General features: G+C 40.2%; 1 long non-coding RNA gene across 2 annotated transcripts; it reads left to right on the forward strand.

Annotated features, from left to right (window-relative positions):
* The first annotated feature begins 7,436 nt into the window (after positions 1-7,436).
* Positions 7,437-47,121, forward strand: LOC112658568 (uncharacterized). Of its 2 annotated transcripts, none has more exons than XR_003135797.3 (4): positions 7,437-7,526; positions 22,227-22,300; positions 28,944-29,082; positions 46,862-47,121. It is a non-coding gene; the product is annotated as an uncharacterized LOC112658568 (long non-coding RNA). The 2 variants fall into 2 exon arrangements; XR_007408471.1 differs by lacking the exon at positions 7,437-7,526 and adding an exon at positions 20,716-20,946.
* The last annotated feature ends 24,968 nt before the right edge of the window (positions 47,122-72,089 follow it).

The raw sequence follows: 72,089 nt of genomic DNA on the forward strand, positions 1-72,089 counted from the left end.
TGAATGACTTTTGCTACCTGGAAGGTTCCTATTCATCCTTCAACACTTAATTCAAATATAATCTCCTTGAAACTAGTGTTTTTGGGGCTTCTCCACCAAAGAATTATTTGCTGTCCTATTTAATATCTAAAGCATTGTATGCGGGCATCTTTCATAGTTAATGGTCACGTGCTGTCCCTCCTATCAGTGAACTACATGAGGAAATTGCTTCTCATCTATCTGGGCACACCCAGTCTTATCCCAGCACCAGACCAGTGGTGAATATCCAGTTCTGAGTGTACTTTTTATTTCTTTCTTTTGGTCTTTTTTTTTTTTTTCATTGCAAGTGATGGCCATAGGTTATTCTGGTTGTTTTAATTTTTTCCTCTTTTCTGGTGGGGATTTATGGGGAATCTTAAAGCTTTATGCATGAGAAGAAAGTTGCAGCTTTCATACAGATCGATGACATTTTGAAAAATTTACTTCTAAAATTACCAAGGCTTGGGAGTCTCAGAGTATCAGTTCTATCCCAGTCTATTAATCAAGGGTGCCCTAATTCAGGGACAGGGGAAATAGACTCTATCTCTGGAAGAGCAGTCACAAAGTTCTGGAAGAGCATGTGGGATTAGAACTATTGTTGCAGCCATTTTGGGAAAATACCATCTGCTAGAGTCTCCCTTCTGGCCACAATAATTCAAGACTCTCCCGTATGGAAACTATAGTTGCCCCAAAGCCTCACCTGAAGCACAGGCTCCTATTCAGTGTCCAGTATCCTCTCATTTAAGTTATTTATCCAGGCGAAGATAAGGATTTTGAACATTATACCTCTGAAACAACTCCTTGAGAACTCTTCTTTTTGACTGAAACACCTGTAAGTACAGTGATACATTACCTTGACCCCACTTAACCCAACACACAGTGATGGGATAGTAATGGGATAAGCATTGTAGACATTCCTGTTCAGAAAAGGTGAAGGTACATTGCCCCTAAGGTTCATGACAATCCTGAAACCCAGCTGGGTTTCATGATAAAGGCCAGTTCCATGATTAATACTTGGGAATGATTCAGTGTTGTTCTTGGCTCTGTCCTCTGAAATAGTTTTCCTCTTCCTTCCGATGTTGCCCTTTTTGGAAGCTGAGTCATTCCTCAGTCTACTTCCTTGCTGTGTGAATTTTAGCACTCATTTTGTACTGTTTCTCTCAATTCAAACTAATATTATTCCTTTTAAAAATTCATAGATTTTTCTGGGGGGGGGGGCACAAATTGGTTTACAACCCATTCCTTAGACAAAAACAAATCCCTTGAATGAACCCCTCTGCAGCCTAGCCCTGAAAGGAAGCTGAGGGACTGTGACTTTAAGATCCTCAGAGATGTTTACCTATTTGAAAGTCTTCTGAGATCTTAACAAAAGGCTTTATAGTCATGCTGTTGGCTTCATCTTTAGACTATGTTTTTTTGATCATACTTTGGATTTGATCTTTGTCCATAAGGTATTTCTTAGTCTCATCATCGTTTGCTGTCTGGAAAGCCTGGAAATAAGGAGAATTTTTTCTTTCTTTCTTTCTTTCTTTCTTTCTTTCTTTCTTTCTTTCTTTCTTTCTTTCTTCTTTCTTTCTCTTTCTTTCTTTCTTTCTTTCTTTCTTTCTTTCTTTCTTTCTTTCTTTCTTTCTTTCTTCTTTCTTTCCCTTCCTTCCTTCCTTCCTTCCTTCCTTCCTTCCTTCCTTCCTTCCTTCCTTTTCTTTCTTTTCTTTCTTTTTCTAAAAATCTATCTATCTATCTATCTATCTATCTATCTATCATCTATCTAATCTATCTATTTTTTAGAGGAGAGAGAGATGTGAGGTTGTATCTCATGACACTGAGATCATGACCTGAGCCGAAATCAAGAGTCAGAGACTTAACTGATGGAGCCACCCAGGTGCCCCAACAGTGTTATTTTTGAACCTAGCAAGCCCTGGTCCTTTATATGTATCAGTTCTTTAGCTTATTCAATTTACTTTATTTCTCTCCTGACATTTTCCTATATGCAGCAAATAGAGGCAGGTGGCATTCTCAATACTTTGGTTGAGTATCTCCTTAGCTAGATTATCTCTTTTCAGAAGCACGTTTCTACCTTTGCAGAGCCACGGTGTTGCTAAATTTTCTGATACTACAACACAAGGATCCCCTTTCCTCTAGCTTCTCAGAACATTTTCTTCATTTTACTTTGAGCTCTCTGCAACTGTGTCCTTGAGGCTATCATTAATATTCTGCTCAAGGGCCTCTCCTAGGTCTTCAGGAGAACCTACCAACCACTGTGTCCTGAAAACTTACATATATTCTCCGATTTGGTTACGGCAGTAGCCCACTTTTGCGTACCCAAATCAGTTTTTAATTTATCCGTGTTGTCTGTAGCTCAGCACTTGGTAAGTAGTGGACATCTGATGTGGAATGGAATTGTGAGCTCTTTATTTTTGTCTTTTTCACATTTTCAGTGATAATCATAGTGGTTATGTTATTTTCATTTTTTTAATTAAATGGAGTCTTAATCTTAAAGTTTTATGCATGACAAGAGAGTAGTAGTAGTTTTTACAGCAGATTAATGGCATTTTGAGAAATTTTCTTTTACAATTATTTATGACTAATTATTAAGTAATTTAAAATTACATAAGCAATCTGAGACACTGCAGTGTGTTTTTACTACATAGGAGTTTTCACAATTACCAGGTAATCATTTATAAAATAAACACAAAGATCAAAGGCATTTGACATTCAGACTGATTTTCTATCTTCATTTCGTGGGGTGAGAGTTGTTGAAAATGATAAACTTTCAACTCATTTTTATTTAAGTTCATTCTTATCAGGAAGTGAAATTTAATCCACTTTGACCATCAGATTATTGACTCTACATTACATTTATTCATTAAAGTAATCAATCAGTGGGAATGAGATTTTCTTTTTAAAATATAGTAAATGGTGAAAATGATGAGTTCATAAAAATGGCTGGGAACTTTCATTTCTTAGCTCAGCCTTCTACAATAGTATGATCCCATCTGTGGGAGTTTGACATAGCTCACTTGCTTTTTGAGTTGTTTTTGGTGTCTGTGCACCATCTGTATATATATGTGGCCTCCCCATGTCCCTGCCTTAAAAGAGAGTGCAAGCGGTGGTAATTCAAATGAGGGACACAAAAGAGAGAAGCATGAGCATTTACACATTTTTAGGGACAGATAGTGCCCCCCGTGTTCAATATGCTGATGCATTCCTCCACTGGTCCATCTCTGTGATTGCTCACTCCCTTTGTCTACAGCCTATAAATCTGTGTAGTCTGTCCTCAATCATGAAGACTTTCAGGAAAAAAATCCACTCACTGCCTTTGAATTGAATTTCAAAGGTAGATGGTAACTGAATGCAGTTAACATAACTATTATTTTTTCTGTCATAAATTATTGATGAGGATGACTTTCTTTCATATTTTTAAGATGGTTGCTATTTGGGGGCACCTGGGTGGCTCAGTTGGTTGAGCATCCAACTCTTGATTTCAGCTCAGGTCATGATCTCAAGGTCACAAATTGAGCACCATGTTGTGTCTCCATGCCCAGCAAGAATTCTGCTTCTCTCCCCTCTCTTTCCCTCTGCCCCTCCCACCCTCATGCTTTCTCCCTCTCTCAAATAAATAAATAAATAAATCTTATAAAAGGATAATTTCTATTTGTTATGATTTGTTAAAAGAATAGCAGCACAACTTGCCTACAGAAAAGTACACCAATCATAAAAATATGACTCAGTGAAATCTCACCAATAGAACACACATGTGTAACTCGAACGTGCATCCAGATCAAGAAGCAAGATTTCCCGCACCCTTTCTAGTCATGACCTATCCGAAGAGGAAGCACTATAGATTAGTTTTGCCTGTTGTCGAATGTCATATAAATGTAATCATATGGCAAGTTCTCTTGAAAAGCTTTATCGAGGCATAATTGACATAAATAAATTGCATATGTTTGGAGTATATAATTTGATGGGTTTTGACGTATGGATGCACTCATGAAGCCATCACCACAATTAAGATAATGAGCATATCCATCATCCCCCGAGTTTCCTTATCACTCTCTGCCACCCCTACCTTTCCTTTCCTCAGGCCACCACATTCTGTCACCACAGATTACTTTGCATTTTCTAGAATTTTATATAAATATAATCTTACAGAATGTACTCTTCTTTTTTTTTTTTTCACTCCCCATAATCATTTTGAGACTCACTTGTGCTGTTGTGTGTATCAAAAGATCATTCCTTGTTGCAGCTGAGTAGTATTCCTTTGCATGGACGTACCAAAGTTTCTTCACCCATGCACCTTTTAGTAAGTACTTCTGGGCATCTGGCTTATTTTGGTCAACATGATGTTTGTGAGATTCATTCTTAGTAAGACATCTGTGGGAGAAAAGGGGAAATTATTCTGTAACATTTCATGGGATAAAACTCTGTACTAGTGAAGATAAATCTACATTTAGTGTGAGGTCACTGTTAATGTTAAGTCATTCACACACTAATTCAAAGCATTTATTGAGCATCTACTTTGCATAAGATCTTGCACTAGACACTGAGCATTTTGTGGATTGGTGAATTGCTTTATTGTTTCTAATTGTTTTCTTCCCTCTCTTTAAGAGCATTATATACCCTTGTTTGTAGCTATGTGGCTCACAGTGTCTCCCTAAGTGAGGATTATATTTCCCTGCCCCAATGATGCTAGCGGTGGATATTTGACTCATTTTGGTCAATGAAATGGAAGCAGAAACTTAAAAAGCCATCAAGGGATTTGGTCTTAGCTCTTTTCTCTGCCATGAAATTACTGTGTCCTAGACATGGGCACTTCTTCAGCCGGAATCTGGATGAAGAAGGCACATAGAACAGAGCAAGGGCAGATCTGTGGCTGAGGTGGATAGTGAGCAAGAAATCTTTGTTATTGTAGGCAGTCATGACAAATAAGAGCTTAGCTACCTTCTGCATAAGAAAATCAACTGAAATTATTGAACTATTGATTGTGTTTTTAATGATGACACAGTATTCCAGGATTTAAATTTGAAGGCTCTTTTTCAGTTTTAATAAATCTCCTTATTCTTTCTTTAACAATATATTTCCTTTACTCTTACAATGAGTTTTTAAATAAGTCATTTCCTGAGTTCTTAGCTTCTTTCGTTTAATACCTGGTCATCTGATTTCTTTTCCTCAGTACTCTGTTAGGTTTTAGACAGTTGTTTTCATACTGTGCTGTTGATTCCAAGAACATATTTTAATCTTTCCTCTGCTCCCCACTGTGAATTATAAGCATAGCGCTCTAGATTCTTCCTTCATCCTTGCATTCTGGTTCAGGTTCAACCACTGAATCTCCTGTACTATTAAAAAAAAATGGAAATCACAGGGTTAAGAAATTATCAGCACTGTGCCAAAATTCCTACCATAGACCTTCCTCTGGTAAACCAATAAAAGAAGTCTAACATAGGCTTTGCTATATTTTCTTATGATGAAACCCTTGAATCATTAGTTTTCCTGTATTTTCAACTGGGTCTGGCCTAATTGCTACAGCTGTGTAGCTCTCCAAAAGGAATCACCTTATGTCTTAATATTGTTGGAGATCCTAGCTCACTTGCACTCAATTGTCACTCAATATTATAAAAATAAAACTCACTCCTGATATATAATATTCATGTATCTAATTTGGACTTATTATCATACTGTTGCCACTGGAAGGCTTTCAAGTCCCATTTCTAGGAGCTTCTTCTAAATTTCTATTTACCACCAGTTATTAACTGTATAGGCATACCAGGAGATATTGTGGATTTGGTTCCAGACCATAGCAATAGAATGAGTATCACAATAAATCGAGTCAAATGGATTTTTTTGGCTTCCCAGTGAATACAGAAGTTATGTGTACACTCCACTAGAATCTGTTAAGTGTGCAATGGCATTGTATCTAAAAGAACAATGTACATGTCTAAATTGAAAAATACGTTATTGCAAAAAAATGCTATCATTGGCTTTCAAGTGTGTCCTAATCAGTGATCACAGATCATCATAACAATCACAATAATATTGAAAAAATTTACAGTGTGAGAATTACTAAAATGTGACACAGAGACATGACATGGGCAAATACTGTTGGAAAAATGGTGCTGGTAAACTTGCTTGACCCAGGGTTGCCACATTTTTTTTTTCAATTTGTAGAAAATGCAGTATCTGCAAAACATGGTAAAGACAAGTGCAGTAAAATGAGGCCTGCCTGCACATATTTGGAAGAAATATGAAAATCTAGCTTATGTGCCAGTGCTGAAAAAATATGTTTACCCAGTGATTCCTGGCTATAGTTGACTTTTAAACATTTTCCTGAACCCTTTCCTCCCTAGCTGGGCTGTTGTTTGGGATCTGACCAGATGATGTCACTATGGGACCGTGAATGCAGGCATATTTCAAGGCCCTCGGTTCAGAAAAACTTTGGATTGACGTTAGCAGCCCCAGGAAAGATAACCTCCCTCCCACCCAGCGCCAGCCTCCGCCCCGACCTCCTTTCTCCCCCTGCCTGCATAGTTTATAAAATTGAGAACTAGCTGACGGATTTAATTTTGATGGAGGATTACCTGTAGGCAAGAAGGCAATCAAACCCATACTGTTAAGGAGAGAGGGCCGAGATAATGAATCTATTATCTCTGTTTAGCAAATGGAGAGTGTCAGGCTAATAATCTGTCAGTTTCTTTTTCCTACGCTATAAGCTTTCATTTCCATCATTAGGTACAACTAACTTAGAACTATCTCTAAAGGGGCTGATTAACCGGATGGTGTGTTTTCTAAACTACTTATGTCCTTGTATCCTTTTCTATGCCTGCCATTGATCTATTTGGGCTATCACAGAGTCCCAGCTGGACCTGAGACTTCAAATCAGTCTGTTGGTCACAAAGTTTTAGAAACCGTGGGGAAACTTTGAGAGGAAGAGCTAGTAAGAGTTTTGGAACTATCTAGAAGTAGATGGTATTGATGCCACCTTGTCCTATCAGTGTGACAAATCACATACAGGTTCTCAGAGGCCACAGGGGATCTCTTTATTTACTTATTTATTTATATTTTATTTTATTATTTTTTTTTAGAGAAAGAGAGAAAGGATGTGGGCAGAGGAAGAGGGAGAGAGAGAATCATAAGCACACTCCACACCCAGCGTGGAGCCCGAAGCAGGGAAGCAGGGCTTGATCTCACAACCCTGAGATCATGACCTGAGCCGAAATCAAGAGTCAGACACTTAATCAACTGAGCCACCAAGGCCCCCACCGGGGATCACTTTATATTTCAGTTTTAAAGTTGTATTAAAAGAAGAGTCCTACTGAGTCAGGGTCACTAACTGAACACCCCCTGGGATCCTTTGCTAGAGTCATCGTAATAAAGTATCACAGATTGGGTGCCTTGAGCAACAGAAATTTATTTTCTTACTTTCTAGAAGTCTAAGATCAAGGTGGGGGCAGGATTGGTTACTTCTGAGGCTCCTCTCCTCAGCTGTGTCCTCACATGGCCACCCTTCTGTATAGGTGAGCATCCTTGGTGTCTCTTGTGTATGTCCTAATTTCTTTTCTATACAGAGAAACTAGTTAGATTAGATTAGGACCTACCCTATGGCCTCATTTTAATTTAAACACCTCTTTAATGTCTCTGTCTCCAAATGTAGCCCCATTCAGAGGTACTGGGGATTAGGGCTTTAGCAAGTGGATTTTAGGGAGGAAAACAGTTCAGCCCATAATCAATATCTAGATTGATAGATCATCTCGGGTGCTGATTATTCAACAGAAGTGTTTCTCAATTTCCTTAGCTTCTTTTTGTCTTTTTCAGTAGCATAGACTATTTTTGCCAATAGTCTCTTCAGAACTATAAGATCTCAGGGAACTTCTGGATGACTAGGGATACCCCCTGAAGACCACAGAACCTGAGAGAACCGGGATCTACTCAAGCCAGCAGGAGCTGAGCCTCAAGCCTGGGGTTCATAATGAGATTTTGATTGATCCCAAAGTACCTTAACTTGGACTCCTTCCATTTATCCTCAGGCTGTAGATATGCATTTTTTAGGAACCCTATACCAAGATGCTCTAAAACTTAAATTATTGAAAATAGAGTTAATGCGAAAATAATTGGATTGAGATTGTGCTTTTGCTGTGTAGTATAGATGGCTCTAGCCTTTTACCAAATAAAATGAAAGCAATACAAGTTAAAATAATGTGCAGATATTATACTTTTATTATAAAATTAGTAGCATGATAATGCCATGTTAGAAAATTTAGAAAGTTATAGATAAATAAAAGGAAGAAAAATCAATTAGCTACAACTCTTAACATAGGGTTATTTATCTTTTTAAAATTTTTCTCTGAAAATATCATACTATAAATACTGTTTTCCAAAAAAGAACAAATTATAACTGAAAAGAATGAAGCTTCTCCTAAATTAGTAACTTGATAGGCTATATGAATAAATAAATTCAATCATTTCTTCCTTAAATGGCATTGAGCACTGTCCATGCCAGGACTGTTGTAGGGCTGGAGACACGGCTGTAAATAAATAGGGAAAATCTCTGATCTCACATGCGAATGAAGAGACACAGAGCAAGTAGAAAATCCATAAAAGTGCATTTCATTGATTCCAAATACATTTAATTTTTAAAAATCTTTGACACTGAGATGCATATTATAGTCACCATTGGTCTATATTGGTCACTGCCTGAAACTTGTGACATCAGAGACTTCACAGTGAGTACCAAGAGCTTGGAAGAAAATTCTGGGGACAGTAGCCATCAGTCTTTTAACTCCTTTGAAATGGTTGGTCATGGCGTGGGAGTTGGAACAGTGATGAGTCTGAGGAATGTAGCAGCCTTCAGGAAGATGGGCTCCAAGACAGGCCCATATTGCATGATGCAAAGCTGAGCAGGATCCCAGTTCCAGTGAGTTTAAGGTTGTCTATGAATTTATTTTTTTTAAGTTTTAATTTATTCATGAGAGATGCAGAGAGAGAGACAGAGACATAGACAGAGGGAGAAGCAGGCTCCTCACAGGGAGCCCGATGTGGGACTCGATCCCAGGACCCCGGGATTATGACCTGAGCCAAAGGCAGATGCTCAACCACTGAGCCATCCAGGCGTCCCTGTCTATGGATTTATTGTGCGAAATGTTGTATGGCCAAAGATTTTAAGGCACCAAACATGACATTGCATGAAAAGACATAAACATAAGATGGATGGGGCTGAGTTTTACATAAAAATTAAAAGAAAAAAAAATTAAAAGAAAAGAGACCGGTCTGGATCAAAAAATGATTCAAAAAGTTAGACTTTATGGAAAAGTTTGAGGAATGTCTTTTTTTTTTTTAAAGATTTTATTTATTCATTCATGAGAGACAGAGAGTGAGAGAGGGAGAAGCAGGCCCCCATGCAGGAAGCCTGGTGTGGGACCTGATCCCAGAACCACGGGATATGCCCTGAGCCAAGGGCAGATGCTCAACCGCTGAGCCACCCAGGCTTCCCATTTGTTTGAGGAATATCTTAACCAATTTATTTCACTTTCTACAAATGTGTACATAAGAGATCTCTGATAAAATCCATGCCTAATTCTGTTTAAAAATGCTTTCTTAGTGGGTGTAAAAAGATTTTCTGTGGGGTAAGGAAGCACTGTTTCCTGGAATGGAAGTAGGTTTTCTCTTGGTGGTCACATAAAATACTGGTGCATGTCTCAATAGTATTTTTTTTTAAGATTTTATTTATTTGTTGTTGAGAGACACAGAAAGAGAGGCAGGGGCATAGGCAGAGGGAGAACCAGGCTTCCTGTAGGGCGCTCGATGTGGGACTCGATCCCGGGATTCTGGGATCACAACCTGAACCAAAGGCAGATGCTCAACCACTGAGCTACCCAGGCATCCCTCAATAGTATTTTAGATTCTATGAAGTATGGTGCTGTGTCAGGTAGTAATAAGTGACTCAAATAAATTCAAAGTAGACTTGGAGGTCATACTAGTTAGCTCAGGCTGCTATAACAAAATGCCACAGCCTGGTTGGCTTAAACAACAGATTTTTTCTCACAGTCCTGGAGGATGGAAGTATAGGTCAAGATGCCTGCAGATTTGAATTCGGCTCCTGATCAGCAGGATCCTCTTCCTAGCTTGCAAAAGGTCCCTACTTGCTGTATCTAGAAAGAGAGGGAGAGAGAGAGTGTGTGTGGGGTTGTGTGTTCTGGTGGTTAATTCTATCATGGAGACTGCACTCATGACCTCATCTCAACCTAATTATCTTCTAAAGGCCCCACCTGTAAATACCAAAACCTTGGGGCTTGGCGCTTCAACATATGAACTTTGGGAGGAAGGAAACATTCAGTCCATTAAGAGAGGCACCCAGTTGGATAAGAACTAGTTTGCAGAAGGAAACAGTAACACCTGTATTTTTGTCCTGGGTGACTCTTTTGTCCTGGGGAAATCTCTTAACTTCTTTCGGTCTCAGTATCCTCAGTGGCCAAATCATACCAGCCCGCCATATTTTTTAGGGGTTCAGTGATGAGCATCTGATAATTACTCATATGATCCATCATTGAGGACCATGTCCAAGGTCTGTGCTTGGTGTTGGGAGCATAGGATCAAAGAAGGCAGAGATAGTACCCTCCCTCAGAGGGTAACACATGATGGAGTACTGATCCAGCTTTTCCCCATCTATCCAGGGAGACCTTTCCTGGTTCCCTTTGCTTCCCTTGCTCAACTGATAAAAAGTAATGTGCAATATGTCAGAAAAGATGTGAACCTTTGTCATCATTTGAATCACACTCAAAAAGGAAATAAATAGACATTATAAATGGAGTTGAGTTGCCTCTCACTAAAGTTACTTGGGGATTCTTTAGTTCTTTCAGCATTTGCATTGAGCAAAAACGTTAAATAGAAGATAGCTTTCAGGAGGTCAGACATTTTGGGTAAATTTCCTTTTCTTTTGGTGAGTGTTCTAAACATCACCTTATAAGGACCTAGTGCCTCTAAGACCTTACTCCATCTTTCTTCCTGCCCCAATTTCCCCTACACTCTTGCTGCCAACATTTGCTTTTAGTAGAAAACTTACACTAAGTGGTAAATAACTGATAAAAGCTTAAAATGTACCCCCTTCTTAAATGTTTTGTATTTTAAGTGGAATCAGTGCCTTGAGGTAAATAAGTTTGTTTGTTTTTTTTTTTAAACAGATTTTAGGTCATAATCATGAAATTAAAAACTTGGTCTCTACCACGCCACCCACAGGTCATGTAGGAAAACTTAAATCATCACAATTATAACCTCTTAATTTTCTTCCTGGGAAGGTTGGTTCTACTTATGAGGAAACTTTCTTGTTGTTGTTATTCTACTTATTTCCTATTACAAATAATATATTATTTATCAAACATTCCTGAAACTCAAATATATGTTTAGGGAAAATGTGCTCCTTAATTCTTAACAACAAAGGTCTTGATTCTAACTCTGGAGAGTTATGTTTTATACTTAATTTCTTTGAACTGCTTTTTAAAAATTTATTTATTTATTTTTTTGACAGAGAGACAGAGAGAGCATAAGTGGAGAGAGAGGGAGAGGGAAAAACTGACTCCCTGCTGAGCAGGAAGCCTGACTTGGGGCTTGATCCTAGGACCCTGAGATGATGACCTGAGCCTAAGGCAGACGTTTAACTGGCTGAGCCACCCAGGCATCCCCTCTGAACTGCCTCTATTTTTTAAAAAAAGATTTTATTTATTCATGAGAGATAGAGAGAGAGAGAGAGAGAGAGAGAGGCAGAGACACAGGCAGAGGGAGAAGCAGGCTCCATGCAGGGAGCCCAATGTGGGACTCGATCCCGGGCCTCCGGGATCACACCCTGGACTGAAGGCGGCACTAAGCCGCTGAGCAGGGCTGCCCCTGCTTCTATTTTTTATTTTAAAACATATATTAGGGATCCCTGGGTGGCGCAGCGGTTTGGCGCCTGCCTTTGGCCCAGGGCGCGATCCTGGAGACCCGGGATCGAATCCCACGTCGGGCTCCCGGTGCATGGAGCCTGCTTCTCCTTCTGCCTATGTCTCTGCCTCTCTCTCTCTCTCTCTCTCTCTCTGTGTGACTATCATAAATAAATAAAAATTAAAAAAAAAAAAAAAATAAAACATATATTAAATGGTAAGGTAATATCTATGTGTTGGACTATGACTTGCCTTTTTAAAAAACCCTGAAAAGAATAGATATAAAATAATATATTTCATTTATGCTCCTTCTTATACTTATGTCTGATTATTAATTTTATTTTAAAAAACTGTAGTTTCTTGATTAAACATGTGTGGCTTTTCTTTTTTAAGCTTAAAAGACTTTTTCTTTGCTGTTAGTACCAGCCAGTAGGATTATAGCCAAAAGGCAGTGCCTGCCATCCTGAAAAATGTATACAGTTGACCCTTGAAAACACTGGGATTAGGTACATCAACCCCTTTCCACCATGTAGTCAAAAATTTGCGTGTAACTTTTGACTCCCCCCAAATTTAACTACTAATAGCCTGCTGTTGGCCAGAAGCCTTACAGATTGCATTAACAGTTTGTTAACATGTATTTTGTTAGTTATATAACTATTAAATACTATATTCTTACAATAAAGCAAGCTAGGGAAAAGAAAATGTTATTAAGAAAATCATAAGGAAGAGAAAATGCGTTTATAGTACTGTACCGTTTTTATTGGGGAAAAAATCCATGTATTAGTGGACCACAGAATTCAAACGCATGTTGTTCAAGGGTCGACTGTATGTGTTATAAAGCCCAGGCTTGCTTGTTGTCATCTGGACAACCACATTTTTATCACCAGGTCAGCCTAATTTAATATGAAGTTTTGGGAAAGTATGTCCTCAACAGTGAACAGTGGCCATGTAAAACCATCATACTGTTAGTAGATTTAATCAATCAAGATATCAGCATTAAATTTGCTGCACTCTTCTGTGAGGTTATCTTCTCTCTCTGGTCCTGCATGCTGTTGCTCGTGGAATGGAAGTCTACTGTCTACAGCCGCAGTCCTTGCTCTGGAAGACATGGAGAGAGGCACGTGCACAAGGACTTCTTTTGTAGGTCTGATTCTGGGGACATGTAGCCGAGCTCTGCTCTTGTTCTACACGCTTCAAGACCAATGCTGGAGAGGAATAGCCCATCTTTGTTGCTCCTGCAGCTAGAGAGGAGAAGTGCATCAAGAACTGTCATGTCAACAACCAGAGCAATGTAGTACAGGGGGATGGAAGAAGCCATTGTCAGACCATGATCTGACCTCCACTCTCTTCAAAGAAAGTTCATTTTCCTCTTGATTCCCCCAGGGAAGGGAGGAGTTCAATGGCAGATTCATTTAATGTTTACTACACCTCCAGCACTTTCTTTGATGTCAGTATCATTCCTTTCATCTTACCACTGAGGCAACACTGAGCTCAAAATGGTTAAATCACTTGTCCAAGGTGTCACAGAGCTATCAATAGAAGAGTCAAGCTTTTGATTCCTAAAATAGGAACTTTATCTATTTATTTTTTTTTAGAAAATCATGCTGTTTACTTATATCAATGACACTCCGTATTTCTAGGACTTCAAATCTTGTATTAGAGGTTAAAAAAATATATTTTTAACTACATGCCTTAAAGACAGAAACTCCAACTACTTTTTTGGAAAAAGTAGAACCCGCAGAGGCTTTGTAATTGAACATAAGGAGCCTTAAAGTCCTCATGCTACTGTGGGATCTTTGGCTGTACGTTTACCCCTCCCTCTACCTCAGGTTCTTCATTTATAACATGAAAATGCTTTCCCTGAGAAATAGTGAGCTCTAGGTTAATGTTATCCTTTGTAGAATTCTAAAATATATCCCATAAATTGATCACAATAAGGAAGTTTCTGTTAAGGATGATGAGTCTCTCTCTTTTTCTTTTCTTTTCTTTTCTTTTTTTTTTTTTTGAGGCTGATAGCTTTTATTGTTATTTCTTTAAATTAAATTTTGGGTTGTTAACATACAGTGCAATATTGGCTTCTGGAGTAGAATTCAGTGATTCATCACTTAAATACAACACCCAGCGCTCATCATAACAAGTGCCCTCCTTAAGGATGATGAGTATTTCTTGAAAGTATGAAATTCATTATTCTTCATACATCTGTAATGTTCAAATACAATAATTTGGTCAAAGGTGTTGAGTTGATAATTTGCCCATTGATAAAGCAGAATAAAATCAAATACTTTACTATAGATGTGTGAAAAAAAATGTAGTTGTCCTCATTGTTTTTAACTTAAATATGTATATATTTTTTTGGTTTTATTTATTTATTTGAGAGAAAGAGAGCATGCACATGAGTGGAGGGAGAGGCAGAAGGAGAAGCAGACTCCCCACTGAGCAGGGAGCCTGACTTGGGACTTGATCTCAGGACACTGGGGTCATGATCTGAGCCAAAGGCAGATGCTTAACTGATTAAGCCACCCAGGCACCCATGTATTACTCTTGAGCCCCATTCTCATTGATGCTTGAAGACATATTTTTAAAAAGATTTTATTTTTTTTATTTCAGAAATAGAGAGTATGAGCAAGGAGAGAGGTACAGGGGCAAGGAGGGGGAAAGAATCTCAGGCAGACTCCTCACTGACTGTGGAGCCTGATATGGGGCTTGATCTCATGGCCCTGAGATCATGACCTGAGCCGAAATCAAGAGTTGGATGTCTAACTGACTGAGCCACCCAGGCGCCCCAGAATACACTTACATTTGACAACTAAATGTATTGGTCTCTTTCTCTTTAAAATAGTCCTTTTCAAATGAATTGGTTTAACTCAAAAACTTCAAATTCCCTTTCAGGCTCTTTTGTCACTCACTCTTCTCAAGATGGCATGTTAATGAAGGGAGAAGCCCATGACTACTCCTAGGGGCTGGGGTGTCCACTCCTTCCTGGCCACTTTGTACCCTGACAGGGATTCTGCTGAAGTACAGTGGGTTCCGCGTGGGCCTTGGGCACCCTCCTAGCACCTGCTGGGGAATTCAGCGGTCCCCGAACTCTGAGATCTGTTTGAACTGACTCCAGACCTCCATGGGCTATTGGTTCTCTTAGTACTTTCACTTAAGAGTCTATTGAAGGAGGCTCATAATTAAAGAAGAAATTTGCATAAAGTATAATAAGTGCTGTGATAGAGGAAGTACTGAGTATCAGGGGATGTGTGAATCAGAGGTGCTGGACTCAGTCTCAAGTTTCCAAGACAGGCTTCTGTGAAAAGTTGCTGTCAAACTATAGTCTGAAGGGTGTTCAGGAAGGAGGTAACCTGGCCAAGTGCAGAGAGATTTTGAGAGCAGAGGATTGAGAGGGGGAGCACACATTCTAGGCAGAGAATAGCATGTGTCGATAGCAGGCTTATTTGAGAGGCTGAAAGGTAGAAGGAAGGTGTGTTTAGGTGGAGCCGGGAGCAGCAAAAGATGAGGCTGGGGAAGGGAGCTGGGGCCATGTGAGATGGTCTGTGACAACCACAAAGACCACGGTCTCAGAGCACTGGGAAGCCACTGAAGGTTTGTAAGCTGAAGGAGTGACATGGTCACATTGTCTCTGTGGGACGATGACTGGGCTGTCCTGTAAGGGACAGGTCAGAGGGGTCTATTGCATTGGTCTAGGTATTTTTGAAGAAAGATATGACTAGTCCAGCGAAATCTCCTTTTTTTTTTTTTTTTTTTAAATCTCCTTTTTAGGTCACAAGTTGGCATTCAACATCATTAAACACAATTGCTTTTTTTTTTTTCCTGGAAAAATGGAAATCACTAACATACACTAAGATTTTGTCAGAAAATTTTAACTTACTGGAAATTCTATATATTCCATAGTTTCTTTCCTACCCATGCTCCATTGAAAATTAATTATGATACCAAAAAACCTCAATATGTAATGACTCAAAGATTAAAGCACATACATTTAAAAATCTGGTGGGATTGTAATCTCCCCATGTCCAGGTGACATGTAGTGGACAAATAAAATGATCAAAAGACATACATGATATGGCAAGACACTGAAATTTGGGGTATAGCTTGTTACGTCAGTATAACCTGCTCTGATGCCTGTAACTCTATTACATCATAAAATATTATACAAAATATGGAATGTTAAAATATCTCAATTTCCTGTGGAAATGGGATATCTGAAAATAGTGATTAACTTAGCTTTGCTGGCACCCAAGTGACTTCTGTGTGAAAACAGATGCTGCCCAGGCTTTCAGGTATACGTGGTAAGAAAACTGAGGGTGATGGGTTAGCCAAGGAGAGGAGGAGAGAGAGCTTTCTCCAGACCAAGATGTGGCCCAGGGAACCTCCCTCTCAGATCTCCTCTTGCATCTGGCTCCTTCCCTTTTCTCCCTCCAGCTTCCTAGCTCAATCCTCATTAAGCTCAGAGGGAGACATGTCAGAAGTATTCCCATGAAGATGCATGAATTTGTTGCTTTCGAGAAATGGATTGACATGAAGTTAGCACCCAGGCCCTTTGCTTTAAGATGCCTATCAGCTTGAGCTGATCTGTTTGCAGATTCTGTACCATATGCAGGGGGAGTATCTGCATCCAGTTTTTGGGTGCTCAAGATGACACGATTGGGAACAGATGGTTTAGTGGAAGTCTGCAGAATTCAAGCAAATAAAATGCATCCTTTTTTGGGGGTGGGGGCAGGGAGAGTCATGTACCGATATTTTTGTCCAAATTAAGGAATTGTAACATGTAAACTCTGGTATTTAATTGTATCAGTAGGTTTGGTTTCCTGTTTGTTGAAGTTTCCTGCATGGTAGTTACGGCTATCCTGTGTGAGTCGGTTCTTGGCAGTAATTATACAATGTTTGTTCTTATTCTGTGCTTTATTATGTCTTCCCATGCGTCCACGTGCTGTCTTGTTTTGTCTCTGGGATGCTAATGGAATAGTTGAAGGAAGGAGCAGCTGAAGAAACGGGCTCTGATCCTGTGGTGTGGGTCTGGTTACTGTGATAGCAGCAGTTGTAAGTATAAAGCAAGGTCTGTGCAGCTGGGACTTTGATCCAAAAAGTGGTGAAGGCAGGTGTAAAAGGGGTCTGAACATTTGTTGCCGAGAGAATCAGAAAGGAAGATTTGGGATCATGAATCTTAAGCTCAAGAGTTATCTTTTCAGCAAATGTCACTAGTCGCTGTAAGTAAAAGAGAAAATTAGAGGGAGAAGTTTATTGCTACATGTTATGTGTAATTACATAGATTTATAAGGGAGATTGGAGGCTTTCCCTAAGTTCTTAAGAGGGAAGTCTACGGTGAAGTTTATGGAGTGGGGACCCGGAATGCAAGGAATCAGCTTTCCCATGTCATGGAAAGGCATGTTTTCTCCTAGGGATCTTACTCTCCATTTCCAAATCCTTACATATTTTATATACGTATCACCCCCTAACTATTTGAGGCAATTCTTGAATATTTGGCCTATAGATTAACAACAACAACAGCAACAACAACCTACGTGTATGGCATAAGAATTATAAATGGAGGTCCTAACTTTCCAGATTCTTGCCTGATCCGCTCAGCTTTAGCCACTCAATCTATGTATGAAGGATATATTAATGTCTTTTTATTTTTTAAAAAAAGATTTATTTATTTATTTATTTATTTATTTATTTATTTATTTATTTATTTATGATAGACATAGAGAGAGGCAGAGACACAGGAGGAGGGAGAAGCAGGCTCCGGGAGCCTGACATAGGACTCGATCCCAAGACTCCAGGATCGTGCCCTGGGCCAAAGGCAGGCACTAAACCGCTGAGCCACCCAGGGATCCCCCATTAATGTCTTTTTAAATGTTTGTGACGATTGTCTGAGGTTAGGCACAGCTGAATAAAGCCAAGTGCTTACCTTCAGAAGGCAGACTAGCTTGCAATCAGTTAATCAGAATCCCAGTTGGAGAGGCTCGCAAGGTTGTGCCCTCTGCTTGTTTTACGGGGTCAAAGTTGGAGAGCTGGGCACCAATGGGTGTAATAGCCCCATAAAAACATGCTCATGTAGGGGCACCAGGCTGGCCTAGCTGGTCGAGCATGTGAGTCTTGATCTCAGGGTTGTAAGTTCGAGCCCCATGTTGGGTATAGAGATTATTTAAGAAATACAAGCTTAAACAAAAATAAAAAAGGTTCTTGTTTACATAGAAGCCGAAAGTCGTGCTACTTTTGTGCCTCCTGGCTTTAGGGGGCCTTCAGGTGTCTTTCTGTGCTGAAGAGAAAATTCAGTTACTTCACTCAAGGTTATGTTTTTTAATGTCCTGTTTCTCAGATAAGTGTCAGATTATTAACCAAATGCTCCAGTGGCTCTGCAGCCTGGTTGCATTCAACTGGGAAGCAGTCCTGTGGATGCTGGTCTCGATGAGCGCACATCCCCTGTGTAAAGTCACATGGCATTGGAGACCTTCCAATTCTTGGCTAAAGCTCTAAATGTAACAGTATGCTTCCTTTTGAGAATGACTTATTTTTGTTCACTACTGAAATAGAATCCATTTTTTCTTAACCACGTGTTATCCTTGGAAAAGCAGCTTTAACCAAATTTTAGGGGTGTGCTCTATCAGTTGTCATTTCTGTAATTAAAAGTACGATGTTAACTAATCTGCAGATGGATTAGTTCTTTGTTCATTTTTACCTTCTCTCCCCATAAAAGGACATAGAATTTTTATAGGTTTCCTGGAAAGAAGGGCAGAGGCCCTGTCTGTGTGAGTATGTGTATGTTTTCTAAAACATTCTTTTATGTAGCAGACCCTGTGAGCTTCCACATTTACATAGCCAGTAAGGCTGAAGGCAAGATGAGAAGAGCTTTGGTTGGTCCAAAATTTAGTTTCCTTAGAAGAGAGGTATAGAAAATTTGGCTGGATGATAAAGGAAACCACTAGCTCTTTGAGCCTTTTTTTTTTAAGAACATGTTTTACCTTACTTTGGTTGGCAACTTTCCTATTTTATTTCCTTGCAATTTGGTACAGGGAAAAGCTTATGCCATTTGGAGTTAGAATAGACACAGGGCAAAGTGTCTGTCTTTTTTTAAGACCCAGCTTCTCAGTTGACATAGTATTAGCCACTTCTCTTTTTATGAATATTGAATGAGATAATATATAAAAAATTAGCATTTCATCAAACACAATAGTCACTCAATAAATATCCATTCTTTTTCACTTTCTTCTCTGACATACTCTTTCCTTAAGGGAAATCTTACATTAACCTTATAATGAATGAGATAGAAGGAATGAAGCCCTGGAAAAAGGAAGGGAGAGAAAGAGAGGAAAAAAAGACAAGAATAAAAGAGTAAAGGAATTGTGTCAGCGTGACATAAAAATTAGTTTGGAAGCACAAGTTTAGCTAAAATGATCATTGGCATTGTGTTAACCAAAGTAATTCAGGCTTTAAAGAAAAATTGGTTGTGCCACATTTGTTTAGCATCTACGAATTGCTAGGTGCTGGGACTGGGCACAAGGGATTAAATGGTGAGCAGACTCATTCCAACCCCAAGGAGCTCAAGTTCATGTGGGGAAATAGATGCAAAAGCAATTATCTCCAATAAAATAGGCTAAGTTCTGTAACAAAGAAGAGTTCACACATTGGGGAGCGGATGGGTGATGTGACACTACACAGATTACTCAGCTGAAGCTTTGTGAGCTCCCACAGTCTCCAGCACATTACAGAGATTTTCATGCAGTGCTCTTCGCCCACGAACATTCCTTGCCATTGGATGGGCAGGTGGGGTAATTTGTTGCTCAGATTCAGGATCAGTTATTTTGGCTTCTCTAAAAATTATTTGGGTAGTGAGGCAAACATGCTTGAGCGTTGGGGAAAGCCATGGACACTCGATCCCTCAAGGGTTAAGAAGTTTTATCATTTACGTTTTATTTAGTAGCAAAGAGGCCAAGAAACAAGTGAAGCATCTCACCACGTAGCCTTCTAAGGAAAGTTGGCATTTCCAGTGGGAAGGTACAGGCTGGGAAGAAGTCCCTGTCGCTCATCGCTTTAAACAGATCTGACAGTTTCTTATTTAGAGAGAGCGCGTTCCTTAGTTGACATGAAAAGTTTAGATGACACACCGCCCTAATTATCCCTACTCTCTGGAAGGGCTGGATCCACAACCCAATTCTGGGTGACTTTTTTTTTTTTTTTTTTTTTTTTTGCCTTCTTGCTCTTATCATTCTCCACTGACTGGTCATCACATCAAGTCAACTTGCAAATAGAAACTCTCTGAGTCACTTAATGAGAATGAGGCCCTTACATCTACACCCAGCACTGAGATCTCCAAAGAACTCTTTTGCCTCTCCTCTTCCAACGAACCACATCAAGGAATGGTCGCATTAAAATAAGTGCATCTTTGTTAGAGATGTCAGGTTTAGGGGCGTCTGGCCTCTGAGGCCGGCTAACGCATCACTCCTCTGCTCGGACAAGGTAGAGAGCTCACTGAAGCGATTAGAGCAATTATTCAAAGCCACCTGTCACAGCCAGTCAGCCCTGGCCCTGGCTGATGGGAAGAGGTGGCCTCGTCCTGCCTCTTCAGACCAAGCACTGTTATCCGATGGCATCTTTGCCTCCAGCATCTCCTTAGATGGGCTCAAGTTTCAAACATTTATTGGCAAAAACGTAACTTCTTGCATTTTTTTGCTGTTCTATTTGGATAATCCTCCTACTCAGATGGAGGTCATCTGGGGCTCCTACTGATTTATTTCTCTTCTGTAATTTCTCCTTTATCCCACTTGACATGTTTTATTGCAGAGTTCCCTTGTGATGAAGCAAGAGTTCTCCTGAATTATGGACAACTTCTCGTTTTCTTTCGTCCCACCAAATCATCCCGAAGATGATTTCCTTCCCACTTTCATTCTGAAGAGCTGGTGAAAGCCTTTTAGTGAAACTTGGTGTCACTGAGGAGGAAAGAAATTGGAAAGCCATGGAAAAATGGCTTATATTGGATCCAGGAGCTCCCGCAGAGGAAGACGTTATCTTTAATCCTGTGAGCCTTGCCATCCTCCTCCTCCCCTTCACCAGCATCATCTTCACCAGCGTTGTCTGTGTTTTCACTGCCCCTGGGTGCTTGTGTGTATGTGTCGTAGCACTAGGAATGCCATAAAGATGGAATTAAATGCACAAAATCCTGCCTCTCTGTCATGCAATTCAAGGCAACTGATTCATACATAAGTTAACAATAAATGATTGCATTTTGAATAAAGAATAAACAAGAGCTTAGATCACAGAAATAATTGAAATGTTGCCCTTACATATAACATTTTATTTTATTTTTTTAAAGCATGAGGAGTGAGGGAAACTACAACTGTTGTGTACTTCATACAGGGCAGGGGCAGGAGAATGTTTTTACCCATTCCTCTCATTTGTCAGACGGATAATGAGGAAAACCATTATTTTAGAAAATGCTTTGGAAAAGGGAAGCAGATGTCTTGCTTGATAGGGTATTTCAGCCACACTGACACCTTTTTAAAAATCATCCTAGGGGACCCCTGGGTGGATCAGTGGTTGAGCATCTGCCTTTGGCTTAGGTCATGATCCCGGGGTCCTGGGATCGAGTTCCGCATAGGGCTCCCCGCGAGGAGCCTGCTTCTCCCTCCGTCTGTGTCTCTGTCTCCGTGTCTCTCATGAATAAATGAATAAAATCTTAAAAATATAAGTAAAATTATCTAAGTAATTTTTATGAAAGTGGGATTGTTTCCTTTGGCTGATCCTGGACAGCAGTCATGGTAAGTTGGGGATAGTCATTTCTTTGGTGATCAAAAGTAGCCCTGCTACATGGCAAGGTATTTTACTTGATCTGGTTCAGTGAAAATGTTCTCCTGATTTCTATTTATCTTAAGTACCACCTCACCCTAGAACTCAGTGGGCACTTCTCTCATTTAGGGTCCAGAAATAGCGGTTTAGTTACTTCTTACCTTTCTGAAATCAACATGTTTCCCGGGAGAATTGAAAGGAAGATCCTCTGCCAAATATACATCTAGAAAAATGATAATTACTCGTTAGTCCTTTGCTCATGCTGTTTTCCTTGCCACAAATGCCTTTTTTGGGTCACCATCATTTACTAAAACCTGCTCTTCCATTCTGGTGTGGCCTGGGATGTCCCTCTCTTGGGAGGTATTTTTTTCAACTACAGCTGTCCCTGGTGATATTTAGGGTTTGGAAGGTTGGGGTTGTTCTTCTGAATCCCCACAGTATTTACTGCCTTACAAAACAAATGTTACTTTTTATTATTATTTATTCTTTCTTGCATGAATTCTAACCACCTAGCGAGCCTCTTAAGAGACGTAACCTAGTGGAAGCCATGTAATCTGACCGAGCGTTCAAGTTCCCATCTGTAATATGTGAGTACTACTAATATCTTCCCAACCTACCCCACGGGCTGTTTTGAAGCTAAGGATGAGATAATGTATAAGGATGAGATAATATATGTTGAATAAATATGTGAAAAAATGTTGAAAAGTATAAAACCCTGTGCAGATTCAAGTCCACAGGTACAAAGAAGGACAGATCTTTTAGGTACTACCCTAGGCCAGAGCTCTTGTTCAAGAGGTGAGAACACTGATGTTCTCAGAGGCAAAGTTGCAGAACTGGTTAGCGTGGCTGAGCCCGGGATCAGGTTTCTGGACTCTGAGCAGGTGCAGTCTGTTCTCTCCCTGCTGCTTCTCTTATTAGGCAGAGCAGTGAGCTTCCTGGGCACTGAATAATTGTCAGTAGAGGCAACACAAATAGATTTCACACTGTTTGGGGGGGTGAGGAATTGGTAGTATATCCTTTCTTGAAAGTGGAAGCTGATAGAAAGTTGAAGGATTAGCAGAAAGGTAATGAGAGTCTTGATGCCTGCAAGAGAGATGGGGCGAGGCAGGGCTTTGGAGGATGAATAGGAGCACACAAGAGGGAGGCTGAGCCTATGGAGATGAACTTTGCTGATGTTGTAGATTTTCCAGGTTGGGATAACCTGCTTACACGGGTGGGGAAAACTTGTGCGGATTTATGTTTGGATGGGAAGCTGAATTTCTATCTTCCTCCACCTTCACGGTGTAACCACTCACATGCATCCAAAGGGTAACTCATTTCTAAAAGGCACTACATGCAAACATCATACACAGGTGGGGGAGTTGATTCTCAACAGTGAGGTCATTATCAGTCTTATCAGTTCCTGATAGGGAACAGAAGAGATCAGAGTTCAAAGGGCTGGGGGTGTGGGTAGCAAATTTGAACATGGAGCTTGGGACAGAGGGAGGGCACCAGAAAGGTGATTGACAAATGAGTAGAAATCTGTAATAGTCAAGACATGTATGGGATCAAGTTGAGGCGATGTGGAAGTTCTGGACCAAACTGCATCAGGGCTGGGAAACTGCAGGCATTTGTTTTACAGAGGCTTGTTTGCTACTGAATGGGGTTGGTGATGGGGTCAAACTGTACGTCCCATATAAGGCTTTGCTTGGCACTCCAAATTCTTAGGAAGAGAGGATGAGAATGCAGTCAGGATAAGCCTACTGGTATTTCTCCTTGGGTTATCACTGTAGGTGGTTAAAGCTTCATCTCCTTTCAGGTGAGTGGATCATTTCTATTATTCCCACCTCCATGAAAATGCAGTTGCTCTTTCCTTACCATTCATCATGAAAAGGAAAATTTCTGTTTGAGCAACCAGAGGATTCAACGTCCTTCTGCACACTACAAGTAATGGAAACAATGCTATTGTTCCCATAAAAGACAAAAGAGAGGCAGCCACCAGACTTTCTTAAATTAAAGGTGTGGTACAAGTCCTCACTATTATGTGTTTGCATGTTATACTCAGCAGCAGACTTGCACACTAAAAATATTTGGAAACAAACACTTATGGCAGGAGAGTTGTTCGTTTCTATCTTGGGTCCAGCTGTTTGCTAAGTCTCGAAGAGACAGACTTATTCTCTTAATGTTTTGACACATTGCATTCAAAAATCTGTTTGCATTAGCAGATTATGGTTCAGCTTTTGAAAAATGGCATATGTGTTCCCATGTTAAAAAAAATCTTTGTCAATGATCATCTCACTTCAACTTTATCGCTTTGGGATGCTTATGTGGCCCCTCATTCCTCCTCACTGGCGATGAACAAAGTCCTCACAGGCACACAGTCTTGTTCAGTGCCATCAGTTGTAACAGAAGCAGAAAAATAACACTTGTGAATGAAGGTATTGTAAAGCCTGGAGCGCATGAATTAGGCTCTTACTGGCTGGCCTCATTGCTTCATCACATAGCAAGGTGATCCTAGGCTACCACTCAAAAGTAAGAGAACTTATATTTTAACTCGCTGTGTCTGGAAACATCCCCCTTCATAGTTTGGTGAGGGAGAAAGATATTTTGTTCGTTAAAAGGGAGAAAAACCAAATCAAATGTGAGTGACTGGAGCAGGGCCAGTAATCTTGCAAACTAGTGTGATCACTCAGTGTGATTATTTCAAAACCTCCTCTGTTGGCAAAAGATGATTGGGTTGGTCAGTTTCACACCAAACAGAGGCTGGGAGAATGACAGTCTTCTCATTATAACACAGAAAATTTTATGTGTGATATTTATGTGCCATCAATTTTTGAACTATAATCTAATAGCCCTGGTATGCAAGTTTTTGTATTTCTGCAAACTCTTTTTGAGTGTTGGATTTCTACAATGTTTGCCTGAGTTAAACTTTCTTCTGAATGGAGAACTGGAAATGAAAAAAAAAAAAACCAATTATAAATAGTGTGAAATTGAAAGATGTCAGGGAGGGCTGCCTGGGTGACTCAGTCAGTTAAGGGTCTGACTCTTGATTATGGCTCAAGTCTCAGGGTCATGAGATTGAGCCCCCATCAGGCTCCACGCTGGACACGGAGCTCTGAGCATGGAGCCTTCTTAAAATTCTATCTCTCTGCCTCTCCATCATGCTTGCACACTCTCTCTCTCTTTAAGAAAAGGAAAGATACCCCAGACATTGTAGCAGAGTTCTTCAGAGAAACAAAATCAATAGGATTCATGTATATGGAGGAAGAGATTTGTTGTAAGGAGTTGGCTCATGTGATTTAGAGGTTGATAAATCCCAAAGTCTATAGTTGGCAAGCTGGAGACCCAGGAGAGCTAATGGTACAGAACCTGAAGGAAGAGCTGATGTTTCAGTTTGAGTCTGAAGGCAGGGAAAAGCCAATGTCCTAGTTCAAAGCCAATGAGGTAGGAGGGACTCTGTGACTCTGGTGAAGAGTCAACCCTTTTGGTTTAGTCAGATCTTCAACTGGATTAGATGAGGCCCACCAACAATAGGGAAAACAAATTGCTTTACTCAGTCTACCTATTCAAATAGTAATTTTATCCAGAAACACTAATAGATGCACCCAGAATGGCATGGTTGACACACAAAGTCAAAAGGACACATAAACTTAACCACCACAGGCATCAACTAACAAAGTACAGGGAGTCAAGAGGTCTGTGAGATTAGTTTTTTTTTAACTAGGCTGATGAGGCAAATTCTTCTAACTCCTTGTTATTGCACAAACCTTCTTACCCCTGCCAATGTGGGTGGGTGAGCCACAGGTCACTCAGTTGGTGGCTAATTGCTCAGCTGCATACTGGTCCTTTGCAGAGCTTCCTATCCTCATAAACAGTGAGGCTTACGTTCCCTGCCTGTGTGGCCTTTAGGTAGAAATACCTTAAGAATCATGTGCTGACCAGGAATTGGGTGGCCTGGCTTTTTATTTGGATTTGGCCACCGACTTCTTTGTGTTCATGCAAATTATTTGAGCCTCATTACTTTTATTTATAAAACAACCAAGTCAGGCATAACTTGCATGATCTCCAAAGTCTCTTCCAAACTTCAAATCTTATAATCGGTAGATGACTAGAAAACTAGTTTTCTTTCTTTTTTTTTTTAATTTTTATTTATTTATGATAGTCACACACAGAGAGAGAGAGAGGCAGAGACACAGGCAGAGGGAGAAGCAGGCTCCATGCACCGGGTGCCCGACGTGGGATTCGATCCCGAGTCTCCAGGATCGTGCCCTGGGCCAAAGGCAGGTGCCAAACCGCTGTGCCACCCAGGGATCCCTATTTTTCTTTTATTGGCGTCTTACGTGTAAAGCATTATTTGAATTCTTTTAGCTTTTTAATATCTGGAAATGACAAGCTTCTAACTCCTACTTTGGAAAGAATTTTCTTCTGCCTCAAACCTCTATTATTTGGCTTTTGTCCTCTGTCTATAATAAACCATAAAGATTTTTGAAAATAAGCTTATTTCTTTCCGTAGTAATAAAAGTCCGTTCTCTGGAAATACTTGGCACCCTATAAGATAATAATTGTTAGCTCCTGACTCGTCAGTTCTAGGTTTTGCAGCTCGAAGCCAAAAAAGCCAACTTTGTGCTTTCCATTGGTCAATTTTGAGTTCAGTGATGATAGACAACAAGAAGACATTCAAGAATGTCAGTTAACATTTTTTTTTTTTTTTTTTACAGTAGGCCCCATACCCAACATGGAGCTTGAGCCCACAATCCTGAGATCAGGATTCTCATGCTTTACGGACTGAGCCAGCCAAGAGCCCCAAGAATGTCAGTTTACACTTTCAGTATTTTTCTACTAAATAAAACATTAGCATGTATTATGGTTGGATTTAGAGTACATGGGATAGAAGACACACTTCCTACTGCTGTTTTCTTTTGTGGAGAAGGCAAACAACCCACTCCTTTAGCAATAAGACTGTGAACCTCATAACTTCACACTTGAAATCGGTCTCCATCTTCTTTCGTTCTGCACTGTGTCAAGGACAGATGCAGGCTATTGATCAAGATCCTTATGGAATCCCTCCCACATTCTTCACAGAATCATGGCTGACAAAGTGACATGCTATATGTTTTCACAATGACATGGAGATTGAAAATGGAAAAGTTAAATATAAATCTTCATGGAAGTTTCAGTAATTTTTAATAATTTGTTCTTTTGTCGCATGCATATGTGAATGATATATTTGTCCTAGAGCAATACGAATTCATTTCCCCACATCTGTAATATCTGCAGTAAGCTAAATTAAAAATGCATTTGTACTTGTACAGTTAAATGATCATATTTAATGAAATGTCAGAGATGAATCTTAGCAAATAGTCAGGAAATTATTTTAGAGAGGGCAGCATTTCATTACTAGCAGTCGGGGAAAAGCAAAGTGATTAAACAAATGGTTTACTGCTCTTAGGTGGTGGCTGGCCAAGAAGAATAGAAAACCAGTGTGTGGGGCAGATGGACAAATGTGGCGTTTCTAAGTCTTAGCTCTCTCTCTTTTCCTGCTCCCCCCAACCCTCATGGAATCTGGAGCCTGATGGTGGCTCACAGGAGCAGGTTGGGAGAGTCTCCCCATGTAGTGAGGAGAGGAAGTTGGTAGAATATAGATAGCATGCATGAGAATCCCCTCATGTGAGGTCTCCACAACCCAGCTGTCGCAGAGTTGAGGCACAAGATTTGAGCAGGAGAGTCAGGTCAGTTGAATGAGTATAGGAAGAAGCGAAGCAAAGGATGGTGGGCTGTTTAGGCTACATACAGGCTCTGCACCCGTGGGGCACTGGGAAGAGAAGAGATTAGGGAACTGTGCTGAGAGTCAGAATAGAGTGAATGAGGGTAGGTGGTAACAGACAGCAAGTAGGAGCAGAGAGGGTGAAGAGGAAAAAGAGAGCAGGAGGGGGCGCCGAGGCAGTGTATTCGGTGGTTGAGAAAGCAGAGGGGGACCACCAGACAGCCAGTGAGGCCTTCCTTTGCCACCAACACGCTGCCACATTGCACACACATCCCACCAAGGAACTTGTTCGTGTGCTGGCAGGTTAGATAAGTAGTTACATAAGAATGATCAACTCTTTTGGTGCGCGTTCTGTGCTGTGTTGTGTCCTCCAAGAAGACATGTGGGAGCCCTAACCTCTAGCCCTCAGAATTGGCCTAACTGAGAAATAAGGTCATTATAGATGTAATTCGTTAAAATGAGGTCATATTGGAGGAGGAGGATAGGGCCTTAATCCAATACCCTCGGCGTCCTTACAAGATGATAGGAAGGCACGTAGAGAGAAGGCCATGTAATGAAAGAGGCGGAACATGGAGTGATGTAGTTGCCAGCCAGGCAAAGCCAAGGGTTTCCAGCCACCACCTGAAGCCATCAAGAGACAAGGAAGGATTCTCTCTCTACAGTCCTTAGAGGGAACAAGGCCCTGAGGATCCCTTAACTTCAGTCTTCCGGCCTCCAGAATCATTGAGACAATAAATTCATGTTGTTTTAAGCTACTCAGTTTGTGGTACTTTGTAATGGCAGCCCTAGGAAATGAATATAGTTGGTAAAACACAATTCTGAACGACAGAATCAAATTATATTTCTCAGTCTTTTGCATTTTTTGTTTTTCTTAAGGAAATTCCATTACTTTTCACTTAGGTATTTTGTGCTGCTATCAGGGACCAGAGTGAGGTGAGCAAGGCATGCATTCTCCTCAGCTCCCAAAAGCTCAACAATTCAGATATATAGCATATGGGGGCAATATTTTTTTATTTTTTTATTTTTATTTTTATTTTTTATTTTTTATTTTTTTAATTTTTTTTGCAATATTTTTTTAAAAAATTAAAATTAATGCAAGAAAGCCACGGTGAACCAAATATCAAAATTTTATCTTATTTAAAAAAATTTAAAAAAGATTTTATTTATTTATTCATGAGAGACACAGAGAAGCAGAGGGAGAAGCAGGAGAAGCAGGTTCCCTGTGGGGAGCCTGATGCAGGTCCTGATTGCAGGGTCCAGGGATCACCACCTGAGCTGAAGGCAGACACTCAACCACTGAGCCACCCAGGCGTCAAAAATCTCAAAATTTTAAACACAGACTCAAAGTATTATCCATTTTTCCTTCTGCCTCAGCGTGGCCTGGCGTGGCACTGCTGTCAACATCTGAACAATACAACTAAGTTTAAAAATGCATATAATGAAGGGCATAGATGCAATTATATTCACATGAAAATATTATATTTCAGTTTTGTCTCAGGCAGACACTGCAAGAGATGACAAGGTTCAGCAAGATGACTCGGGCCAAATTCACTTTTTTCCATCTAAGAGCCAAAGAGTGGGAAAGGAAGACCAGATCAGCAGCATCAGGTAACAGTGCGAGCCCAGGTAAGCATCTTTCCAATATGAAATCTGCATAAAAAAAGACAAGCTGCTATAATCCCAGTAGTGAAGGGAATTAGATTCTTTGGCCTTTACCACATGACAGTAAATGACAGCATAATAAATAAAGCAAAAATGATTTCTGACTTCTACTTTTCACATCGTAACCCGGAGGCGCTTTGCTATTGTTACAAGTATATTAAATGTAGGTCTGATTACATCCTAAGGAGAGCTGACAAGAGGCACATTCTGGAACAGGAGATGCTGGCCTATGTCTGGTAGTTAATATTTATTGGGTGCACACTTCTGAAGCTTCAGAGAGATCAAGGGGGGAACTAGGAGAGACCAAGAGTGGAATGTCATATCATATGCTTAATTTAGATTAACTTTCTTTCAATTGCTTAAAGAGATTGTGGAGTGTTTAGTACTTGAGGGTGGTTATTAGCTCTCCTCTCTTATCCTGTAGAAGTGCAAGTACACTCTCGTGGCTGATGGAGAGGCCTAGGACGTGGATTCTCCGACTGAGAGAAAATGCAAAAGACAGAAATCATTAAATTAAACACAGGGATCTATGCTGTTGAAAGACATTTTTACTCCTTTTTGTTGTACGAATTTGAACACATGCAGAGCTAGTCATGCAATCACAAGCACACGAGAAACACTCCCACATGCTACCCCTGTATTGTCACCTTCTCTAAAACTCAAATCTAGCTTTTCTTTGCAGAATGGTCTGCTAATTTTGATTGTTTTAGGGCTTACTTTCCTGAATTCCTGTGATTTCACTTACTACAAATTCTGCGAATTCACTCTGATTTTATTTTATTTTATTATTCACTCTGATTTTAATAATTCAATGCTACTTAGGTCTTAAGTGTAGAGGTTTATATTTATTTATTTATTTATTTATTTATTTATTTATTTACTTATTTATTTTTCCAGGACCATGATTTAGTAAAAGATGTTTGAAAAATAGGAGGAAAGAACTCTGGGAACCGAACAAGATGTAGTGGAAGGGGAGGTCGGTAGGGAGATGGGGTAACTGGGTGATGGGCACTGAGGAGGGCACTTGACAGGATGAGTCCTGAGTGTTATACTGTATGTTGGCAAATTGAACTCCAATAAAAAAATATACAAAAAAAAGAAAAGAAAATAGGAGGAAAGTATGGAGATATGAAATGTGGAGATCTGACCATTATTTGATCATAGAGAGATATTGTTGGCCAGGAGCAGTACACACCGTTGTGTGTCGAATAGAGTATATCCTTTCATCTTTTAAGGAATTTTAAATATTTATTATTACTTTCTTAAGTTTTATTTATTTCAGAGAGAGACAGAGACAGAGCATGAGCAAGGGGAGAGGCAGAAGGAGAATCAGACTCCCCGCTGAGTAGGAAGCCTGATGTGGGGCTCAATCCCAGGACCCTGGAACTGTGACCTGAGCTGAAGGCAGATGCTTCACTGACTGAGCCTACCCAGATGCCCCAATTTTAAATATTTTATAGCACAACATTTCTTGCAGCAGTACTATCATATGTTTAGTATTTCTGATAATGTGAAAAGGATTCAGATCTTTTTTATTGTTTTTTCATAATTTCTTTTACTTCAACCGTTTTCAAGTGTGCAGTTCAGTGGCATCAGGTGGCATTGACATTATTGTGCAACCACCACCACCATCCATAGAACAATTTCATCTTCCCAAACTGAAACTCTGTACCCATTACACTAACTGCCCCCTTCTCCTCCAGCCAACTCCCTTCTACTCTCTGTCTCTATGATTTGACTACTCTAGGTTTCTCAAATAAGGGAATCACATAGTATTTGTCCTTTTGTGTCCAGCTTATTTCACTGAGCAGGTCTTCAAGGTTCATCCATCAGAATTCCCTTTCTTTTTAGGGCTACATCATATTCCATTGTATGTATACATCACATTTTGTTTCTCCATTCATCTGTTGATAGACATTTGGATATGTCAAAATTTTGGCTACTGTGAGTAATGCTGTGAATGCAGTTGTACAAAAATCTGCTCAAGTACCTGCTTTCAATTCTTTGGAGTATATACCCAGAAGTGGAATTGCTGGACTATAGGGTAATTCTATGTTTAGTTTTTTGAGGAACCACCACACTATTTTCCATATGAATTGTACCATTTAACATTTCCATCAGCAATGCACAAAGGTTCTGTTTTTTTTCTATATCATCACCGATATTTACTCCTAATCCATAGATTGTCTCTTCAGTCTGTTTATTATATCCTTTCAAATATAAAAGTTTTAAAATTTTGATGAAGCTCAATTTATCTACTTTTATTTTTATTGCCTTCATTTTCAGTGTAACATTCAAGAAATAATTGCCATATCCAGTGTCAAGAAGCCCTGCCTCTGTTTTCTTCTAAGAAAACTCTTTCTAAGAGTTTTATAGTTTGGATCTAAATTTAAATCTTTGGCCCATTTTGAGTTAATTTTTGTATACAGTATAAGAGTCCAACTTCATTCTTTTGCATGAAAGAATCAGCATCATTTGTTGCAAAAAAGGTTGGCTCTCTTGTCAAAAATCATTTGACCACATATATAAAGATTTATTTATGGGCTCTCTACTTTATTCCATTGGTCCATATATGTCTTTATATTGGTACTACACTTTTTGGACTAGTGTAATTTTTAAAAAAGATTTATTTATTTACTTGAAGTAGGGGGTAGGAGTAATAAGAGAGAGAGAGAAGCAGACTTATCACTCAACACAGAGCCTGATGTGGGGCTGGATTTCATGACACTGAAATCATAACCTGAGCCAAAGTCAAGAGTTAGACACTTAATCGTTTGCACCACCCAGGCATCTCTTGACTAGTATAATTTTGTAGTAAGGTTTGAAATCAGGGAGTATGAGACTTCAACTTCGTTCTTCTTTTTCAAGATTGTTTGGTCTATTTTGGGGGTCCCTAGAGATTCCATATGAAATTTAGGATGATATTTTCTATTTCTGTAAAAAAAAATCATTAGGATTTTGATGGGAATTGCATTGAATTTGTACATCTCTTTGGGTCATATAGACATCTTAACAGTATTTAAACTTCTTGTCCTTGAGCACAGATTATTTTTTTCCATTTATTTGTGTCTACTTTCATTTCTTTTAGCAATGTTTTGTAGCTTCCAAGGTACAAGTCTTTGGTCTCTTTGGTTAAGTTTATTCTTAAATATGTTATTCTTTTCAGTGTTATTGGGAACGGAATTGTTTTCTTAATTTACTTTTCAGATTTGTCATTGGTAGTGTATAAGAACAATTTTTTGTGCCTTGCAATTTTGATGAATTCATTTATTAGTTCTAATGTTTTATGGATTGTTTTTGGGTAGAGTTTATGATTTTCTGCATTTAAGAAAAATGCTTTTACCTCTTTTCCTTTTGTTTCTTTTCCTTGCCTAACTGCTCTGGTTAGGACTTTGAGTACTACCTTGAATAGATGTGACAAAAATGGGCATCTTTGTCTTGTTCCTGGTATTAGAGGAAAAAAATTAATGTTTAATCATTGGGTTTAATCATTTAGCTATGGGTTTTTTAATAAATGGTCTTTATTGTGTTGAGGTAGTTTCCCTTTGTTCCTAGCTTGTTGAGTGTTTTTATTATGAAAGAGTGTTGAATTTTGCCAAACACTTTTTCTGCATGAAGTGACATGATCATGTGGGGGTTTCCCCTTCATTTTGCAAATGCAGTATATTATATTTACTGATTTTCATATCTTGAACCATCCTTGCATTGTAGGAATTTGTTCAACTTGTTCATGATGTATAGTTCTTCTAATGTGCTCCTGAATTCTATTTGCTAGTATTCTGTTTGCTGGTATTTCTATATTATTATTCATTAGATATATTAGTCTATGTTTTCTTTTCTTACAGTGTCTTTGTCTGGCTTTGGCATCAGAGTAATGTTGGCCTCATAAAATGAATTTTGAAGTGTTTTATCTTCTTCAATTTTTTTTTTTTTAAAGAAGAGTTTGAGAAGGATTGGTGTTAATTCTTCTTTAAATGTTTGGTAGAAAAAAAAAAAAAATGTTTGGTAGACTTCACCAGTGAAGCCATCTGTTTCTAGGCTTTCCTTTGAGGATTGAGAGGTAACCTACTGATACAGAATCAGAAAAGTAATTCTAGCCAACAGACATGTTGCTAATAAATTCTGTTCTGCTCCTTCTTTCTGATTGTGCAGTTCTGAGCAGAAAGTGGGACAAAGGAAAGTAAAATGCCACCAAATATCCTACTATTTTGAATGTGGCTTTTTCTTGCCTGAATATTTACTTAGTTCCTATAACTTTGACTTGTTTTTCTATAAAGTTATTTAGTCAGTCTCTATTTTTGTTTTTGTTTTCCCAATGTTTTCTATGGGTGAACAAGGGCCTGGAGTTTCCTTGCTTATCATCTTTCTGAGGTCACTCTTTTCTTCGACAATTTAATGGCAGTGAATTAGATAAGGTCCAGGTGACAAGGTCAGACTTGATATAGGTGTGCCGTCTCATCCTGTAGTCTATCACGTCAGGTAGTCTTCTACAACATTAAGTGGGTTCAGCAGAAAACACTTTAATCACAAAAAAGAGATTTGGGTATATTCTAACATTGGAGAGAACAGCATTGATATAATGATATTGGTCATTAATAGTCTCAGAGGTTTGTCAACAAAACAAAGCATTTTTTTTGGAAAATGCTATATATTTTTAAAAATCAGCTTTCATGAGCACCTGCGTAGCTCAGTGGTTGAATGTCTGCCTTTGGCTCAGGTCATGATCTGGGGGTCCTGGGATAGAGTCCCGTATCAGGCTTCCTGTAGGGAGCCTGCTTCTCCCTCTGCCCATATCTTTGCCTCTCTGTGTGACTCTCATGAATAAATAAATAAAATATTTTTTAAAAATCAGCTCTAATAATATTCTTAGAAGATGGCAGAAATATCTTGCTTTGCATTTGAAAAGGGAGTCACTGCCATGAAAAAGGATTTGTTAGAGGTTGTGGAACAAGACAAGCTTAGATTTCAGGCTGGTAGTGTCTGCATCATTACATCATGACATTCTTCCTATAAGCAGGACAATTGAATCAAAATATATCTGTCAAAAATCTCACAGTTTTGTAATTCTGTATCAATGGATTGTTTGGATTGTTTCTAAATCCCGAGCAAATGGTAGCCAAATAATAATGCACTAGGAGTGGTTTCTGTGGGATCTAAGGCCTCACAAGGTTTCTTGTCCCAGGGCCTCTTGTCAAAGACAAAATATATAATAAGGTGGGATGAAAGTGTAAGGCCTTGTTGACCTTCCATATAACTAGGCTTCTTCTTTGCCTTGTCCTGAGTAAAGAGTTTACCTTTCATACTCAGGACACTACAATGGGGTGGAGGAATTTGGTTCCAATTACACAAGACAGTAGGACTTGCATTTCTACTGTTTATAGTTTGGAATTAGCTGATGGGCTCAGTTTCTTGATCTTTGGTTGTCCTAAAGGAAAAGTATTGTTTTCCTTGTACGACTTCGAACAATTAACATTTATTCATTTTTTTTAACTGTTAAAGATTTTTAAAAATTTAAATAAAACAAAGAATTTGTAAAGATGGATTTTCAGGAAACTAAATATTTTAGTTGTATTTGAAGTGTTGTTTATGTGATCCCTAAGCAATTTAAAAGAGAAGAATACAGTTAATGCACTAACGTACACAAAGACAGGTGATATTTTGACATTTCTTGCCATTGAATTAATGAAATAACTGCTTTGATTTCTCTTACACAAAGCCCCAAAGCTGTCAAATGCTATCAAGTAGCATAATTAAATTCATTTACTTTTTTCTCAATTTTATTAAGAAATAATTGATGTATATCACCTTATAAGGTATAAAGCACTTTGGTTTGATTTGCATATATTATGAAATGTTTGCTGCAGTAAGTTCAGCTAACATCTATCTCCTCATACAGACACAATTAAAAAAAAAGAAGAAAGAATAAAGGAAAAAATTCTCCATGTGATGAGAACTCTTAGGATTTACTCTCTTAACTTTTATGTATATCATACAGTGGTAATAGCTATCACCTTGTACATTATATCTCTGGTACTTATTTATCTTATAACTGGAAGCTTGTATCTTTTGACCAACTTCCTCTAATTCTTCATCTCCCCACCACTTAAATCTTTAATCCATTTTGAATTAATTTTTGTGGGTGACATATATATGGGTATAGTTTCATTCTTTTACATGTGAATCATTATCCCAACACCATTTATTGAAGACATTGTCTTTCCTCCATTGAGTATTATTGGCTGCCTTGTCAAATATTAGTCAGCTATATATGTGTGGGTTTACTTGTGGGCTTCAGTTCTGTTCCATTGATCCATTTGTCTTTATGTCAATACCATATTGTTCTGATGACTGTAGCTTTATAAGGTAGCTTGAAATCAAGAACTGGAATACCTACTGCTTTGTTCTTTTTTCTCAGTATGATTTTTTCCCTTACTTCTGCAAAAAATGCTAATAGAATCTGGATAGAGATTACACTGAATCTATAGATAGCTTTTGGTAGTGTTGACATTTTAACACTATTAATTCTTCTAATCCAGGAACATGAGATATCTTTCCATTTATTTGTGTCTTCTTCCATTTCTTTCATCAATATCTTATAATTTTCAGAATAGAGATCTTTTACCTCCTTAGGTACATTTGCTACTAAGTATCTTATGGATTTGATGCCATTTTAAATGGGATTGATTTCTTCCTTTTTCAGAAAATTTGTTGTTAATGTATAGAAATGCTGATTTTGGTATGGTAATTTTGAATCCTGCCACTCTACTGTATTGCCTGTATTGATTGATTTAGATCCAACAGATTTTTTTTGGTTGAGTCTTCAAGATTTTCTATGTATAAAATCATGTCATCAGAAAATAGAGACAAGTTTACTTTTTATTTTATTTTTTAAATTTTATTTATTTATTTATTTATTTATTTATTTATTTATTTATTTATGATAGAGAGAGAGAGAGAGAGAGAGAGAGAGGCAGAGATACAGGCAGAAGGAGAAGCAGGCTCCATGCAGGGAGCCCGATGCGGGACTCGATCCCAGGACTCCAGGATCACGCCCTGGGCCAAAGGCAGGTGCTAAACCGCTGAGCCACCCAGGGATCCCCCAAGTTTACTTTTTAATTTCCAATTCTGATATATTTTACTTCGTTTTCTTTTTTTAAAGATTTTATTTATTTATTCATGTTAGTCAGAGAGAGAGAGAGAGAGAGAGAGAGAGAGAGGCAGAGACACAGGCAGAGGGAGAATCAGGCTCCATGCAGGGGGCCCGACGTGGGATTCGATCCCGGGTCTCCAGGATCGCGCCCTGGGCCAAAGGCAGGCACTAAACCGCTGAGCCACCCAGGGATCCCTTTATTTCGTTTTCTTTCCTGATTGTTCAAGTAGGATTTCTGATACTATGTTGAATAGTAGTGATGGAGTGGACACTCTTCTCTGTTCCTGATCTTAGAGAAAATGCTTTCACCACCAAGTATGATGTAGCTATGGGCTTGTCATAAATGGCCTTTATTTATGTTGAGATATGTTCCTTCTATGCCTAATTTAAAAGTTTTTTAAAATCATGAATGGATGTTGAATTTTGTCAAATGCTTATTTTGCCTCTATTGAAATGATCATATGATTCTTTTCTTTCATTCTATTAATGTGATGTAGCACATTGATATGTGTGTGTGTTGAACCAATCCTGCATTCCAGGGATAAATTCCACTTGATCACAGAGAATGATCATTTTATTATGCTGCTGAATTCAGTTTGCTAGTATTTTATTGGGAAAATTTGCATCTATATCATTGGAAAGTTTACCTACAGTGGTTTTTTAAAATTTTTTTTCCCTCTGATTTTGGTATAAGGATAATGCTGGCCTCCTAAAATAGGTTTGGAAGTGTTCTTTCCTTTTCAGTTTTCTTGGAAGAGTTTGAGAATTAGTATTAATTTTTAAAATGTTTTATAAATTCATCAGTATAGACATCTGGTTCTAGGCTTTCTTCTTTGGGAGATTTTTGGTTCATGATCCAATCTCTTTACCAATAATTAATGTATACAGATTTTTTATTTCTTCTTGATTTAATCTTAATAAGATTTCCAAAACTTTTTTCGTTTCTTCTAGGTTGTCTAGTTTATTGACATATAGTTGTTCATAGTGGTATATGAATGTCGGTAGTATCAGTTGTAATGTCTCATTCTTCATTTATAATTTTGTTGATTTTGGTCTTTTTCCTGTTTTTCCTTATTTAGTGTAGCCAAAGGTTTGCCAGTTTTGTTTAGCTTTTCAAAGAACCAACTCTTAGTTTGGTTAACTTTTTCTATTGTTTTTCTTTTTTCTATTTCACTGATTTATGCTCTAATGTTTCTTATTTCCTTTCTTCTGGTTACTTTGGACTCAAGTTCTTTTATTTCAGTTCCCTAAAGCACAGAGTTAGGTAGTTCATTTGGGATCTTTCTTGTTTCTTCATGTAGATATTTATTGCTATGAACTTCCCTCTTAGAACTATTTTTGCGGCATTCTGCAAGTTCTGGTTTTTGTTAGATTGGAGAAACATTTTAATTTCCCCTTTAATTTCTTCTCTGATCCATTGGTTGTTTAGGAGAGTGATGTGTAATTTCTATGTGTTCATGAATTGTTCAGTTTTCCTCTTGTTATTCATATGCAGTTTCATGCCATGGTGGTCAGAGAAGATACTTGGTATGATTTCATCTTCTTGAATTTGTAAGACTGCAATGGCCTAAAATATGGTTTATTATAGAAAATATTCCCTGTGTACATGAGAATATGTATTCTGTTGTTGGATAAATGTCTTTTATATGTCTGTTAGGTTCGTTTGATCTATAGTGTTGTTTGAATCCACGGGTTTCTTATTGATTCTCTGTCTGGATTGTCTATATATATTTTTGGACTGTTAAATTCCCCAACTATTATTGTATTATGATTATTTCTCCTTTTGGCTGTTATATTTTGCTTTATGTATCTAGGTGCTCTCTTGTTGGGTGTATAAATATTAACAACTGTTACCTCTTCTTGATGTACTTACCTTTTTTATCATTATGTAGTGACTTTTTCGTCTTTTAACATTTTTGGTTTAAAGTTTATTTTGTTTGGTATAAGGATAGCTACCAAAAAAAAAAAAAAAAAAAAGAGATAGCTACCTACTCCTGCTGTTGTTGGGTTACCATTTGCTTTGAATGTCTTTTTCCATCCCTTCCATCTGTGTCCTCAAGTCTAAAGTGAATCTTTTGTAGGCAGTGTATTTTTGGATCTTGGTTTTTGTTTGTTTGTTTGTTTTAGTCCGTTCAGCCATTCTGTGTCTTTTGATTGAATAATTAAATCTGTTTGCTTTTAAAGTAATTATTGACAAGTAAAGATTTAACACCAATTAGTGTTAATTCTTTAAATGCTTTATAAATTCATCAGTAAACACTAATTTAACACCATTTTGTTAATTGTTTCCTGTTTTGTAGATTCTTGTTTCTTATACAGCTGTCTTTTTGTGTTTTGATGTTCTTGGGATCAGTGTGCTTTGATTTCTTTCAGTTTTCTCCAGCACTTCTGGTCAGATGAGGCAGAAAGTACTCCCCACTGAGGGTGGTGCTGACATAGCTCCTTGCCTGGGCATGGGCAGACTAGGCTTTAGGGCCAAAATCGGGCAGATCTGCACCCCACTCTGTTCCCTGGCTAGAGTGCATCCTTGACTTGGTTCTGCAGATGATCAAAACTGCTAGCCGGGATTCCTACTTGGGCAGTGCAGGTATGCACTTGCTCTGCTAAGATCCCTGTGCTGGTTATTGCAAGCCCCTCCTCCCTTCTCCATAATATTCGGATTCCCAGTGCTGAGCCACACAGATGCCCCTGCAGTCCCTGTGGTGTGAGTTTGGAGCAGAGGCCTCCACAAATTGACCCATAATTCTGGGGGTTTGGTTGTCTCTTCTGGGTTGTCTTTTCCCACCGAAGAACTGAAGGCTCAGGAGAGCCCTCTCTGTGTGGTGTTGCACTGGCCTGGGAGAGAGGCAGTGTGGTCCACGTATAACTGCTTCTGTTCCTCCTCTGATACAGTCTGTCTTGGTCTCTATGGTGCAAGGGAATGTTTCACTGTGCTCTAAGATTCCCTCACTAGCATCTTGTTGTTGAATAGTTGTTAGTTGTTCTTCTTGTGAAGGGAATGAAGTCAGGAACAACCCATGTTGCCGTCTTGGTGACATCACTCCCCATTTGCTTTTTACAGGAAATAGGAAACCCTAAAAATGAAACATTGAAGACAGGCATTGGGAATCTTCTTAAGCTTGTTTATAAACATATGCAGTTACCTTTAGGTACACATACAAAGTAAGATGAAAGAATCTTTGCTTTAGTGCAGATATTTCATTTAAATTTCTTATTTGTTAATTAAGTATAGGTATTTTATTTACATTTTTCTTTATACACATAATTTGTTATTGATTTGTTCATTTAACAAATATTTTTTGAGTGATTGAGGTATGCCAGGTCTGTAAGGAAGAAGATGCAGAAGACTGTGCCCTTAGGGAATTTACTTTTTTGGGGAGATAAAACTCAGAGCAATGATTATAAAGGCAATGTGAAAGGTTACATGAAGGTCAAAGACAATGGTCCAGGAAGCTCAGAGAGGCAATTATCTCTTCTGGGCAATAATAAGGCTTTGTGGGAAAGATAGTGTTTAACTTGAGGTGTTTTTTTTTTTTTTTTTAAGATTTTATTTATTTATTCAAGAAGGAGATAGAGCACTGGGGGGAGGAGCAGAGGGAGAGTGACTAGCAGACTCTACATTGAGCGTGAGCCAGAAGTGGGGTTTGATCTCAGCGCCCCAAGATCACAACCTGAGCTGAAACCAAGAATCAGACAAATAACCAACTGAGCCATCTAGGACAACCCTAACTTGAGGTTTTCGTTTTTTTTTTTTTTAAATGTGAATTTTATTTCTTTTTCTTTTTTTATTATTTAAAAAAAATTTTTTTAAATTGGAGTTCAATTTGGCAACATATAGCATAACACCCAGTGCTCATCCTGCCAAGCGCCCCCCTCAGTGCTCATCACCCAGTCACCGTAACCCCCCACCCACCTAACTTGAGTTTTGAAGAATAGGCAGGATTTGGATACTTAGGGCTGGGGCCATGGCATTCCAGAAAGGCAGAATGCAGTGTGTAGGCAAAGCCAAGGAGAGGCAACACAGGCATTGAAGGGGAGCCTTCAGTCTGAAAGGAATATGGGATGGAAGGATGGGAGATGTGGAATAAAGCTGGAAAAGAATGAAAATATTAAAATTTACTTAGGGCTTACTTTGTACCAGGCATTGATATATCTTTTTGAGGATGTCATAATTTTTTTAATCTCTAGGCCAACTGTCCTCAAATAAGTGTTATTTTTCCTTTTGTAAAGTGTTACTGTTCCTTTTCTACAAAGGGAATCTGGGGCATAGAGAAATTAAGGAACTTGCTAGAAGTCACCTCTCACTAAGTGGCAGGACTAGCATTTAAGCCCAGATCTGATGCACACATTTTTTCCATATTTCCATGCTGTCTTGAATGAAACTCTAATGTAACAGTAGGAGAGGAGCCTATAGGGATGTTTTGAGCAGAAGAGTGGCAGCATTAGAGCTCTTTGCTCAGGAAGCTAGTGGAAGTGTGTAGGCTGGGCTGGAGAAAATACAGTTTATCAGTATTATCCTCAAAAAAGAAATATGCTAATTTGTGTCTGAAGAACAGTTAATAGTATTCATTTCCTTAGATTCTACTAGGCTAAGTGAACCCAGGGAAGCTAAGAACAGGGTTGCATTTAAAACATGTAAAACCTTATTGAGTGTAGTGTCAATTACTGTGCTAAGCACATTACAGACATTAGCTCAATGAGTAATTATAACCACCTGAAGTCTGGTGTTATCATAGATTCACAGGAAGGAAAACTGAGGCTCAGAGATGTTATTAATTCATTGTTCAAGGTTAGAGTTAAATGGGGCAGACAATCTTCAAATCCAGGACTGTATGTTTATATAACTTTGTGCTATTCTATCTCTTGCTATTTGCCTAAAAACCTGAAAGAATATTAATTTAAAAAAAGTCTCCGCTCAATCCTTCTATCTGAGAAAGTGGTCTTCCCCTGAACATCTCTGGCCCCATCAACTCTGGCAGCTCCTTGACTGTTCCCAGCCATCTCTTCTCTTTGTCTCAGTTCATTCCTAAGGGGTTCTCATGTCATTTCTTTTTTTTTTTTAATTTATTTTTTATTGGTGTTCAATTTACTAACATACAGAATAACCCCCAGTGCCCGTCACCCATTCACTCCCACCCCCCGCCCATCTCCCCTTCCACCACCCCTAGTTTGTTTCCCAGAGTTAGCAGTCTTTACGTTCTGTCTCCCTTTCTGATATTTCCCACACATTTCTTCTCCCTTCCCTTATATTCCCTTTCACTATTATTTATATTCCCCAAATGAATGAGAACATGTAATGTTTGTCCTTCAACGACTGACTTACTTCACTCAGCATAATACCCTCCAGTTCCATCCACGTTGAAGCAAATGGTGGGTATTTGTCATTTCTAATAGCTGAGTAATATTCCATTGTATACATAAACCACATCTTCTTTATCCATTCATCTTTCGTTGGACACCGAGGCTCCTTCCACAGTTTGGCTATCGTGGCCATTGCTGCTATAAACATCTGGGTGCAGGTGTCCCAGCGTTTCATTGCATCTGTATCTTTGGGGTAAATCCCCAACAGTGCAATTGCTGGGTCGTAGGGCAGGTCTATTTTTAACTGTTTGAGGAACCTCCACACAGTTTTCCAGAGTGGCTGCCCCAGTTCACATTCCCACCAACAGTGTAAGAGGGTTCCCTTTTCTCCGCATCCTCTCCAACATTTGTTGTTTCCTGCCTTGTTAATTTTCCCCATTCTCACTGGTGTGAGGTGGTATCTCATTGTGGTTTTGATTTGTATTTCCCTGATGGCAAGTGATGCAGAGCATTTTATCATATGCATGTTGGCCATGTCTATGTCTTCCTCTGTGAGATTTCTGTTCATGTCTTTTGCCCATTTCATGATTGGATTGTTTGTTTCTTTGGTGTTGAGTTTAATAAGTCCTAGCCTCAGCAATCAGACAACAAAAAGACATTAAAGGCATTCAAATTGGCAAAGAAGAAGTCAAACTCTCCCTCTTCTCCGATGACATGATACTCTACATAGAAAACCCAAAAGTCTCCACCCCAAGATTGCTAGAACTCATACAGCAATTCGGTAGCGTGGCAGGATACAAAATCAATGCCCAGAAATCAATGGCATTTCTATACACTAACACTGAGACTGAAGAAAGAGAAATTAAGGAGTCAATCCCATTTACAATTGCACCCAAAAGCATAAGATACCTAGGAATAAACCTAACCAAAGAGGTAAAGGATCTATACCCTCAAAACTATAGAACACTTCTGAAAGAAATTGAGGAAGACACAAAGAGATGGAAAAATATTCCATGCTCATGGATTGGCAGAATTAATATTGTGAAAATGTCAATGTTACCCAGGGCAATATACACGTTTAATGCAATCCCTATCAAAATACCATGGACTTTCTTCAGAGAGTTAGAACAAATTATTTTAAGATTTGTGTGGAATCAGAAAAGACCCCGAATAGCCAGGGGAATTTTAAAAAAGAAAACCATATCTGGGGGCATCACAATGCCAGATTTCAGGTTGTACTACAAAGCTGTGGTCATCAAGACAGTGTGGTACTGGCACAAAAACAGACGCATAGATCAGTGGAACAGAATAGAGAATCCAGAAGTGGACCCTGAACTTTATGGTCAACTAATATTCAATAAAGGAGGAAAGACTATCCATTGAAAGAAAGACAGTCTCTTCAATAAATGGTGCTGGGAAAATTGGACATCCACATGCAGAAGAATGAAACTAGACTACTCTCTTTCACCATACACAAAGATAAACTCAAAATGGATGAAAGATCTAAATGTGAGACAAGATTCCATCAAAATCCTAGAGAAGAACACAGGCAACACCCTTTTTGAACTCGGCCACAGTAACCTCTTGCAAGATACATCCACAAAGGCAAAAGAAACAAAAGCAAAAATGAACTATTGGGACTTCATCAAGATAAGAAGCTTTTGCACAGCAAAGGATACAGTCAACAAAACTCAAAGACAACCTACAGAATGGGAGAAGATATTTGCAAATGACATATCAGATAAAGGGCTAGTTTCTAAGATCTCATGTCATTTCTTACAACCATCCGATGTGCACAAATCACCTCTACAGAGTCATGAGTTTGGAGAGAGCAATCCCTGAAGGCCAACCTGTCCTGGATGAAGGGTGGTTTGTCTTTGCCAGGCCAGAGAGTCCCTAGTGAAGTTCATCTGCCGTGGTTTGCTGGGCGATGGAGGGGTTATGGTTGGTGAGAGGTTTGAACTTCAACTGACATATTATTAGAGGAGACCTATGCCAGTTTGAAAATGTTGTTTGTCTTGACTCTTTTTTTTTTTAATGATGTAATGGGAAAAGATGCTGATCAGAAATGCAATGGACTACTTGATGGTTTTTGTCATAATTCATCTTATAACCTCTTTCATTCCCCCCACCCCACCACTTGACAATTATCTTTACCATCTAATTTTCATCATGTTCTCAAAATATATAACTCAATTAGGTTAGATACATTTATTGAATGGTTACTATGTGCAAAGCATTATATTAGGTTTTCTAAAATTAGTGCAATGAGTCGCTACATGAAGATGGAAAGATGATGATTGCTAAATGAATTCGTGGAGATTTGGGCTGTCTTGCCTCCTTTTTCACATAGGTGCTGGTCTTGGAATGATGCATATGGCAGTTCTCATGTAAAACTGGAGAAAAGCCAAAGAATTCCAGGACCTTAAAACTATGATAGGAACTTGGTAATTTATAACACTAATTACTGCTGATACAAATAGGATAATGGATTAGTTTTTTTTTTTTTTTTATTTTATTTATTTATGATAGTCACAGAGAGAGAGGGAGAGAGAGGCAGAGACACAGGCAGAGGGAGAAGCAGGCTCCATGCACCGGGAGCCTGATGTGGGACTCGATCCCGGGTCTCCAGGATCGCGCCCTGGGCCAAAGGCAGGCGCCAAACCGCTGCGCCACCCAGGGATCCCCGATAATGGATTAGTTATAAGCACTTATAACTCCATTTTATCATGCTCCAATTAAAGTATATGCCATACAGCTTAGATATCTTATGGTTGCTAAGGCCTATGGCTAAGACCAGCAAAATGGGTAAGCATGCCCCATGGTGATTGATGTGTGGACATTTCTAGAAACAACATTTCTCCTGGCCAATCTTGGAAAAAAATATAGGAAGAATTGAAAATTTTATTATTATTAAGTGAGCCATCTTTCCTCATTCTTGCCAAGTTCCTTTTATTGGCTGGCTCTAGTGATTAGGGAGAAGTTTAAAATAGTGATGTTTGGGCAGCCCGGGTGGCTCAGCGGTTTAGTGCCGCCTTCAGCCCAGGGCATGATCCTGGAGTCCTGGGATCGAGTCCCACGTTGGGCTCCCTGCATGGAGCCTGCTTTTCCCTCTCCCTGTGTCTCTGCCTCACTCTCTCTCTCTCTGTGTCTCTCATGAATAAATAAACTCTTAAAAAATAAAATAGTGATGTTCTAATCCATTATTTCAGTTTGAAAATGCATAGTTATTATTATAAATTTATATAGGAAAATTAAAAAATACCTACTGAACAAAAAGTGAAGCTCAATAAAATTTCTTTTTCAGAGAAGAATAGGCTGAGGATTGTCTTTAGTTGGTTTTTGTGAGAGTACGAGATCCTTTTTCCCTCCGCAGGGGCTGGATCAGATTGTGGGCCTTGGATATCTATGTTTCTCATAAAGAAGAAATATTAGTGAACTTTGGGTAACTAAAGAAATGGGACTTCATTCTTTGGGTAACTTTGGGGTGGGATAAGGCTGGTTCTGGAGTTTTTGAAAACACCTAGGATTTTGGATCTTTCTGATCAATGGCTGTATTAGTATCCTGTGGATCTTTCTGATCAATGGCTGTATTAGTATCCTGTGGCAAATCACCACTAACTGGGGAGCTTAAAACAACAGAAATCTATTCTATCAAAGTTATAGAGGTCAGGAGTCTGGAACAATGTGTTGGCAGGTGCTCCCTCCTGAGGCTTAAGGAGAATCCATTCCTTCTTCTGCTCGTGGCTCCAGGTGTCCATTGACTTGTGAAATCACTGAAATCTCTGTCTCCATGATCACGTTGCTTCCTCCTCTTCATTCTGTCTCAAATCTCCCCTTTCCTTTCTCTCATAAGGACATTGGCCATTGGATTTTGAGGCCCACCTGCATGATCTAGAATGATCTTCTCATTCTCAGATCCTTACCTTAATTACATTTGCAAAGACCCTTTCCCCAAATAAAATAACATTCACAGGTTCTAGGGATGAGGATGTGGACATGTCTTTTTGGGAGCCTCTGTTTAACCTGCTATGGTAGCTTTCAAACTTCTTCTAAATCATGGGAAGAAATACAGCTTACAGTATAATCTAGCTCCCCTGCATACAGGAAATGAAATAATTTTATTTATTTATTTTAAAAAAGATTTATTTATTTTTAGAAAGAGAGAGAGAGAGGGAGCAGGAGAGAGAACATGAATGGAGGGAGGGACAGAGGGAGAGAACCTCTAGCAGACACACTGAGCATGGAGCCCAGTGTGAGGCTCCACCCCAGGACCCTGAGATCACAACCTGAGCCAAAACCAAGAGTTGGCTGCTCAACTGACTGAGCCACCCAAGTGCCTCATGGAAATGAAAAAGTTTTACAGAAACGGTACTTTCTCTTACCGTACCATTCATAGTACATGTGAGATGTACTATGTTTCATTCTATTCTACATCATTGTGGGCTACTTCAACAAAATCCTGTTTACCGATCTACTAAATTGATCACATGACCTGTTGCCACCAACAATTCTAGATCTCAGAGGATCCTGGGCTATATCAGAATGTTTAGACTCTCTTGATTGGAGAACACTAATTTGTCTTGGATTCCTCAGGGCTGGCTGAACTGAATTGGCTTTGAAGGAGTGATAGGGAGGTTAAAGGTGTGATCAGAATGCTTCATTATTTAATAGCCTCTTAATTATATTAAATGCAAATGAATATTTACTGACATCTTTTCATGCATCAAGCATTGTGTCAAATATGAAAACCACAAAAAGAAACTGTACAAACTCACCCTAGGCATTCCCTAAATTCTCTTCCAAATTATGCTATATAGATTATATTAAATATCCATCTTAATCACTAATTTCTCTGGCAAGGCAAATAGCTATTTATAAATCGTCTGTTGGATCCACTTAGCAACTTTTCACATATATTCTTAAATACTCAAACTGTGTCGTCCCACCGAAGCACCTAAATTAATGCTTTATACATTGTTTGAAAAGGATTTACAGGTGACTAGAGGCAAGCTATTTCAGAGAAGAGGCTAATCCACATTTCTCATAATTGTGTGGACATTTTAAGTGCTTTGCAAGAGAGACTACAAATGCAAAAGCAGTGACAAAAAAAAGCCCTGCTTCCATTTCAAGCAGGTGACGTAAGAGAACTAAAATTCATGATTAAGAAAAATGAAATTGTATAAATTATAGCAGAAATGCCTGTCATCACCCGTATTAGCTGCTGAAATGCCTCCAGGGGGTTAGATTAGAAAAAGAAAATTACTTATCTGTAATTCTTATTCTCTTTAGGTAGCAATTATAATAGATATACACTCTTGGGTGTAAGTCATTGGTGTGAGAACCAGGAGTAGACGAGAAGCCGGCTAAAGAATTATAACCCTCAAGGAAGATGCACCCTGGGACGTCAAGGGCATAATGTATATGGAATGTCATTGCCCTCAAATATCATTCCTATCTGACCATCAAAAAGAACTGGCGAATTTAGTCCCTCAGAAGAAAAGAAGGAATGAGTGGATCTATTATTATTATTATCATATATTAAATGTATAAAGGTCTAGCCCTAGGCAAAATTTGTGAATTGAGTCTACTCATTTTCTCTCTGCGTCTCTACCTACTTCAAGAATCCAATACCCACCTTCTTGCCATTTCTCTCACTCTGCTCTTAGGAAATACTTCATTAAATTTATTTACACCGAAGCGAAGACTCTGACAGCCTTGGAGAGGGAATAAGGGGCCATAGGCCTGATGCTGGCTTCGTTACCACTTTGTCCTGGGGTGTATGTCAGGTGAACTGTGTCACCTCTTTGGGCTCCAGGGTCCTCACTGATACAATGAGAGGGTTGAACTAGGTGAGTGATATTTCTAGAACACTTTCGTCCCCATGATTCTAGGTGGGAAAGACAGGCTAAACATTAGGCTAATTTTAGGCTAAAATGTTAGGCTAAAAATGTTACCCTCGAATATGGCATTTAAATGGAAGTGGAGCTGACAAAGCCCTACACCGTAGAAATGAAGCTTGACTTGAGGCATCCACTGGGACACAGGGAAGTATTTGGGGGTGTGTGTTTGTTTGACTAGAACTGCTGAGGTCATATCACATGAATGGCTGCCATACAAGAACCCAAGACTGGACCTACGTGTGTATCTTAATGTAACTTGAGTTGGGCCATAGTTCACACAAGAGCCCCTAATTGGACAAGAGATTTTTGGAAGCTACACTTTTCCAGGGCAACATTAGTGCAGAGAAGCAACCATTCATGAAGGGTTACTCCAGTGTCTAAAAGAGCTAGGGCCATTTCCAGAAATGTCTGCTTCATGGTAAAGGAGTGACTTACACCAGGAGTGTTTTTTATTCCTTTATGACATGTGTAGGGACTGGCTACATGTTCCTCTTTGTACATAGAGACAGAGAAAGGCGTTTCTTTCCCTACTCTTTTTCTTACACCAATCCCTGCTTCCCTCTTCTTTGGAAACGATTCCAGGCCAGCTTGAAGGAAGTAATGCTAGGAACCTAAGTCTCGAATCAGAAATCCAAACCTGTTCCTTTGACACATCTATTTGGAGCAGTGACTCTTGACTCCTTGTATTCTAACAATGAGGACAAGGAGGCAGAAGGTGGGGATGAGCAATACGAGGTAGGACGTGTAGTTAGGTTAAGAATAGACTTAAAGCCCATGTGGCATTAATTAGGCTATTCTAGTTGCCTTTTTTTCTACCATTTTTTTTTTCTTATTTCAAATAACCCAGGGGTTGCTTTCACAGCAACTCTGACCCTGTGTTCCCTTTATATTTGAGAAGACTAGAATTAAGCAGCAGGTCTTCAGTCCATTCTGTCCCCTTACTGTGAGGGTATTGGGTCCAGGAAAGTCCCCAGGAAAAAGAAAAGGCAGATAACTCAGTCTAGTTTCCTTGTAAACCTGGAAATGACAGACCTTCTGGCAAACAATTGAATGGCATTTGTTAGCAGGAGAGTCCTTGTCCATGGATTGTTTTTAGCAGAATGTGTCTGGTTGCATAGAATTATCTATCATAAATTGACATGGGATGTATGCACTTATGGAGTATGGCTCCCCGGGAAATTCCACATGAACTATCTGAGTAATGGGAGTGTTATACAGAACGTGGAACTCTTCTGTCCGTGACATGAGCTATACACATTGCTTAGAGACACCATGTGTTAATCTAAGCCAGAGAGCATCTGATGGGGTGAGAAGAAACTGGAGAGCTCCCATGATGGTTCCAGGGCTTTCTCTGCCTCATCTGTGCCTCTAGATGACTCGAATCCTTGAAATGACCAGTAAAGCTTGATATTGAGTAGAATTTCTGACTCATATGAGACTGGTTTGACAATCTCATCCTTCGTGTTTTCTCAAGGTGTGTGTTGCTTCTTTGGTGGTAGCTGCTTTTCTTAATCTTTTTCAAGTTGCATTCAAAAATTGTTTCATCCATACAGTCATTCATCCATTCTCTCATTCAACATACGTTTATTTATATGCCTACTACATGACAGGCCCTTTTCTAAATGGAAGGGAGGCACAGTGAACAAAAAATGGACAAAAATCCCTGCCTTCGTGGGTCTCACCCTCCAGTGGAGGTGATAGGCAATAGATATTAGTAGAAAAGTAAAAAATCCTATGGTAGAAGGTTATACGTACTACAGGGGAAAAAGAAAAGCCAGACCAAAGAGTTGAGGATTGCAGTGGGGAGAGGTAACAATTGCAAATGAAGTGGCTGGAGTAAGCGTCCATGAGAAGGTGATTTTCTTCTGGGTCATGAACAAGGGGTAGTGAAGGGGGAGGCAGGTGGGGGGAAGGGGTGACTGGATGATAGGCATTGCGGGGGGCACTTGACAGGGTGAGCATTGGGTGTTATACTATATGTTGGCAAATCGAACTTTAACAAAAAATATATATATTAAAAAAAAAGAAGGTGACTTTCTGTCAAATGCCCAGGGGAGGTGAGGAAGTGGACCATATGAATATCAGGGAGGAGAGTTGGTAGTCTGAGGGAGAGTCTGGAGAAGGTGCGAGACCATGGGGCCGGTTTGAAGCAAAGCACGGATGCATTCTGTGTGCCTGCAGAGGGGTCAGAGGGCTGAGCTCACGCTGGCTCACAGATGGTTTACAGCTTTAGAAAGACCTGGGCGTCCTCTGGAGCCCTGGAAGCAGAGGAATGACTGTGACCCAACTCACATTTGTGACTAGAGTTCATTTTTAACCAGAATTCACCTGAAAAACCTCTGGGGAAGAAAGCTGGTTATCTAGGGGCTTGGCACAGGCCCAGAGTCATCTACCCACAGACCTGTCCTCCTCAGGGGCAGTTTTATGTAAAACCTCTTTTGAGAATGGGGTGCAAAAAGTCTTCACGCAGGACATATAAATTTGTCCTGAGCGTTATTTTATTTTAATTTTTAAAAGATTTTATTTATTTATTCATGAGGGACACACAGAGAGGCAGAGACACAGACAGAAGGAGAAGCAGGCTCCCTGTGGGGAGCCCAATGTGGGATTCGATCCCAGGACCCCAGGATCATGACCTGAGCCAAAGGCAGATGCTCAACCACTGAGCCACCCAGACATCCCGAGTGCCATTTTAAAAATCTTTAAGAAATACAGCATACTTATACAAGAGAGTGCACAAGCCATAGACATATAGTTTAGTGAATTATAATAAAGAAAATCATATAACCATCACTTAGGTCAAGGATTTGAATGACCTCAGAGGCTCCTGTATATCTCTTTCCAATTCTAGCTCATCCCCAATTCCCTAAAAGTAACCCCTCTCCAAACTTTCACGGTGATCACTTCCTGGCTTTCTTCGTTCCTTCTGCATCTGTGTATGTGTGGATATCCGTGAACAATATTTTTACTTATTTTACTCGGTGGCTGGCTTTCCCCCCTCAATGCTGTGTTTGTGTAACTCATCCTGATTGTTATTTGTAGCTGTGGTTTTTTTTGCATTATTATATATCCCACAGAGAAAATACCTTTAATTTTTTACTCATTGTACCGTTGATGGGTATCTGGGTTCTTCCCTGCTATGAATGTCCCTGTGTGGGTGTCCTGGTGTCCAGGTACAGCCACGTCTGTGGGGCAGACATCTAAGACTAGGACTGCGGGGTCACAGGATATCTGTTTGTTCAGTTTTAATAGATTGTGTCAAACTATCTTTCAGAATGCTTGTTTTAATTTCCTCTCTTTCCAGCAGGGATGGGAATTACTCTTGGTCCATCTTTTTGTCTACACTTGGTCAGGGTCAGTTTGCTTTTTTTGAATTTGAGCTATTCTGGTGGGGATATAGTGACATCTGAAAGTGGTTTTAATTTGCAGTTGCCTTGTTACAAATGAGTTGAATACCTTTTCATGTTTATTGACCATTCGCATGGCCTCTTATGAAGTAAAGTCTCCTGCACGTTTTCTTCCTATCAGGTGGTCTATGTTTTTCTTATTGATTTGCAGGCGCCTTTTTCCTTTGAAATATATTTTTAGGAGCAGGATATAATTGCAAATATCTGGTCTCACCCTCTTCATTCTCTTACTGATGTCTTTTGAAGAGCAGATGTTCTTAATCTGACTGAATGTGGTCATATTTACCAATCTTTCTATTTTTTTAAAACTTATTTTTATTTGGGGCAGGAGAGAGAGAGAGAGAAAGAGAGAGAGAGAGAGCAGGAGCTCACTAGTGAGGGAGGGGCAGAGGGAGAAGCAGACTCTCAGCTGAGCAGGGAGCCCAGTTTGGGGATCCAGCCCAGAACCCTGGGTCATGACCTGAGCCAAAGGCAGACACTCAATCGACTGAGCCACCCAGGTGCCCTTTTTCTTTGTGGTTTGTACTTTTTAGCACTAAAAAAAAAAAAAAAAAACCAACTTTCCCTAGTTCCAGCATTATCTTATAAAATCCTCCCATTTTGCCTTTCACATTTAATCTAAAATTAATTTAGTTTTAAACTCTTGGATTCGTTTTTGGATTTTGTGTATGATAAGAGGCAGAGACCGTTTTTTTCCTTCCCTTCCTCTTTTCCTTTTTTCTTCCCTCTCTTTCACCCTCCCTGCTCTCTCTCTCTCATCTCTTCTTTCTTGTTCTTCAGTGTCATTCTATCATAGATCAAGTGTCCACAATACATGGGCATCATTCTTCAGATTCCCTTTTAAAATTGCTTCTTCCTTGAGAAGAAAAGGCTTTACCTGGAAAGATTTTTTGATGAAAGTATAATACAGCATGAACTCCATCAGAGCAGGAACCATGTTTCATCCATTCCTGTTTCTCCGGCACCCAGCACAGTGCTCAAGCAATGTTTATTTACTGAAGTGATCATTACTCATACTTTCATGATAGGATAGAGTAAGATGAAAAGCTTGAACTTTGGAGGGACACCTGGGTGGCTTGGTGGTTTAGCTTCTACCTTCAGGTCAGGTCATGATCTCGGGGCCTGGGATCGAGTCCCACATTGGGCTCCCTGAATGGAGCCTGCTTCTCCCTCTGCCTGTGTCTCTGCCTCTCTCTCTGTGTTTCTCATGAATAAATAATAAAATCTTTTAAAAAAATAAAGAAGTCTTGGAAAAAACAACAATCAGTGATCTGTCTATCCCTTTTATGGTTTCTTTAGCTAAAAAACAAGAGTCTGACGGTGGTTCTCAACTTTGGCTGAGGTTTAGGATTGCCTGGGAAAATTTAAAAGATACAAAAGCCCTAAAGATTTTATTTAATTGATCTGGGCTGTTGTGATCTAGGCAACAAGATTTTTCAAGTGATTCTAGTGAGCAGCCAAGGTTGAGAATCACCAGGAGAAGAAATAGTGAGAGCACGCTGTTACTATCATGATCGCCAGGTAAAATACAGGAGGCTTAGTTAAAAGTGAATTTCAGATGGCCAAAAAACATTTTTTTAAAGTATAAGTCTGTCCCAGATATCGCTTGAAGCATACTTATGCTGAATAATTACATGTTTATCTGGAATTCAAATTTCACTGAATGCCCTGTGTTTTTGTTTGCTAAATCTGGCAGCCCTAATTACTATAAAATTATTCCTCGCATGCTAACCTTGTTAGAATCACTATGTTCAGGTGATGTTTATTCCTTCCTATGACATCCTGGTCCTCTGTGATGTTGCCCTCGCTATGTTGATTTGCCTTTGTCCCTGCAGCTGTCTGTGCAGCTTGGACTGTGCCATGAAGCAGCCTTCTCAAAACCAGAATGCCTGGTGCCATTACGAAAGAACCCACTCAACTTCCCAGGCTGTCAGCCATAAGCAGGCAAATTTAGGAACAAGCCATTGAAATATCCTTTGGAGAGCTGCGTGGGAAAACAAAAGGTTGAGAGACGAATTTCACATTGTCAGTTTATGCAGGGTCTGATTAAAAACCAAACGAGAGGAGCATGAGCCTCTTGGTTCCCATTTCCCCCACCCGGACTAACTGAAAGAATCTAATTAAATGGGGTGATTCATAGTTAGAACTGTATCAAAGATGACCGGTGAAAACAGAAGACAGAAAGAACCTTTCCCTTTTCTCCCATGTCTCCATGGGTGTACAGATGCTTCATCTTCTGCTACCACTGCGTTTGCTCATCCTTTACTCCTCAGATGGGCAAATGTTGCTCTTGAGTCCCTTGGAAGGTTCTAGAAGGGTAGGACCTCTCTCATTTGCCTGCTATGCTCTCCTTGTTCTGTGTTAATGAGATTCAGACTATGCACATCAGTAGTTTTGTTTCTGGGTTGTCACTCACATGACCAGGAAACCAATCCATTTGAAGGTTTTTGGGCATTCCTGATTATATTGCTCAGCACTGAAATACCAATTTATTCTCAACTCTGAAAGATCTCGCTGCCTTAGATCCAGAAGAAGGTGCATTTCTCAGTAAATTGAATAATTTTGGTTGCGGCAGGGTTCATTATACTAATGGTGCCTTACCAGCACAGAGTCACTTTCTTTTTTTTTTTTTAATTTTTATTTATTTATGATAGTCACAGAGAGAGAGAGAGAGAGAGACAGAGAGAGAGAGAGAGACAGAGACAGGCAGAGGGAGAAGCCGGCTCCATGCACTGGGAGTCTGACGTGGGATTCGATCCCGGGTCTCCAGGATCGCTCTCTGGGCCAAAGGCAGGCGCCAAACCGCTGCGCCACCCAGAGATCCCACAGAGTCACTTTCTTAAGCATTGATTGCATTTGATCCCAACCCCAGCCCTGCAAGCTGATAAGGCAGGCATTATTTTCCTTCCTTTACAGATAAGCAAACTTTGTTAAAGAACTCTGTGAAATGATCTATCCAGTAAAGGACAGCACTTCCTCAGCTCACAGGATCCCAACACTCAGAGATCTTGTTAAAAATCCTGAATCCTTCTCCTGTCTGCCTAATGCAGGGAGGCTGGGGCAGCACCCAGGAGTCTAGTTTAAAGACCAGCCTTAGAGAATTGGTGGAGACTACTCTATTTGAACATCATCATTGGAATTCTTTTTTTTTTTTTCATCATCATCATCAGAATTCTTGATTAAAATTCTAGGAACCTAGCTGTTTTGGGGAGCAGAACAAATAAATGTAAGTAAAAATATTTACTATTTTACAAGAGTTGGTGATATTTATAGTTTATTTTAAAAAATTACATTGGCAGGGTGCCTGTGTGGCTCAGTCAGTTAAGTGCTTGACTCTTCATTTCGGCTCAAGTCGTGATCTCAGGGTCATGAGATAGAGCCCTGTGTCGGGCTGGATGTGAAGCCTGTTTAACATTCTCTCTCTCTCCCTTTTCCTCTGCCCCTCCCTGCCTCCTCTTAAAAAAAAAAAAAAAGAAAAAAAAAAAGAAAAATTCCACTGGCAGTCCTTAATAAGTACAGCAGAAGTTGAAAGATAGAAATATAAAAGTTGATGAATTAATGACTTCTTCACTCCGCTGTCACTTTTGGGACCAACTGGGGAAGAGGCTCCCTCTTTTAGATTTTGTTTCATTCAATCCATTTATACAACGAACATTTCCTGAGTATCTGTAATATCAGGCACAGTGCTAAAAGCCAGAGGTAAAAAGTTGAACAAAGCATACTCCTTGCCTTTGAGAGGTTTCTGCTCTGTTGGGCAGACAGACATGCAAATCTACAGGTTATAAAAATATGATCTAGGATATAATTGGGGTGTGGATTACATGGTTAGGGAACATGGATGAGGGAAAAGTCAGCTCTGTTGGGATCAAGACAAAAGTCGATGCAGGGTCTTGCCTGAGGTTTTCTGAGCGTTCATGAATCTTTTGCCTCCGCGCTGTGTTGCATGGACAACTTGCAGGTTGCTCCACCATTTCTGTGCAGGGTCTCCTCCAAAGACACATATTGTCAGAACTGAAGTCAAATGACCGTTGATGCTTCCCATTCTCCCGGGCTTCCCACATGCATTGCTTCCTGGGGGAAAATCTGAAAATAAAGTCAACTTAACATAAACCAGATGGGTTCTGCTCTTGAGGCTGCCCCCACTTCCTAGTGTGGGGCGGTAAGGCAATCCTCAGGATGGAAGCCAATAGATTGCACACTCACTTGTTCAGTGTTGGAAGAAGGCTGCTCCCAGATGTGCAGATGTCAGGGGGATTGATGCCAGCCTTCACTGTGACCTGTGGTCGTGCATCCTGAGAACCCTCTGCCTCTGCCTGCCTGAGCTGATTCCAATGGACAGGAAGTCCAAACAGAGAATTTGGGAAGGCCGCCAGGATGGACCTGCCCTGTCCAGGCTAACTTCTGGCTACTCTTAGTAGCCCTTCATTGCCCTCACTTAAATAGTACCCTAAGAGACTTTCCCCCTCCCTGATTTAATGTAACTTAAATTCCCTTTCTCTCAGCTGTTACTCCCTCCCCTTCGCCTCTTCCTACTCTCCCCACCCCCCACCCCACAACCTGCCTAAACCATTTTTCACCTTTTGCTTTGACAGCGACCACTATAAATAAAACCAGAGAGACAGCAGGTATTCCGGGAGAGGGGTGAGGTCACAGAAGCTGCCCTTTGAGAGCACGGCTGGGCTCTCTTGAAGTCAAACGGACAGCCTATTTCATGCCCCACCGTTCCTTTGCTGCTGTCTTCACCTCGGGCAATATTTTTGTTTTTACTGTTTGCTGTTCAGCTCCCTGGAATGTGGAGCTCTTTTGGAGGCTTGTACCTGTCGAGCTGTGTCTGGGTAGCCTTCCTCCTGATGCAGAGAGGAGTGGGGGTGGGAGGGAAGGTTGGATAAATCAAGTCCAGGAGGGAGAAATGAGTTTCTAAGACAACAGCACTGAGCATGCTCTGCTCTCTGAGCTCAGTGACCCTCTTTCATCAGTGATGGATTTGCTTGAAATGCAAGTTCCTGTTTTGGAGGTGGTGACAAAAAGATATATATTTTATTTATTCATGAAAGACACAGAGAGAGGGGCAGAGACATAAGGAGAGGGAGAAGCAGGCTCCACGCAGGGAGCCCCATGCGGTACTTGATCCCAGGGCCCCTGGATCACGCCCTGAGCCAAAGGCAGATTCTCAACCACTGAGCCACCCAGGCATCCCCTGAAATATTAAGGCACTTAAAAGTTGGGCTCCTTTTGAGAAACAAATTATTACTAACTTGTGTGACTTGGTGCCTGAAGCCATCAAGGACTAAAGCAACCAGAGCTACTGAATTCTGATCCTGGAGATCCGAATAAAAAGGAAATCAAAGTGGAGAAAGAAATGAACATATATTGACTACCTTATATGTGCCAGAAAATTTACCTACTGGTCTCATTTATTTGCACAGAATGGCCCTCTGAGTCGGTGTCCCTGTTCTCAAGCTGGAGAGGTCAAAGGAAGAGTTCAGGGAGTGTAGGAAGCAGAACACAGAGCCCGTGGAGGGCAGGGATTGAAAGGAAATCCATCTGACCTGCTACTGGGCTAAGAAAAAGCGTTGGTGTCTCACTGGCTTCAGGGAGGTATACACACAATGTTCTATTGTGAACGAGTTACACACGCTGTGATCTGCTGCGATGTTATTAGGGATGCCTGCCCAGAGACGGCGCTTGGAAAGGGAGAAGGGTTTATACAGAAAACTGAAGCACATGATAAAGGCTGGGTGTGCTAAGCAATTCTTAAAGTCTATCTTCTCCTATCTCTCCCCCTCCCTCCCCCTGCCCCTCTCCCTCACCGCCCCCCCTTCTTTCCCCTCTGTCTCCCTCTCTCTCTCCTTTCTTTCTGTTTTTCCTTCCTTCCCCCTCTTCCTTCCTTTTTCTTTTTTCTCCCTCCCTTCCTCCCTCCCTTTTTATATTTCTCTCCATCTAGAGATATGATGGACGATGATACAGTTCCTGCCCTTGAGGAGGAATTTCAATCCATCTGTGGAGATGGCCATATAAGCAAATTGCTATGATGTCCTATGGCAAGTTGTGTTATAGAGGTTTATGTCCAGTTTTGTAGGTACAGATGAGGGAGCAAATCATTTTGCCTGGAGAAATGAGGACAAGAGAAAAAGAGGAAGTGACATTTCATTTGGCCTTGAACATTGGGGAAACATTTCCTTCCATTCTAGGAGAGATGAATGTGTCCTTTATATTTGGGACATGGTAGGACCAGGATAGCTGGACTTCGAGGGTGGTATGAGGGCCCTCTTCCAGAAGGGCTTGGAATGAATGATTTTTTTGGAGGATGTAGATGTTGACATGAGTATTAGAGTCTGGGAGGATTTTGAATAGTCACACTAGGCCTTGAGTCCTTGGGCATCAGTTCTGTAGAATCTATCCTGTTATCCTCCTCTCTTGACCTCCTTGCAGGACAGTGTAGCAAATCACTCACCTCGCATAGACCTCTGGGAAAATCCCAAAGAAACTTGGGAGTAATCTGTTTGTGAGTCTCTTCACTCAATAGAATTGCCCTTGAAGGGATCCCTGGGTGGCGCAGCGGTTTGGCGCCTGCCTTTGGCCCAGGGCGCGATCCTGGAGTCTCGGGATCGAATCCCACGTCGGGCTCCCGGTGCATGGAGCCTGCTTCTCCCTCTGCCTGTCTCTCTTTCTCTCCCTCTTTCTGTGACTATCATAAATAAGTAAAAAAAAATTAAAAAAAAAAAAAAGAATTGCCCTTGAAGAAATGACTGAAATCACTGGGAGAGAATTTCTCTTGTCCCATGGAAATAAATAAAGATCATGAAGAACAGAGAAAGGCTATTTATTATTCAGAGCTTGGTCTAACAAGGGAGCCAGCCACCATGGCTTATTGTGTTTTGGCAGACTGAGGCGGGCAGACTGGGAAAGCTTTATAGTAGGAAAGAGGAAAGGCTTCAGGTGTGCCCTGACTGGAGGCTGTTCACCCGGGGATGCTGGAGCTGGGCTAACTAGAAGTGGGGTGCCCATGTGATTGGGTAAGGGTGCATATCTGACTTTTCCATGGTGGGACCTAAGTTGGAAGTGGGGATGAAAATTAGGGAAGCTGTCAGTTAATTAACACATTGTTCTGTGTCCTGAACTGTTCCTACAGAGAGTAGTCTGAATTCTTCTAAGTCTGGCTTCCAGTTAGCAGACTGGGTTCCTGGGCTGGTTATTGTAGATAATGGGTTGGTCTCCTGGGCTGGTACCTGCAGGTTGTAAGTCAGACCTCTACTTGTGTATATGGTCTTGCCATTGTCCGTTTGTATATACAGGCTTTCAGTCCATAGACATGAAATAAGGACTGGCTTTTGGAGTTTTGGTTGGTGCTAAGAGTAGAGTCTGTTTGGTAAACATACTACGTAACAGATAGAAAAGGTGTAGGGGGAGCTGCATATCGAGTGGAGACGTGCAAGGCCCAGGTCGGTCACAGGTGCTCACAAGGGCACCAGGCTATAGGGGCTGGAGTGGGACTCCTAGGGGCTGCATCCCCTGAAGCAAGGGACACCTTTCAAGGGTCACCTCCCTGGAAGTGTCCTATATGGGTTGTTGGCTTGTACATTCCTTTTGATACAGAGTAATTTGGAATCCATCCCAATAATATGCTTGGCCTCTCTCAGATGAAGCCAGGAACTGGATCTCTTATAGCTGCTGTTAGAAATAAACTATGACAAGAAAGGAGACTTTGTTTTGATGAGCTGTTATAACAGATGTGCTGCCTGGGCATAGCTGCATGCACTTTCACAGAAAAGTGACTTTCTCTTCTCTATCCTCCCCCGAACTCAAAATGCTTGACTGCAAAGGGGAATCTTTTTTTTTTTCCCTCCTTAACTACTACCAGGTGTCCTACTCAGGTAGTTGGGTAAAATAGTCAAAATATTTTTATAGAGGCTATAAACGGTTTTACAATATACTTACTGTTTATGAGGAAGGCCAACATGTTGGGAGTTTTGATGGCTGTGACAGACGCATAGCAGAACGGCCAGCATTCCTCACAGAGTTTTGTTAAAATGCGTTAATCCTACTCACAAAGCCAAGTATAAAATTTTAGTGGCTTCTGAAACTGTCGCCCTTTTTTATGTCCCTTGTCTGAAGCTCTCTGGAAGCCAGTGGAACCTGACACAGCTAAACATATTTGCTTCTGTGAGCTGTGTTTACGAGGCCACGTACAGTTGCTGGCAGAGGGAGGGTGATGGGAGTGGGGGAGGGAAGTGGAAATATCACCTTTTAAATAATGAGTGGACTGACATAATCAATATTACTAATGCTTTGGGAAACTTTTTCATTTACGTCGAAGGTATTTTTTCCCCCAACAAAATGATATCTTTTGACACCAAAAAATGCAACAATTCAAGAAATTAATCGAAGATAAGGATGCCTAGTTTTTTAAAAGGCGAGAGTGAAGCTATAATGAAATGGGACACAACATCAACTTTTTTTTTTGCAAGATTAGGGAGTAAGTTTAAATTATTAGCATCCTCTTTAATAGCCTATAGCAAATAACATAGCTTAATGACCTTAATGATATAAATTCTTGTGAATCAACCATGTGCTAGAAAATTATAAAGAGGTTCTCATTAAACAGGCACCCACAACCAAAGCAGAAAGATGATTATGATTCAGTGGCGGTTCTTTTAAAAGCAACTGTCAAGTATGGCTACATTGAGTTTTTTCTCATTTATGTGAAGGTTAGTGTGTAAGTCCTGAATGATGAAGGTACCAGTGGTGGGCTGAAGTGGAAAATTCAGCTCCTAACTCTATGTTCAGAGGAAAAGTGCTCCTGAAAGTTCACCTCTGAGCTTTATTTAGGACACCAAACAACAGATAATGAGGGAGGAAAAGAGGAATGAGAAAGCTTATCTAGTCCAAGAGGCAAGTAACACTAACTTTGGTTCATTTTGAAGATTTTTCTATCTATCTATTATCTATCTATCTATCTATCTATCTATCTATCTATCTATCTATCAGAGAGGGAGATAGAATCTCAAGCAGACTCTATGCTGAGTGTGGAGCCCGACACTGGGCTCGATCTCACCACCCTGAAATCATAACCTAAGCCAAAATCAAGAGTCAGACTTAACCGACTGAGCCACCCAGTGACCCCTAGTTCATTTTGCATTACCAAGCCATTTTATTTGTCAAACAAGTTAGGAATATCTCCATTGGACCTGAAATTAGAGAAGGGAAACATTTAAAAAAATTCCTCAAATTAGTATATTCTGTTATTGATTTGTGGTCTTAGAATTCACATTCTTCCTATAACATCACTCTCTTGTGGTTTTTTTTTTTTTTCCAATTCAGTGGGATTTTCCACCTGTCTCCTTGCTGGCAAATTAGGGCATCCATTGGAAGTGAGTGCCTGGTCAGTCGCTTAGGCAGAGAAATCTATTGAGTGTCATTTGTATGCCAGGAACTGTGCATGTCAGTGGAGGGACAATATGAAATAGCCCTGTCCTCAACTACTGACACATGGAGAAGTTCTAGAAGCAAACACAGAAGTAGTCGTCATTCAGTGCTACAATTTCTGATGGCAGGGATCGAGAATACAGGAGGAACACAGGAATTTTACCCAAATGTAGAGGGGCTGTGGTCTCTCTCTTTAAAAATTTGCTTGGCATTATTCATAAATCAAGTTATTCGAGTATAGTATATAAGTAAGTATATAAATAAGCACATAAGTAAGTACATAGTATATATATGTAACGTTATATGTGTTCATATCATTAACGTCATTGCTTTTTTGTTTGATTTACAAATCCTCTCTGCATCTTTTTCTTCCATGTCATACCCCAACCAGCGTTCACAACCTAGAATGTATTTTTAGTTTCCTCCATGCTCAAATAATTGCATCCAAACATATATTTACACACAAATAAATAACGCATTTACAGATGTAGGGGATTTTGATCACTGGGTTGTGCAGAGATAGTTTATAGCAGCATAGGGCGTGATATGATTTGATTTGATCTTAGAATTTGAACTAGAAAGTTTATTCTCAAGCCATCCAGCATGGAATAATCTCTGGTGACTTATTTCATTCGTTCAAGCAAATAAGTAAAATAATATTCAAACTATCTTTAATCATTGCTGAAACTGACAATAAAACAGAGAAGAACTCACTTTCTTCCCTGATCTGCATGCAGCCTTCTAGCAAGCTGGGCTGGTATATGGGTCTCCAGAATTTGGCTGGATTTATTGATTGTATTTATATTCCCTAGAAATTACCTAAATAAGTGTTCTGATACCCTTGCAGACAGTTGGCGAATTAGACCCATGTTCAGGTTTGGTGTTTTCCTTTTGCCTTAAGTTGGCCTTCCTTCCTTCCTTCCTTCCTTCCTTCCTTCCTTCCTTCCTTCCTTCCTTCCTTCCTTCCTTCCATCCATCTTTCTTTTTAAAGACTTTATTTATTAATTCATGAGAGACAGACAGAGAGAGGCAGAGACACAGGCAAAGGAGAAGCAGGCTCCATGCAGGGAGCCCAATGCGGGACTCAATCCCAGGATCCTGGAATCATGACCTGATCTGAAGGCAGATGCTCAACTACTGAGCCACCCAGTTGCCCCAAAGATGGTTTTTCAAGATAGAATGAGAATCTGAAATTCTGGTAGCCTTAAAAAATCATTTTTAATAACTTTATATTGAAAATGATTTGTGTATTTCTCTCCTGCATATCTTATTTCTCTGAGCCCATTTTTATGGTCCTTTGAAGTTTAAAAAATAAACCTCTGAATGACCGACCCCATCTTTTGGCTTTGGCATTCTGGTGATCTTTTTCTTGTGTGGCCTCAGGCTCCAGCAGTGTAGCTGTGATAAATAGTTGAAAAGAGATTAAGGTTTTATTTAAATACAAGGTGAATAGCTACTTCAAATGTGATGATCAGTTCTCCTGACCCGGGAAGGTGTTAGGTGGTCACTGCTCCATCCCATTCGGGGCCCCCACTGAGATACAAGAGCGTGATAAGAACCACTTTATTGATTTTCTTGCTGGTAAAGCTGGATTGGAAGATATAGAAGATCATTGCAGTAAGATACAGTCCTCTGGTTTCTCCTCTTTGAATCGGATTGGCTTCACTAGGCAGTTGCATGCTGAACAGCTGGGGACCTATAGACACCGGACAGGTGCACGCTGCTTGCAACCTGGGGAAGAATGTGCGTGTGCTGTGGGCCTGTGAGGCTGAGAACGAACCCAGAGAGGGTGAAGTTAAAATGCTCAGGACTCTCCTCCAAGCTCACTGTGCTGAGAAGTCACTCCTCCCTTGGTGGGGAGCGAGTGAAAGGTAGCTAACCTTTCCAAATACTTCCAGAAGGCTGGAAATACCAACCTTTTTATGGCTTAGCAGGAACACTTGACAAAGGATAACACCTAACCAGGTCCTGCAACTTACCATTACTGGTGGAAGCTGCAAATGTCCATTACTCCAATTTGCTCCTGTGGTGTTTGATTGCCATAGTCTGTCTACATGAGTACTAGGGTTGACGACTGTTGTGTTGACACAAATTCAGAAGGATTCTCCATATCTTATAACAATAAATGGCAAAATTTGAAAGATCTCGGAAGAAAATTCTGATCCATGTGGAGAATGAATCAAGCAGGTCTGATGGGGGAGTACCTGGGTGGCTCAGTGGCTGAGCATCTGCCTTCGGCTCAGATCGTGATCCTGGGGTCCTGGGATCGAGTCCCGGTTTGGGCTCCCTGTGAGGAGCCAGCTTCTCCCTCTGCCTATGTCTCTGTCTGTTTCTGTGTCTCTCATGAATAAATAAATAAAATCTTAAAAACAAAAACAAAACAGGCATAATGGGAATAATAATTTCAGAGTGTATTTTGCAGCACTTATCAGAGATCTTTTATCTAGGGTTGTAAGATTTAACAAACAAAAATATTGGTATCTTATTTGGGAATCCTACCTTCATCCTGTTAGTAATATTAGCATATCCACCTAAATATATCATCTTTACTTTCTTAAAAAAAGATTTATTTATTTATTTTAGAGAGAGAGTGAGAGTGTAAGCGAGGGGAGGGACAGATGGAGAGAGAGAGAGAGAGAGAGAGTCAGGAAGACTCCCTGCTGAGCTCAGAGTCTGACATCAGAGCTGGATCCCAGGACCCTGAGATCATGACCTGGGCCAAAATCAAGAACCAGTTGCCTAACCAACTGAGCCACCCGGGTGCCCCATCATCTTTACTTTTTAAGTAAAAATAGTTTTATTGAGATATGATTCACATACTGTACAAGTCAATCATTTCAAAGTACATAATTTCATGATTTTTATTAAATTTAAGGGGTTATGCATCCTTTGCCACAATCAATTTTAGAGCATTTTTGTTGGCCTGGGAAGGTCCTCTGCACCCCTGAGCCATCACCTCCCAAATTCCCTATCCCTGGCCTCAAGTAACCACTAATCTATTTCTTGTCACTGTAGATTTCCCTATTCTGGACATTTTGTATAAGTGGGATCATATAATATTTGTCCTTTTGTGTCTGACTTCTTTTACTTTGTACAATGTTTTCAAGTTTCAAGATTGTGGCATGTGTCAGAATTTTATGCCCTTTTAATGCTGAATCATATTCCGTTTTATGTTTGTACCATATTTTGTTTATCCATTCATCTGTCAATGGGCATCACCCGGATTGTTTCTGCGTCTTGGCCGTTGTGAATACTGCTGCTGTGAACATGGGTTTCGATTATCTGTTGGAGTTCCGGCTTTCAATTCTCTCGGTTAGATACCCAGAAGTGATATATATATATATTGCTGGGCCAGGTGGTAACTCCACATTTAAGTATTTGAAAAAGTGTAAGAAGCTGTACCTTCTTAGACTATATTTTAAATTTACATTAAAATTTTATTTTTTTACTTACTTACATGCTTACATGCTTACTTACATGCTTACTTTTAAGCAACGTATTTTTCTCTATGATTTTAATTTTGAAAAAAAAAAAGTGGAGCAATCTTTCAAATCGTTATTACTCTTGTTTTTTGAATCAAGTCACATCCATGCAATGCTGTGGAAAGCTCCCTTATTATCTGCATTCCTATCCCTAACAAAAAGGAGGGGAAAAAATGTTGAAATTGTCTTGATGTAGCAAAAAAGCAAAATAGGAGGGGATAGGCCTTGCAAAATTACACTACCAAGTGAGAGTGTATTTTTGCAGGATGCTAAAAAAAAAAAAAAAAAATCCTTCAAGTCTGGGAATATTTACGAATTTTCAGGGTTTGGCTTGCTCCTTGACGCCAAAACACAGTGAAGGTATTTTTGATAGTTTTGAAACAGGAACCCCTAGAATCCTTCATGGAAATCTCGACATTAAGCCCGTCTTTTCTTGTCTTGCCCCTTGAATCATTTATTTAAGCGGCAATAATAAAAGGTGTCAGCAATTCAGTTGTAAGCTCTGGAAGATTTCTGTGCGCATTGACCTTTAAGCGTTTGCGTCTTGACAGGTGAGCTGTTCTTAACGTTTCCTGTGAGATATGGTGCGGCCAAGGGGTCAGGCATGCTAATGATAAAATTACCATTTACCTTTTACCTCAGCAGGCTCGGTGCCTGACATTATAAATGTAGGTAACCTTTCACCCGAAGCACTCTTTCTTTCTGCTGGGCTGGAGATTCTCTCCGGATGCACAGGCTTATGGTGGCAGGAGGCTCAATAGGAGAAAAGAACTGAATTTAGTGCATTCCCCCCGCCCCCCTTGGGTTTCTTTTTGGGGATACTTTCTCTTTCTTACTCAGTCTGGATAAAACACTGATCTGTTCTTGGGGGGTAGGCCTGGGGAGCGGGGAAGGAGGCTCCCTTTGTCATCTTGTAGTCTTGACATTTTTGAAGCATGGCCATGGCTCGCCTTCTTTCTCTAAAGCTGCAGGTATTAATGAGGTTTTATTGGTGGCCTGCTTTCATCTGTAACAGCAGTCCCCTTCCTGCTGATTCCAACAGAATGGCATTTCTGTGCTACTGGGTACCGGATACGGTTAAGTAATTAGGGGACTTGGTGGCAATTTACAGAGCATGCAGGCTTCAAGTTGGTGCAGAAGGAAAATAAAACACAGAGGGTCACTGGTAATAGAAGGGTCTGAAGGGGTGGACGGCAGTTTGGCCGAGTCACGGAAAGTTAATGAAAAATGATGTTAATGACAGCTTCCTGAGCTAGCAGTTTGCAGCTGCCTAAGCTGTGCTTTGTGAAATATTTACTGGTAAGTCTTCGGGGTGTCATGGAATGGTCGAATTCTCTATCAATAACATCTAGCTAAATATCCAAGGAGTCAGGATGCCTGGGTGGCTCAGGGGTTGAGTGTCTACCTTCAGCTCAGGGCGTGATCCTGGGCCCTGGCTGGGATCGAGGCCCACGCCTGATTTCCCGCGTGGAGCCTGCTTCTCCCTCTGCCTGTGTCTCTGCCTCTCTCTGTGTGTCTCTCATCAATCAATAAATAAAATCTTAAAAAAAATATCTAGGGACTCTCTGCTGCGCTAAAATTAAAATCAGAATGTTTTCATCACGAGGTAGTAAGTTGCATTATTGAATGTTTACCTTCTCTGGGGTGTTGAGACAGTTGGAGAGGGAGGAAAAAAGGAAGAAAGGAAGGAAGGAGAGAGGAAATGCCTTACTTTCCTCCGTCGCATTTTATTTGAAGCCTGTCCAGAGCAAGAGGCATACTATACTGCCTGCTGATTAGAGAGAGCAGGTGCTTCCTTGGCCCTGCGAGGTGACCCAGGAGGGCTGCACAGGGCTCCCATGCATCCCATGGCCCCTCTCCATCTTGGGAGAGATAGATGGTTGATAAGGAGCCAGGAACCCCTGATCCCAGATCCTCTCCCTAACACCTTGCATGAGACTCTAACGACATTTGCCGGGTGGTTGTAAGAATACTTCGTAAATAATGGTAATTAGGAATCCAACAATGCCTGTGTCCATTTAGCTCAAAACATGGTACCTGTGATTGTCACATGGAGCAGATCTTCAGCCACGGGAAAAAAAAAAAAAAACTCATTATGGATGTGTTCCACTAAGGAAATATAAATTTTTTTGAGCATTTGTCGCGTATTCAAACGAAAGCTGGTGCTAATGAAATTATTCTCATGTAATTAGATATATTAAATAACGTCCCAGGTTGGTTCTATGACATGGCTGGACTGCTAATTTTTATTCTTTCCAGGCACGGAGAGAATTCTCTCTGAAGATTTGTGACACAAATAGCCTCAGAAGCTTGCTGATTTTGGAATCAAGGCTGTGAGGAAGGCAGAGCCAGGGCATCCTCTTTAAGAGGATTTAGGCTTCTTATTCTTTCTCTCTGAGCTGGTGACCTAGGACTGAGCACACAGGAAAACCCATTTTCCTTGCAACTCTTGAGCTCAAATCCAATGTGTTGACAAGGTCCCGGCAGGGACCTCACTCGGGCTGGGTGAATTGCTAGAGTCATTTCCCGGCTTATCAGATCACGTTCCCCTTGTCTTGCTTTATTTTTCGAATCAGCCCTAACTCAGGAGACCAGAATTACAACAAGAATCCCATTTCCACCAGACAAAGGGCTCAGCCGTGCATTCAGTCATCTGTTTTTCCTCATCCTTCCCTGGGTCTGGAGTGACACGGTGCAAGACAGGGGTTCTGTGTCGGATATTACTCAAGGCTGGACCTTCTAGTCACGCTCCTGGGCACGGGGGTGGATGGGGTGGGGGTGGGTATGATTGAGCAGGTGTAGGGTAGAGGGCAGGGGAGCCAAGAGAACTTGGCATTTGTGGTGAATTCCCCCTTTCCCTTTGTACCTTTAGCCTCTCCTCCAAATTTATTTCATTAATTTTACTTAGAAAGGAGCCCTAACGTGGAAAAGCATCGGAAATCATTGCTTTGTCTTCATGGCAATTTCATGCAATGGTGCCAAAGAAGAGAGGATTCCAAAGAACATCTTCTCTTGTCTCTTCTACATCTACTGCTTTGTTAGTTCTGTTCTCTTTCCTGGGCCCTTGCCCATTGGACACAGTTGGGTTTATCAACAGCGAGGCCACATCTTTCCCCTGAAGGGTCAGCTGTATGGCGTCAGTAGAGAAGAGAATTTTTCTCAGTCTGAGTGAATTATGTTTGCTGGGATGAGCTGGGTTTCTAAGCAAGTTGATGCTGTCTATTGCAGAGAATCCTATATGGTGTGTGTGTGTGTGTGTGTGTGTGTGTGTGTGAGAGAGAGAGAGAGAGAGAGAGAGAGAGGAAGGTTTGGTCTTTTAAGTTTTGGTCTTTTAAGAAGACAATATCACAATAGCAACAGAATGAACTTGGGTCATCCAGGCATGTGTGTAAACCTGTGTGGATGGAGTTATTCTTCGCCGCCACCAGGGAGACTCTTTGGTGTACTCCTAGGACTTCCATACTGAAAAGGATAAACAAATCCGAACAAAATTCCTGACTCTCATCAATCAGCCAAGCCTGCCCCTTCCTTTCTAAAGGGTAATGCATTTTGTAGATTGAGTGGGAAACTGAACAGGCGACCCTCTTTGGGGATGTAGATATCTCTGCTTCTGAAAATGTTTATTGATTCTTCAGGTTTCTCAGAACAACATTAATCATGCAAAAAGGCAAAGGCATGAGCCCCAGAATCCTGGTGGCAGGAGACAGGGGAGCTGATTTTCTTTTTACAGTAAGACTTATGTCAACACATTTCTGAAAATGAATCAATAGTCAAATAACTCAAGTGACAGATTGATCATTCTGGCAGGGACTAAGGTCCATAAGATGCTATCCAATTAAAACAGAAACAACACATAAGGTATTATTTGACATTACTCAAAGTTCTACTAATCCCCTCACATTTAATTCATTTTTTTCCTTCAGCCTTTGGATATAGGGAGATAAAAGTTAAATGGAATTTAGCCATTATATTAGAAATAGAAGCTTGAAGAGTGCTTACCGTATCTCAACTCCAACTTAATAAAAAATAAGGTTATAAATTCTATATCAGCTTAAAGAGACAGTATAAATATTTGTAAGGTCCTTTATAGATAATAGAGCACTTTTTTTACATTGTTTCCATCATAACATGGTTTTCTTTTAGCTGTTTTTACTTGGGAAAAATTTTTTTAAATAAAGTTTTAGCCTTGTGATTTTCCTCTTAAAATGGGCTATTTCCCTACTTGCTTATCAATGGAATGATTTTTTCGTTTTTTCTTTCTTCTTTTTCTTTCTTTCTTTCTTTCTTTCTTTCTTTCTTTCTTTCTTTCTTTCTTTCTTTCTTTCTTTCAGTTCTTTGCATATTGAATATTGCTGTGGAAGCTCAAGAGCCTTTCATAAAAGAGCTTGGGGGTAGACAGGTCAGGGTTCACATTCCTGTCTCTGTCTTTTACTAGCTTTGTGACCTGGGCAGGCTTGCTAGTCCCTTGAAATCTCCATTTGAATGTAAAAGGGATCATAGTCCATCCATTAGGATAACTGTGGGAGAAAATGAGTTATACGTTTGGCATGTAGTTTGGTGCTCTTTCTACTACCTAATGTTGCCAAGTCCATGATCATTATCATTACTACCCTTCTATAGAAACGCTTGGCTATTTAATATTTTCTCATCTGTAAATCTTTACCACAGAAAAATGATGAATATTCCTAAAATAAATGATATTTGAAACCATGATCACAAGGCAGTGGAAAATTCAGAATTTTCTTGAATTATCAAAGAAAGTTATATTTGGGGCAGTATGGCTTGAGTAATATGTATATTATAGTATATGTCTGATTCCCCAAATGGTTTATATGTTCTCTACAATGACTTTTGGCTTACTGGAATGTTTAATCAAATATCTGAGTAGGCTGAATGATTTTAAGTTTCTGATATTCTGTGTGTCATCAGGCAAATGGACAATGAAGAGAAGTTTAAAAACCCACCACCAAAATTCCTGATTCAGGGGCCTGAGCATTTGTATTTTGGACAAGTTCCCAGGGGTATTAATCTAGATTCTCCAGAGAAACAGAACCTGCCGGAAATATATAGATACAGATGTATAGATCAGGTATACAGATAGATGATGAGAGAGAGTGAGCACAAGATCAATCTACAGTTAGCAAGGTGGAAACCCAGGAAAGATGATGGGGGTAAATCCCAGTCCAGGTACAAGTTTGAAGGCAGGAGAAGGCCAATGTCCCAGCTCAAAGATAGGCAGAGAGAGAGAATTTCCTCTTAGCCTTTTTATTCCATTAATGCTTTCATCTGACTGCAAGAGGCATTTGCGTTTTAGGGAAGGCAATCAGCTTTACTCAGCCTACACAGATTCAAATGTTAATCTCATCCAGAAAAACTCTCATAGAATATCAAGGATAACATTTGACCAAATATCTGAGGACTCTATGGCCCAGCCAAATTGACACATGAAATTAACCATCATCACTCCAGGTGATGCTGATGCTGCTGGTCCAAGGATGGCACTTGGAGAACTACTAGCTCTCTACTATCTCGGAGTCTCCCCATGGGATTGAGGCTCAGCTGCTCCCAGTGGTAACCTGTTCTATAGCACACATTTATTGATTTCCTTTTTTTCTAGCTCTTTCTTTTCCCCCCTCTTTCTCCTATTATTTTTTAGAATTGTCTTTTTTGAAGATTTTATTTATTTATTTGACAGAGTGAGAGAGAAAGCAGAAGCAGGGGGAGCAGCAGAAGGAGAGGGGAGAAGCAGACTCCCCACTGAACAGAGAGCCTGACGTGGGGCTCGATCCCTGGACCCTGGGATCATGACCTAAACCAAAAGCAGACGCTTAACTGATGAGCCACTCGGGCACTTCTAGGATCACCTTTCAAATAAATCGCTCGCTCTCAAAGTCAACTTTTGGGGGAACCTATCCTAAAGCATTTTCCCATAACACAATTGTGCCTGGGGCCAGCCCTATCTATGATGATTCTGTTTGGGAATGTATTATGAGCAAGGGGATATTTACCTACTGTCTTTGTGGGGAAAGAAGATCAGTCCTGTATGTTTTACCTTTAATTTTAGATGACAAGTGGTTGTCACCATGAAGTCTCTTGAAAACCTGGACAATATTATCATGCGGGGCAGTGTTGGTGTTTGGTGCTCTCTCTTTGTCAGCCCGCTGTGTCCAGTCTCTTCTTGTCTCCCCGGCACTCGCACTGCCCTGCTCCCTCTGTTGCATAGGAATGCAAGTGGAAGATACAGTTTCACAGGAAAATGTTATCAACTGATGATTCCTCTTTCAATTAAGTTAAAAACATTTATTGGCAACCTACTGGGGCACCTGGGTGGCTCAGTGGTTGAGCTTCTGCCTTCAGTTTAGGTTATGATCCTGGGGTCTTAGGATCAAGTCCTGCATCGGGCTCTCCGCAGGGAGCCTGCTTCTCCCTCTGCCTATGTCTCTACCTCTCTCTGTGTGTCTCTTATGAATAAATAAATAAAATATTAAAAAAAAAGAAAACCTACCATATGCTAGGCATAGGGAATCCTAAGATAGATAATATGCACCCATGCCTTGGAGGTGGGTCAAGTATAGTCCCTCAATAACACTTCTTCTTGGAATACAAGTCTTGGGCATTATTGTTGGGTAGCAAAGGCTCTTGACATCAGGGAAACTAAGCATGTGCAACAGGAGGACGGGCCATGAAGAGTGAGTTTGCCACCCAGGTCATTTACAGGTTGAAAATCTCTCCTTAGCTGAACCCACAATGGAAGAGCTCCAGAAGGTGAGAGATGTGCAAAGCTCCAACCAGCAACACAGAGACATCTTGAGGCAGAAGAAAATCCTCAAGACTCCACATAGTACCCTTTAAGTACTGAGCTGCTTAAAATATCATTCCGTTTATTGTAATTTGATATGTGAAATTCCAGTAGGCATTTACAATTCAGATCCCATTCCTAAGGGATTCCCATTTAGGTTCTGTTCATTTGATTTTTCTAAGCCTTTCTTTGCTTACAGACGCTTGAGATCATTAGGTAAAATGTACATATATGCTCAGAGACAAATGTTTATCATCATTCCCTCAATGAATCATTTACCAGCCCTGACAAGTCCTAATGTCCCTAGCATGTCAGCAGCACCCCCTCCTGCCTCTCTCCTGTCCATGGCGTTCCCTGCCCTCGCCCCTTTAGTCTCCCACATCTCAAAATTTCAAAGAGTATTGCCCCCATCAATCACAGGAATTTAGCTGGCAGCAGGGAAGTGGGGGAGGAGGGTTGGATAGGCAGTGGAATCATTATCCAAATACTTCATTAAAAAAAAAAAAACCTACAAAAAATAATGGCCCCTTTGTTCTGAAGGGGAAGGCGAAATAGAAGGGTGGATAAGGAGTCTCTGAGACATCAAACTCAAGCTGATTTCAAGATGGTGATGGTGTTTGGTGACAGCTTCCAAAGTGAGTGAGTGCAGCCCCCTTTGCTAAGGAGAGAAATCCCTCTGCTCTTGTGGCTGGACCTCCACACACTCAAGGGCGGTCTCAGGAGCTGCTGCCCAAAGGGCACACATTTCTGATTTTCCAAGCAGGGACGGTCATCCAGGGGAACCACCATAGGCAACCTCATCCAGTGATGTCTGTCCTCTTTGCACCCATCATGCCCGAGGAGTTAGGAACCCCGATTCTGGCTTGGTTGGGCTTCATTTTTCTCATTGCTGGGCCAAGAGAGGGTATGATTCTCATTACTAATCATATGCTCTATCTTTAGCGCTTTCCACTGATTTACAGTATCACCTTGGGAAAGAAGAATGACCTTCCTGGGTACCCCCCTTCCTAGTTTCTTCTCATCTGGCCAGAGTGTGGTTGTTTGGTTGTTGCTGCTGCTGCTGTGTATTAGATGTGAACATATTATTAAAAAAATTGTAAAATAGACAAAAGAACGTATTATCATGGATGTAACAGAATCCTTGTTAGTATTTTGCTGTATTTCTTTCCATTCTTTCTTTTACATTTTAAAAATACTGTCACAATAGCAGAGAATATCCAATTTTGTAGTTTGCTTCCATGCCTTCTCCTGTGCCGGTGAATTATTTTCATAAACCATGATTTATCATATCAAGATGTATTTCTTCGTCCCTTCTGTTTACTCCACCTAGAAAAGATACTGGCATCGAGACACAGTTTTTCCACTAAAAAACTCCCCCACTTCGGATTTGCTCTTGCTCTTGCCCAAACAAAAACAAAACAAAACAAAACAAAAATGGGTTCATCCTTTTTTAAAGGTAGTCTGCCCATAAATTCTAAGCAAAGCATTAGATTCCTCCAACTC

Source organism: Canis lupus, chromosome 35 (genome assembly GCF_003254725.2).
Source record: "Canis lupus dingo isolate Sandy chromosome 35, ASM325472v2, whole genome shotgun sequence".
Taxonomy (NCBI): domain Eukaryota; kingdom Metazoa; phylum Chordata; class Mammalia; order Carnivora; family Canidae; genus Canis; species Canis lupus.